This window comes from Lathyrus oleraceus, chromosome 3 (assembly GCF_024323335.1).
Source record: "Lathyrus oleraceus cultivar Zhongwan6 chromosome 3, CAAS_Psat_ZW6_1.0, whole genome shotgun sequence".
Taxonomy (NCBI): domain Eukaryota; kingdom Viridiplantae; phylum Streptophyta; class Magnoliopsida; order Fabales; family Fabaceae; genus Lathyrus; species Lathyrus oleraceus.
Window position 1 is genome coordinate 423107760 of NC_066581.1, and position 72089 is coordinate 423179848.

A 72089-nucleotide genomic window follows, 5' to 3' on the forward strand; every position below is an offset into this window, starting at 1 on the left:
CCTTACCCCTCTTTCATTGGGTTTGTTTTGGGAGAGATCACCAAGCACTTTGTGATTGTACCATACTTGTATTTTATCATTCCACTAACCAAAATACCAAAAATATGTCTCTGCATTTGTCTAACTCTTTTTTAGGAAGGGCGTGATTCCATTGATTCATCAAGTTCACATCTAGTGTTTGAGACCCTCATAAACAAAGAGCACAACCAAGAACTGATTCAAGAATGGTTATGAACATCATATATGAGTCCTAGTGTTCTCTACATGTTATATTGATCAAGTTTTCTTCAAGAGTTTGAGGGTGATTTGCCTTGGAAACCCTAGTTTGACTAGGTATCTTAAGTAACTTCTCTAACAAGCTATCTCACCAATTGATCAAATTTCTCAAGGGACACTTCAAAATTCATTATCTTATGCATATATGATCTACCATGAGCCAAGAAAGTCAAGATAATTGGAAGGTAGCAAGTTGGTTGATGGTGCTTGGCCAGATGGATTCATCTTATCAAAACTGGGTCTCCCTAGACCCTGTCTCCTACAATTTCCACCATATGAAAATTATTCTAAGAGAAAATATACTCAAAATGACATTCCAAACAACTTTCATGTTGATACCTAGAGCTAGTTTTGCTTGGAAAATCATTTTCTATGTTGAAACATTATAGGTCATTTTGTCTAAACCCTAATTTGAAAGTCAACTTCCCAAGGCCATAACTTGCTCAATATTTATGAGATGAAACATTTCCAAGTAGTAGAATCAATTTAAATGTGTCTACTTCAACTTTTATGTTTGTAGTGGGAACTAATTCAACTATTTTGAGCATGTGATATGAAGTTACATTATAGGTCACTTTTGACCTATACCATTGATCAAGTGATTTTTCCAAACTTCAAAAATGCATAACTCTATCATTTAAAATCCAAATGACATGAATTTGGTGACCACTTTGAAGTTCCTTGAAAGAGCTTCAACTTTTATGAAGACACTTTTCTCATTTGAAACTCATATAAAAAGTTAAGCAAGGTGGAATATTGAGGTATATGACTTGACACTTAGAAATATTTTGATATGTCAAATATTTCCAAACTTCCACCTCAAATTTCTCCATGTTACAAGCTCCAAATGAAAAGGTGTTGAACATGAAAGTTGTTCCTATTGATCTCACCTTTCCAAAGAGCTCAAATTCATTCATTTTGGACAAGGAATGCATAGGCTACGCATGGCATGAACATTGTGACATCACTTGGAAAGGATCAAACTTCAAATCCAAATGCGCACTTGCCTTGCAATCCAAGCTGAATTCAGACTATCTAACATTCATTTGTGGACTTATGGCAATGATTTTATGGGCCTATGCATTCCCATGCACCCTTGCATCATCAATGACCAAATTTGGAAAGTGATTTCAAGTGTGCAAATATCAATGGTTTCAGCTATAAATAGAGCCTCATATGCTCAGTAATCAACACACATTCACGAAAGCTTTGATCCCCCATCTCAAACCCCCACTTTGCAAAGGATAAACCTGAGAAATTCATTTGAATTTGAGGTTGAATTTCCACTGTTTTGAAATTCAAATCTCCAGGAATCCATAACCTTTTAAGCATCCAATCCTTCTTCTGCAAGCAAGTGGAGTGAGATCAAGCACAAGCAAGATCAAGATCAGTTGAATCCAGACCTCCATTGAATGTATTTTCTAGAAACTTTGATCTCTTTGATTCTCTTAAATTGTTGCTCAATTCTATTGATTCTTTGGTTGTCTGAAGTCCTACCAATGTAAGCAAGAAGATTGAGTTGCTTTGAGGCCAAATCGAAGCAACTCAGTTCATGTACCTTAAATTTCAACTCCATGTATCTCTCAATATACTTTGAGTTAGAGTGAATTGAGGTCAGATTCGAGCTCAGTGCCATTTTTAATTTGAAATCATGTCCTTGTTTTATATTTTAGTGATGATTGATGGTGGACCAGTCCGGTGAGGTCCACCGGAGAAGAAGACCGAAGCTACAGCTCCGGCCATGCGTTGGCATGTCTCACAGCCACAAGATCCTCTTGTTTTGTTTTAATCACGATCGTCCCTTTTTGAATACCATGCTTGTTGCGCGCTGAGTTGAGTGCACGGTGGAACACGTGTTTCTGGCCACTTGATCTGCCACCTCAATTAATGAGGGAGATCAAGTGGTCCACGATTTTTCTGATATTTTAATTTTCATTTTAATTTCATTATTTTCAATAATTCATATTAAATTCAATATTGATCCAAAAAGTATAGGACTCTCACCATAAAATTTCAAATATTTTTCTCTTTCATATTCTGAATTAAAATTATTTTTTGGATCATTATTAATATTTTTCATGAATTAATTGATTTTGCATTTGTTTTTAATTGTTTAAAAATATTTTTTAAATGTCCAAAAATTATGAAATTTTTTCTCCAAGGTCCTTTCTTTGATGAGATTTTAGGAATTGGACAAACCATATTTAATTTAAATGCACTATTTTAGTATTTTTAATTTGAATAAATGCCAAATAAATTTGTTAACCATTTGTGATGACTTGTTTATGTTTAACTCTTGTTGTTGGGCCTTGGTCAAGGTTGATTTGACTTTGTCAAGTTAATATCATTGGATTTAGGGGATTGATGGAATGTACATTCCATCTCCCAAAATGAATGGATGATATTAATTTGGTAAAAGTCCTCCTTTGACCAATTTGTGTTTTGATCCATTCCCCTCCCACTTCATCTCATTCCTCTTCTTCATTCATTCACTCCATTTGGCCTATGACATCTCAAAGTCCTAATGCTAGTTGATTGAAAAATTAATATGAGTATGGATGAGATTATGCCACACCTTTTGCATATTCTTTTTGTGTGTGGTATGTTTCATGAGCATAATCCATTATACTATATCTCTAACATGCATTAACACCAAAATTTTATTGCCCGTCCTCAAATAGTTGTGACTTCTACATAAGTCCAATTACGATTGCTTAACATAGCGCTAAATTTGTGACATAAAAGGCATAAGCATTCTAGTTAGTGAGATTGTAAGGCATAGGCATAACCAAAATTCTAGTTGTGACATAAAAGACATAAAAGACTTTTGTGTGGACTGTTGGCTTGATCTTGGACAAATGGACTTAGAATCTAGGCAAACTTCCTATGCTAAAGGACTTGGCCAATGCCCACTTGCTGTGAAATCAAGTGCTTGCAATTTGAAATTCATCTGATACATCTTTGAAGACCTCTCTAAGATTCATCTGCAACATGATCATTGTGAAGATGTTATTTTGAACCTGTGACTTGTTGAATTCACTTATTGCATGGGCTATTTTGGAGGAGATCGTGGAATGGATAAGCTTGGATGTGGCCATCTTTATTTGATGCCTTGCTTGATTCTAAAAGTCCAAGGGAATTCTGGGTTTCTATTGACATTCTTGTCTATTGGATTGCTACCCACTTGTTCAGATCTTTTCAACTCTTAACTTTTAATTTTGTATATGGGATAGTCTCTTCATCTTCTCCTCATTTCTTTAATTTCAAAATCTCTCCCTCCATTTTTTAAAAATCTTCTTTGTGTGAACTACTTTTGTTCTAAACTTTGACCAATTTTGCAAAAAGATAGAAACTTTGGCCTTATGCCATTGCATTTTCAAACTTCTTTTCTTAAATCAAACTTGTAAATAAACTTAACTATACTTGACTTAAACTTTCAAAAAAACCCAAAATAACTAACTCATTCAAACCATTTTTAGGCCTTTGTGCCTTTCAAACTTAATTTTTGTTAAAAGTAATGCATCCACTTTGAAATTTGTATCACGGGCTACGAGGTTTTGATCCCTCACTTTTATGTTGGTACGTAGGCACAAGACTGAAGGTCTTGTCAAACACAAAAATATAATTAATGAATTTTTTTCTCATCCCCCCATTCTATTTGTTTATAAACATCACTTTGTACAAAATACATATGCACACAAAAAGGGCTCCCTAGGAGTACCTAGGACATTTTGGGTGCTAACACCTTCCCTCTGTGTAACCAACCCCTTTACCTGTGATCTCTGACTTTTTATTAGTTTTGATTTGAAAACTTCTTACTTTTGGGTTTTGTTCGTACTTTTTCCCTTTTCCCTTGGAAACAATAAAAGCGCAGTGGCAACTCTTGATATTTGATCTCTAGCTTGTCAATGGCTTGATGATCATGAATTTCCCGCTACAAGAACAATCAAAACGGATCCTATGGAGTACCATGGATGTTTGGGGTGCTAATACCTTCCCGTTGCATAACCGACTTCCTTACCCAATATATCTCTTTCCCCCGGGTTTTATCGATGTTTTCCCTTCCCTTTAGGGATAAATAAAGTTCTATGGTGACTCTGTTGTATGTTCGAGTGTGTGATACGTTCGGATATATTTCTGCTAGCTTCGAATGCCAATGTAGCTAAAGCATCTACTAACTAATTTTCTTCCCTAGGAATATGATGAAAAGAGATTTCATCAAAGTAGGGAATCAGTTTTCTGATATGCTCTTTATAGGGTATCAACTTGCTATCCCGAGTCTCCCAGTCACCTTTTACCTGACATATTACCAGAGCTGAATCTATGTATACCTCAAGAATCTTCATCCTTAAGTCGATGGCCGCCTTTAAACCGTAGATATATGCTTCATATTCTGCCATATTGTTGGTGTAGTCAAAGCATAATCTAGAAGTAAATGGAAGGTGGAAACTGGTTGGAGAAGTCATAACTACACCTATGACATAACCACGAGCATTGGAAGCACCTTTGAACAGGAGCATCCATTGCGATCCTGGTTCGGGGCCTTCCTCAGGGATTATCCCGGAGCCTGGCATAGTGAAGCATCTGATAAACATGATGTCTTCGTCTAGAAAGTCAAACCTCAATGGTTAATAACCTTCCACATGTAAATGAGTAAGGTAGTCAGACATAACGCTCCCCTTTATTGCTTTCTAGGTCACTTACTGGATATGATATTTGGTTAACAACATTTGTCATCGAGCAATTCTACCAGTAACAATAGGTTTTTCAAAGATATACTTTATCGGATCCATTTTGGATATCAATAAAGTGGTATGGCAAACCATGTATTGTTTTAAGTGTCGAGCAGCCCAAGCCAAGGCGCAACAAGTCTTCTCTAAAAGTGAGTATTTGGTCTCACATTCAGTGAATTTCTTATTGAGTTAGTAAATGGCATGTTCTTTCTTGCCTGTATCACCGTGTTGACCGAAAACGCAACCCATAGATTCATCGAGTACTATGATGTACATAATGAGAGGCCTGCCCAGAACCAGTGGTATGAGGATTGATTCTTTCCCAATAGTGGTATGAGGATTGTATCACCGTGTTCTTTCTTATTGTCGAATGCCTCTTGGAAATTTTCGTTCCACGCAATCGATTGATTCTTTCCCAATAGTTTGAATATCATTCGCAAGTAGCTGTTAAATGTGATATGAATCTGGAGATGTAATTGAGTCGACCAAGGAAACCTCAAACTTCTTTTTCTGTTCGGGGAGATGCAATTTCTTGGATGGCTTGAACTTTGTCGGGATCAACCTTAATACCTTTCTGACTAACTATGAAACCCAGGAGCTTACCGAATCGGACCCCAAAAGTGCACTTAGCTAGATTCAGACGCAACTTGAACTTTCGAAGTCTGGCAAACAATTTCCTCAGGTTCTCTAAGTGATCTTCCTCAGTTCTGGATTTGGAAATCATGTCGTCCACGTAAACCTCGATCTCTTCATGAATGATATCATGAAAGAAGGTTACCATGGCACGTTGATATGTTGCCCCTGTATTCTTTAAGCCGAACGGAATTACTTTGTAGTAGTAGGTTCCCCAAGGTATGATGAAAGTTGTCTTCACCATATCTTATGGCAACATCTTTATCTCATTATACCCGGAGAAACCATCCATGAAGGAAAAGACGAAAAACTGAGTTGTATTATCAACCAAAACATCAATGTGAGGCAAAGGGAAGTCATCCTTTGGGCTCGCTTGATTGAGGTCCCTGTAATTTACACACTTTCTGACTTTTCTATCTTTCTTTGGAACTGTGGATACTCTTGAGTGCCATGTCGGGTCTGGTTCTTCTAAGCTTTTACTTGACGGGAGGACATTCGGGCTTGAGTGGCAAGTGATGTTCAACGATGATGGTGTCTAACCCTGACATATCTTGATATGACCAGGCGAAGACGTCAACATACTCATGCAATCAGTCAACCAACTCGGAGTGTACATGCTTGGCAAGAGATGCCCTAACTTTTACTTCTTTCTTTTTTGTTTTTAGAACCGAAATTAATGACATCCAAGTGTTCTTTGTATGGATGAATCTCTTTTTCTTCTTGCTCAAGGAGCCGTGCTAGTTCAGCTGGTAATTCACAATCTTCCTCATTGTCATCTTCAGCTTGGTTGATTGGAAGTCCAGATTTACAGTTGATTCTTTCCATATTGTAATCAATAGTTTTGTTTGCTCTGCATTTGGTGAGCTTATTTTTAGTATGCTTTTTTTAATAAAGTGGAAAAAAGAAAAAGAAATCTTTTTCCATTTCATTTTTTTTTGTGAAAAATAAAAATAACGGAAAGAAAAAGGGAACACAAATTGTGCATGCAAAAAGTATTTTCTTTATTTATTCACATAATACTTTTAAACATGGAGGCCCTTACAAGCTATCCTCTTGTCCGGGGAGAGGACAAGGGATTGAGAAAACATAACGCATTACGTTTTCTCCGAGTACACTATAAGAATCACGAAAGTTGTCCAGTTGGAGAGCTTGAATCCCGGAGGACATCTGCGTATGAGGCGAGGAGTCTCCGGTTTGCTGCCACTAGACTCTCCGATGACCGCCACAGTGTCATCATTTTGAAAGTCGGCGCTGCTGAATTTGGCCGGGTTGAACTGCTTCTTCTTTGAGCTCGCCTTGCATGCTGACGGACGATAACCAATGTCAAACATGTCATGCTTCTCCGCCATGTTGACAACCTTACCACAGCCGTATAACAGACCTTTCTCTAGAGTCTTCAAACTCTGAAAAGTGGAGCGGAACCTCAACAATCCCTTCAATTGTCTCGACATATCTGAACAACAAGAGTTCACTAACCAATAGGTCTTCTTCACCATATACATTTACCAGCTTATCATTTATCAAGAATTTCAACCTTTGGTGTAGCGTAGAGGTGACTGCCCCTATAGCATGAATCCACGGTCTACCCAACAAACAACTGTAAGTTGGGTTGATGTCTATAACTTGGAAGGTGATACTGAATTGGTGAGGTCCAACATAGATAGGCAGATCCACCTCCCCGATAACCTACCTTTAGGAGCCATCAAAAGCTCAAACAATTAATGCGTTGGTCCTCATCTCGGGTCCCTATGTAATTGGCTTAATGTAGCCTTTGGCATTACATTAAGCAAAGAACCAGTATCGATGAGAACTCGAGATAGAAGAGAGTTTATACACATGATTGAAATGTGCAGTGCTTTATTGTGGGTATTTCCCTCAGGAGGTAATTTTACTTCATTATTGTGGGCATTTCCCTCAGAGGGGTAATGTACAAGAGGAATTATGAATCGGTCTTTCTTAGATATGTGGACCGACACGAAGCAAACTGAATTATAATGGAAATTCATGAAAGCTACTTTGGGACACATGCCAGTGGACACACAATGGTTAAGAAGATCTTGAGGGTAGGATATTATTGGATGACTATGGAGGTTGACTGCTACCGTCACGTGCAAACATGCCATAAATGTCATATTTACGCTAATAAGATACACGTACCACTGGTTCCACTCAATGTCTTGACATCACCTTGGTCTTTCGCCATATGGGCCATTAATGTGATTGGACGCATCGAGTCAACTTCCTCAAATGGGCATTGCTTTATCTTGGTAGTCATTGACTATTTTACTAAATGGGTGGAAGCAGTCTCATATGCAAATTTACAAGGCAAGGGGTGGCTCGTTTCTTGAAGAAAGAGTTCATATGTTGTTATGGGGTCCCGAATAAAATCATTACTGATAATGGTTCCAAACTCAATAACAAAATGATGAAATAACTATGCAAACACTTCAAGATCGAACACCATAATTCATTGATGTATTGTCCAAAGATGAATGGTGTTGTTGAGGCAACCAATAAGAATATTAAGAAGATCGTGCAAAAGATGATGGAAACCTACAATGATTGGCATGAAATGCTCCCATTTACTTTGCATGGATACCGCACTTCAGTATGTACTTCTATTTGGGGAAACCCCATTTTCTCTCGTGTATGGCATGGATGCAGCTCTGCTTATTGAAGTACAGATCCCCTCCTGAGGATATTGACCTATGTTAAGCTAGACGAAGCTGAATGGGTACAAGCAAGGCTTGATCAACTAAACCTCATTCATAAAAAGAGTTTGACAGCCATCTGCCACAGCCAGTTATACCAAAAGCGTCTAAAGAGGGCATTCGACAAAAAGGTTTTTCATCGAAGTCTTAAGGCAAGAGACCTGGTGTTGAGAAAGATTCTACCAATTCATACCGATCCAAGGGGTAAATGGACGCCTAACTATAAAGGCTCAAACGTTGTAAGCATGGTTTTCTTTGGAGAAGCCTTGATACTCTCAACTATGGAGGGGGGAAGATCTTTTGTCTCCTATGAACACATGCACAATCAAAAAATACTATGCTTTAAAAAAAGAGAAAACTTGATAAGTTGAAAACCCGAAAAGTTAGCTTAGGCAAAAAAGGGCAATCCGGTAGACTGAAAACCCAAAAGGGTGATCTAGGCAAAAGTTAGGGATTTATAAAGCGAGAGGCTACGGTCTGCAAAGAATCTTTGGAATTCGTCCATCACAACTCTGAAGGGAGAATCCATCCAAATACTTTCTTCATAAGCAAGATCCGAGGACCTTCGAAGACGAAGGACTATAGCAGAATTCAATGGAAATCCAAGTTTTTCTCATTATCACTATTCTTTTTTCCATTTCTTTTCGCGATCACCTCTTTTAGGAATTACTTCCGCGTGTAATTTACCCATTTACGAGTTCATCTTTTATCAATGAAATATTTTTCATCAAATATGCTCATTAATTTTACTTTTTTCTACTTTGTTTATGAAATATGAATTTCTTTAATAAATATTGCATTGAAAATTTTGGGGATAATAATTAAAAAATAACTTTTAAAGGAAAATGTAGAAGTTTATCTCCTTTCAACGTATCTGAAGGTAACCACAATTCCGATGAGCTTGGTTCACAAAGACACCACAAGACACCAAAGTCCCTAAGACTTGGCCAGATCAAGGAATCGTCATCAGGATGATCAGCGGCCAATAATAAGTGAACCAAACATAATTTGAATGTTAGAAGAGCCATATTATAATGTAGAGAATCCAGAGTTCCACTCTCCCCAAGCAGACTTTAAAGCCTAACTTTTTTTGGCGTCCCTCGAAAGCCCAATCATTATACTTAATTTCTGTAGCGGTAAATTCATGATCACCAAGCTATGGATAAGCAAGACATCAAATAACAAGAGTCGCCACCGCGCTTTTATTGTTTCCAAGGGAAACGGGAAAAGTACGAACAAAACCCAAAAATAAGAAGTTTTCAAATCAAAACTAATAAAATTCCAGAGATTACAGGTAAGGGGGTTGGTTACATAAAGGGAAGGTGTTAGCACCCTAAGTGTCCTAGGTACTCCTAGGGAGCCTTTTCTTGTGTGCATATGTATTTTATACAAAGTGATGTTTACAAACAAATAGAATGGGGGATGAGAAAAGAATTTATTAATTATATTTTTGTGTTTGACAAGACCTTCGGACTTGTGCCTACGTACCAACATAAGAATGCGGGATCAAAACCTTGTAGTTTGTGATACAAATTTCAAAGTGGGTGCATTGCTTTTAGTAAAAGTTAGGTTTAAAAGGCATAAAGGCCTAAAAATGGTTTAAATGAGTTAATTCTTTTTGGATTTTGAAAATTTTAAGTCAAGTATAGTTAAGTATATTTATAAGTTTGATTTAAGAAAAGAAGTTTTGAAATGCAATGGCATAAGGCCAAAGTTTCTAATTTGCAAAGAGTCTAAGTTAAAAAAGACAAGCACAAGCAAAGAAGTTTATAAAAGGAGGGAGAGATTTTGAAATTAAAGAGATGGGGAGGAGATGAAGAGACTAATCCTAAGCATAAATTTAAAAGTTAAGGGTTGAAAAGATCTGACCAATGGGCTGCAATTCAATAGGAAAGAAAGCCATATAGAAACCCAAATTCCCTTGGACATTAGAATCAAGCAACAAGCAATGCATAAAATATTAACTTGAAGAGTAAGGCATCAAATAAAGATAGCCACATCCAAGCTTTAGCCACTCCATAATCTTCTTCAAATTAGCCTATGTAGCAGATGAATTCCCCAAGTCACAAGTTCAAAATAGTAGCTTCACAATGATCATGTTGCAGATGAACTCAGATGGATCTTCAATGATGTATCAGATGAAGTTTAAAATTGCAAGCACTTGGTTACATGAAAGTTGGCATTGGCCAAGTCCTTTTGCATAGGGATGTTGTCTAAATTCTAATTGCAGTTGTCTAGGGTTGTTGTTCTTATTATTTACATTAATGGTCAAAGACCACACAAGTAAACAAGATATGCACAAACAAGATATATCACACAATATGGTCCAAGTGGACAAAGTGGAAATGGCATTAATATAAACAATTAGAATGGTATGAATAATGACAAATAAATAGAGCTTAAAACTAAAGGGCATTAAAAGTAAATGGCTTAAAATTAAATGTTAGTTGTTAATGAATTAGAAGTTAGTATTGCTTTTACTTTGTTTATTTTTTAAGTCATTCTTTGGAAAACACTCAACCCACTTATCACAAGCATGGATCCTTGAACCAAGACATCTTCCAAAGGAAGGAAAAAAGGTCAAGTTTCCACACAATACCATGAAAGAGGGGAGACTTACAATCTCACTAACTAGAATGCTATGCCTTTTTGTGCCAAAAATTTAGCGCTATGTTAAGCAATCGTAATTGGACTTACGTAGAAGTCATAACTATGTGAGGTCGGACAATAGAATTTTGGTGTTAATGCATGTTAGAGACTCAGTATAATGGACTATGCTCATGAAACATACCACACACAAAAAGAATATGTAAAAGAGGTGGCCTAATCTCATCCATAGTTATGTTGATTTTTCAATCAACTAGCCTTAGGACCTTGAGATAGCATACGCCAAATGAAGTGGATGCATAAAGAAGGTGAATTAGATGAAGAGGGAGGGGAATAGATCAAAACTCAAATTGGACAAAGGAGAACTTTTACCAAATTAAGATCATTCACTCATTTTGGGAGATGGAATATACATTCCATGAATCCCCTAAATCCAATGATCTTCACCTAGCAAAGTCAAATCATCCTCAACCAAGGCCCAACAATCCAAGTCAAACTTATACAAACAATTAAAATGCCTCAACACAATCATTTGGCATTTATTCAATTTAAAAATATTAAAAATAATGCATTTAATTAAATATGGTTTGTCAAAATCCTAAAATCTCATCAAAACACCAAAGAAATGGCCATGAGATTTATCATAGGTCAAACAAGGTTAAAGGACCTTGGAGAAAAAAATTCAGAATTTTTGGAAACTTAAAAACATTTTTAAACAATTAAAAATATTCACAAAATCGATTAAATCATGAAAAATATTAATAATGATCCAAAAAAATAATTTTAATTCAAAATATGAAAGAGGGTTTTATTTTAAAAAATTTGGTGAAACTCTCAGATTTTTTGGATCAATATTAAAATTAATATGAATTAATGAAAATAAAACAAATTAAATGAAATTCAAATAATCAGAAAAATATGGACCACTTGATCTCCCTTATTAATTGAGGTGGCAGATCAACTCGATGAAAATGCGCGCTCCATGGTACACTTGAGTTTGTGTGCCACACCAATGGTAATCAGAACCAACGTGTGAGATTAAAACATTTCAAACGAGATTAATGGTTCAAAACATGTTCAGCACACCACCGGCGCTGGAACTCCGGTCACCTTCTCAGGCGAGGCTCACCGGACTGGTTCAGTCATCACCAACAAAAAAATGAAAAAGGAGGACATGATCTGAAAGAAAAAATGGCGTAGAGCATGAATCTGACCTCAATTTCAACTAACTCCAAATATATAGAAAGATACGAGGAGTTGAATTTTGAGTTGCGTCAACTGAGTTGCTTCGATTTGACCTCAAAGCAACTCAATCTTCTTGCCTACATTGGTAGGACATCAGACAACAAAAGATCCAAGAGAATTGATGAGAATTGAGTGAGAATCTAAGAGAAGAAGATTTCTGAAAATTACCTTCAATGTTGTGCAGAACTGGATCTTGCTTGCTTCAAACTAGACTTGATCACACTCGAGAAGCTTACCGAAGTGGTTTGGCAATGGAACAAAGCTTCGGATCCTGGAGTTTTTGAATCTCCAAACAGATAGATTCAAACTCAATTTTCAAGTTGAAAATTCTCAGGTTTTCCTTTGAATTGTCAGGGTTTCAAAGTGGGGGCAAAGCTGGCGCGCAAGGTCTGTTTGAAATGAGCTCAGAGGCCTTGTATTTATAGCATTTGAGATTGATAATTGCACACTTGAAAATTTGCTAAATTTGGCGATGTGATTCACAAGCTTGCATAGGCGTGTACAAGCCCATGAAGCAATCCATTTTTGTCCAATTGCAACTGTACTGAATTTCAATGATGCTTGAATGGCAAGGCAATGTGAAATGGAGTTTTGGACATTTGATTTTTCCACTTGATGCAGACCTGTTAAGACCATGCGCACCCCTAGAAAACCTCATCCAAAATGCATGAAATAGGAATCTTTGGAAAGCTTAGATCAAGGGGAACAACTTTTATGTTGGACACTTTTCCATTTGGGACTTGGATCATGGTGAATTTTGAGGTGGAAGTTTGGAAATTTCAACATGTTGAAAAAGTTTCTAAGTGTTAAGTCATATATCTCAATATTCCACCTTGCTTGACTTTTTATGTGGACTCCAAATAAGAAATGTGTCTTCATTAGATTGTATCTCTTTCAAAGGCCTTCAAAACGGTCACTAATTTCATGTCATTTGGATTTATAATGATAGAGTTATGCATTTTTGAAGTTGAGGAAAATCACTTGTTCAATGGTATAGAACAAAAATGACCTATAATGTATCCGCATATCACATGCTCATAAAAGTTGATTTAGCTCTCACTCCAAACATCAATGTTGAAGTAGACATCTTGACTTTGACTTTGCAACTTGGAAATATTTCATCTCATAAAAATTGAGCAAGTTATCGTCTTGGGAAGTTGACTTTCAAATTAGGGTTTAGTTAAAATGATCAATAATGTTTCAACATGTAAAATTACTTTCCAAGAAAAATAAGTTCTAGGCTTCAACATGAAAGTTGTTTGGAATGTCATTTAGAGTAACGTTTCTCTTGGAATCATTTTCATATGGTGACAATTGTAGGAGATAGGGTCTAGGGAGACCCAGTTTTGATCAGATGAATTCATATGGCCAACCACCATCAACCAACTTGCTAACTTCCAATTCTCTTGACTTTCTAGGCTCATGGTAGATCATATATGCATAAGATGATGAATTTTTAAATCTACCTCCAAATTATTAAAGAATTCTTGATCAATATAACATGTAGAGATCATTGGGACTCATATATGATGCTTTGAGACATTGTGAATCAATCCTTGGTTGTGCTCTTAGCTATGAGGGTCTTAAACCCTATATATGAACTTGATAGATCAATGACGATCATGCCTTACCTACAAAAGAGTTAGGCAAATACAAAGACATATTTTTGGTTTTTTGGTCAGTAAAATGATGATATACAAGTATTATACAATCATATAGTGCTTGGTGATCTCTCCCAAAGCAAACCCAATGAAAGAGGGGTGAGGAGGATGCCAAGGTATGATCCCAATGCCAATGCATATGATGAAATTGCATGAGGGATCTTAGGGTCAAAATTAGGGTTTTACAGCTGCCCCTATTTAAGGACATTCTAACTAAGGAGATGAAGGTTGAAATCTTTGTATCGACTTAGTAGAATGGGCTTAAATAACAACATCTAGAAACAAATTTTGATACCAAAGAGACCTCATGATACATATGATATGAATATGAAATCAAATTCTCTGTGGGGAAATGTTGCCACAAAGGAAAAGAAATCAGAGCGACTGAAAGTCCGCAAGAGCATAATGCATTCCGTAAGGAAAGCTCACCGGGGAAACATAGACTCTGGAGGGGAATAAAATGGGTATGCGTAGGCCAGGCTATGATATAAAATAATGTTGGGGGACTCAGAGGAATTCCATAAAAATTGGAAAGACTCAGTCGGGGAAACAAAACATCTGCAGGGGAAACGAGCAGATCAGGGTAAAGTTGACGTACTTGGATCATGCAGAAATAGACTTCAACACAGGAGGAGCAAAAATTTATTATCCGCTACCGGTTACTGGGTAAGGAGATAATAAAGATCTGACAGAGAGTACATCCGTCACCGGTTAGGATGAACATATCGAGGATGACTCGCTGGGGAACCGCCAGGAGAGTATACTCATTACCAGTTACTGGGTAACAATAGCCTTGCTGGGGAAAACTGCAGAAAATAGGATTTATAACTACCAGTTACTGGGCAGAAAACCAAAGATGAGAATATATGTCACCGGTTAGGGTGAACATATTAAGGATAGACTTTGCGAGGAGAAATAGGAATTACATCTATCAGTTACTGGATAGACTACCATGGGAGAGAAAAATCCATCACCAGTTAGGATGAACATATCAAGGATTAACTCTGCATGAGGGAAATTAGGATTTACAACTGTCGGTTACTGGGCAGAAGACCACAAAGAGAAGGAAACCCGTCATCGGTTAGGATGAACATATCAAGGATAAACTCAGACAGGGGAAGAAAATATCCTTCATTGGTTAGGATGAACATATCAAGGATATACTTCGAGGGAAACATAGAAATGAATCCACTGGGGACTCTACTGAGGAGAAAAATAAGGGTATGTTTGTCGGGTATTGGGCAAAAAGTAACAAACTGCAAACTAAGAAACATATTACCAGTTATTGGGTAATAAACTCTTAGGGGACCCAAAACATCTATCTAGGTAAGATCTAGAAAGAAACGGTCAATCAAGACTTAAACCAATGAGGATATAACTCAAGGGGAGTGATTCCATCCAGATAATCAACTGGGGAGGAAACTGAAATAATAATCATCCACGAGGAGATAACTCAGTGGGGAAGGGAGAAAGGTTAAAGTCTTTTTGCTTAAGGGGCTGACACTCTACAATTGAGGGAGGACAAACACCAAACTTGTATGGGGATAAATTACCTCCATAACAGAGAATGAGAATCTCAAACAATGAATCAATAATGATGCGATTATGCAACCATGAGATTATATGAGTGTATATGTGTATGTATATACGATAATTATGCTGACAAAACGATTGCAAAGGATACAAAGGTGTCGAAAAAATGAATCATCCATACAATCCTCGGTCAATCCACAAAAGAGGGAGACAAATGCTGGAGAAAAGAGAGATCAACATCCCACAGGCTCAACCCTAGCTGGGGAAGCAGGCGATCTGCTGAGGAAAGGAGACGTTATCGAATCTGCGGGGAATTTTAAGTCAACACCATATTGAATGGGAGACAACGTAGAGAGGATAAACGCAAATAGCTGATCAAAAACCAGGAGGAAACTCTGCCTGGGAGTGAGCCAGATGGCAACTAGTGGGGAAACCAAAGTTCTACTGCCATTATGCAAACTACTGAGGAAACCCTCCTCGCTCTGCGGGAGATCAAAATTGGTTGGGTAATCGCCAATTCTGTCGGGAACTTATGCACAAACTCCGCTGGGGACAAAACACTTCGCAGGGGAATTGAATCGACCAACTCGGCTGGGGATAACTGAGGGTTAACTACTCGGGGGAACCATCAATGCTCCACACTTAGGGCTTGCTATTTTTGAATTGCTATTTACATTTCTTTTTACTTGCTCTCAAAATTCATGCTTTTATATGTTAAAGAAAAATGTTTTTGATTTAAAATTTTAATTTCAAAGATGATCATAATAAACTTTAAAACTATTTGGCTGAAGTAAATAAGAGTGGAAACAATTGGATAAAAGTTCAACTTTATTTAATAGAATGGTAGTCTATAAATGACAAGACTCCATAGATTTTTACAAAGTTAAAAATGGTAATTTACGTGAAAAAGGGTTACATTTAATACAAATGATCACTAATCTTTCCGCCAACTCTTGATATTAGCTGTGCTTTTGGCTGCTACTTTCATCGACGTTAACCCTTGTGCTCAACAAAGTTTCTCCAAGACAGGAAGATCAGTAGAATGCAGTTACTTGCCAAAATTCCTAATTTTTGCACATGTTTCCCCAGGGTGGGGTACTCAACTTATCGGGAAAATTCTTTTATGTGTCATGTCTCTAATTTTTGCCTGGATCGCCCTTTCGGGTTTTCAATCCACCGAGACGCTCATTTTTGCCTAAGCCTCCCTTTTGGGTTTTCAACTTAGCGAGCTGTTCTTTTATTTTTAGGTGAAGTATTTCTTGACTGCATATGCGTTCACAGGATGAGTGAACTTTTCACCATCCATAGTTGTAAGAATCAAAGCGCCGCCTGAAAAGGCTCTCTTAACAACATACGGGCATTCATAATTAGGAGTCCATTTGCCCCAAGAATTTTGTTTAAACGATAAAGTCTTCTTGAGCACAAGGTCACCTTCCCTGAATACCTGAGGTATGACCTTCTTATCAAAAGCTTTCTTCATCCTTTGCTGATATAACTGACCATGACACATGGCAGTCAATCTCTTCTCTTCAATTAAATTTAACTGATCAAACCTGGTCTGACACCATTCAGCCTCAGTCAACTTGGCTTCCATGAGCACACGTAATGATGGAATCTCAACCTCTACGGGGAGCACTGCTTCCATACCATATACAAGAGAAAAAGGGGTGTCCCCTGTTGAAGTGAGGATGGACGTACGATACCCGTGCAAAGCAAATGGGAGCATCTCATGCCAATCCTTATACATTACAACCATCTTCTGAATAATCTTCTTAATGTTCTTATTTGCAGCTTCAACAGCCCAATTTATCTTGGGTCTGTAAGGAGAAGAATTATGATGTGCAATCTTGAAGTCTTTACAAAGAGCTTCCACCATATTATCATTCAAGTTCGACCCATTATTAGTAATGATCTTACTTGGCACACCATAACGGCATATAATATGATTCTTGATAAACCTTACAACAACTTGCTTGGTTACATTCGCATACGATGCCGCTTCAACCCATTTTGTGAAGTAGTCAATTACCACCAAGATGAAACGATGTCCATTCGAAGATTTGGGCTCAATCATGCTAATCATATCAATTCCCCACATGGAAAAGGGCCATGGGGAGGAAATAACGTTCAACAGTGTCGGAGGAACATGAATCTTATCTGCATATATTTGACACTTGTGGCATTTCTTCACAAACCAGCAACAATCAGATTCCATTGTCAGCCAATAGTAACCTACTTGCAACATCTTCTTCTCCATTGCATGTCCATTGGAATGAGTACCAAAGGAACCTTCATGGACTTCAGTCATCAACAAGTCTGCTTCGTGTCTATCGACGCATCTGAGCAAAACCATATTGAAGTTTCTTTTGTACAATACATCACCATTCAGGTAGAAATTGTCGGCTAATCTTCTCAAAGTCTTCCTATCATTCAAAAATGCCCCAGACGGGTAAATCTGACTTTGGAGGAAACACTTGATGTCGTAATACCACAGTTTTTCGTCTTCGGTCTTTTCAGTAGCAAACACATGAGTTGGCCTATCAAGATGCATCACAGTTAAATTGGGAACCTCAATCCAATACTTCACTACAATCATTGATGTCAATGTTGCAAGAGCATCTTCCATCCGGTTTTCATCTCGAGGGATATGATGAAACTCAACTTTTATAAAGAAAGTTGAAATCCTCCTCGCATAATCTCTATATGGTATTAAATCGGGTTAATTCGTCTCCCATTCACCTTTGATCTGATTCATAACCAAAGTTGAATCTCCAAAGACATCTAAATGCTTGATTCTGAGATTAATGGCCTCTTCGAGCCCCATAATGCAAGCCTCGTATTCTGCCATGTTATTTGTGCACTTGAAAGTCAATCTGGATGTAAAGGGAAAATGTGTGCCTTAAGGAGTTATAATCTCTTCCCCAATCTCATTACCATATTGATTAACAGCTCCATCAAATACCATGCCCCAACGGGAACCAGGTTCTGGCCCTTCTTCAAGCAATGGTTCATCACAGTCTTTCATTTTCAAGTACAAGATCTCTTCATCTGGAAAGTCATATTGCACTGAATGGTAATCTTCAATTGGTTGGTGAGCCAAATGGTCAGCCAAGATACTACCTTTGATCGCCTTTTGAGATCGGTATTCAATATCATACTCAGATAACAACATCTGCCAACGGGCAATCCTCCTAGTTAAAGCAGCCTTCTAAAAAATATACTTGATTGGATCCATTTTGGATATCAACCAAGTGGTATGATTCAACATATATTGACGCAGACGCTTAGCAGCCCAAGCCAATGCGTAACAAGTCTTCTCTAGCATAGAATAGTGAGTCTCACAGTCGATGAACTTCTTACTGAGGTGATAAATTGCAAATTCTTTCTTTTCAGTTTCATCTTGCTGACCAAGAACACAACCCATACTATCTTCAAGCACAATCAAATACATGATCAATGGTCTTCCTTCAATAGGTGGAGACAAGACCGGGGGTTCAAGCAGATACTCTTTGATACTATCAAAAGCTTTCTGGCAGTCTTCGGTCCAATCACAAGACTGATCTTTCCGAAGAAGCTTGAATATAGGCGCACATGTGGAAGTCATGTGTTAAATGAATCTTGAGATATAATTTAAGCGGCCGAGAAACCCTCTGACTTGCTTCTCCATTTTGGGCGCAGGCATCTCTTGTGTTGCTTTGACCTTGGCAGGATCAACTTCAATACCCTTCTTGCAGACAATAAAGCCCAACAACTTACCATAAACGAAAAGACTTTGAATTTAGCAGTATTGTCTACCAACATATCAATGTGCGATAGAGGGAAATCATCTTTCAGACTGGCTTTATTCAAATCTTTGTAATCAACACAGATGCGGACTTTTCCATCTTTCTTAGGCACAGGCACAATATCGGCCACCCATTGCGGATACTCAGCGGTCACAAGGAAACCGGCATCAATCTGCTTTTGCACTTCTTCTTTGATCTTCACTGCCATATTAGGATGCGTTCTTCTCAACTTCTGCTTGACTGGCGGGAATTTTGGCTTCAACGACAATCTATGCTCCATAATTTCAGAATCCAAGCCAGGCATGTCTTGATAGGACCAAGCAAACACATCTGAATACTCTCGAAGAAGATCAACCAACCCCTTCTTCGCATCTGGACACAGTCGAGATCCAATCTTGACTTCCTTCACATCATCTTCGGAACCCAAGTTGACTAACTCAATCTGTTCTTCGAATGGCTGAATGGCTTTTCCTTCATGCTCAAGAAGATGAGACAATTCATCATACATTTCTTCGTCACTTTCCTCCTCAGCTTCAAACACAAGGAATTCAAAATTTGGAGAAGGAGAGGGATCATTGTATTCCAAGGGGTTAGAAACCAACCTGCATAATGATTTGATATTTTCATTTTAGAGAAGCGAATTTTTGACCAAATACTATGCAGATGGACAATTATATTATTTATTTATGTTTTATTGTGATTACCATTTTCAGAATAAAGCAAAAAGTAAAAATAAAACATCATAGATATGGACGAATAGAATTAATTTTAATGATGATCAAATTTGAAATGTCTAACAATGTTCACTTCCCCCTTAGGCATAGGAAAAGGATTTTTTAAAACAAATAAAAGAAGTTACTTAGATCGATGCAAAATAATAGGAATATCAACAGCAGTCCAATTGTTGCAGGCCTTTCCATGTGTCACAAAATTGGTGCAGTTTTCTTCTTCGTCGCCCTCTAGCACAGCAGCTAAGTTTTGTTCATTGCCATGAATGAATCATCCGCTACGGAAGCTAAGTTACATATCCTCTGATCTAGCAGTTGATGAACCTTGCTAAAAACCCAGACCGGCTCTGCCCTTGTTATCGGAGACCTCTACCATGCGCCCCCACTGATCCACACTACCTTCTTCAACAATCTTCCTTGCATCTTTCAATGAGGACATAGGTGCTCCAACCCTCTTTTCAACAGTAATAGATAAAGCTTGGAACGGAGTTTTAACCTCATCCTCAGCTTCAACGTAAGAGAAAGATGACAGGTGGCTAACCAACAACACCTTTTCCCCGCCAACGATTACAAGCTTCCCATTCTTGACAAATTTGAGCTTCTGATGTAGTGTGGAGGTAACAGCTCCCGCCTTGTGCATCCATGGCCTTCCCAACAGACAACTGTAGGTCGGGTGGATATCCATTACTTGAAAAGTAATATGGAAGTCACTCGGACCTATCTTCACTGGAAGGTCCACTTCTAATATCACTATTTTGCGTGAACTGTCAAAAGCTTTGATGATTATACCACTATACCTCATAGGCGCTTCTTGATATGACAACTTTGAAAGAGTTAACTTCAGCAGCATGTTCGACGAAGACCCGGTGTCAACCAGTACATTGGATAAAGCATCGTCTTTGCAATTCATCGAGATATGCAAAGCGAAATTATGATTCCTACCCTCCTCGGGGAGTTCTTCATCCCAGAAACTGAGATTATTACAGGAAGTGATGTTAGCCACAATATGATCAAACTGATCCACAGAAACATCATATTCCACAAATGCTTGCTCTAGAACTCTCTACATTGTTTCTCTGTGCGCTTCTGAATTCAAAAGCAGAGACATTATTGAAATCTTTGACCGGATAGTAGTTCCCAATGTCGTGTTTGGGTGCTCCTTAATGAAAAGCACAACCAAGGTCAGGCTCGTACCACCATGGGAGTGATTCTGGAATTTGTGGCAGATTCCTCGGTTCGAGTAGGTTCTTGAGAACCAACGATGGATAAATCTCTACATAGGTCATAGGAATTGGGTCAAAAGATACCTTCTTCCTCTCGAACGTTTGTTGTTGATGATTGTTGGTATTTTTGTTGTTGTTGTAGGTGTTTGTTCATTGTTGTGGTTGTTGTTGTTGACGTTGTTGTTGTTGAATTGGTGTTGACTGACTTGCGGAAAATACAGGAATTACGGAGGATACTTGATGATGGTGTTGAAGGGGTGGTTGATTCCTTTTGGTCTGAGGCCTCCTCTGCCTCTCACTAGTTATTGCGTTGGCTTCACTATCTTTTTTCTTCCCAAAACTACTGTTGTATCTCTTGCTTGACGATACCTCCTCTTTTGACAACCGTCCCTCTCGGACACCTTCTTCAAGCCTCATCCCCATGTTTACCATTTCGGTAAAATCACTGGGGGCACTGGAAATCATGCGTTCATAGTAAAATAAACTCAGGGTATTCAAAAAGATCTTGGTCATCTCCTTCTCCTCTAAAGGAGGGGTGATCTGAGCAGCTAATTCTCTCCATCTCTGCGCATACTCTTTGAATGTCTCCTTGTCCTTCTGAGACATAGACCTCAATTGGTCCCTGTCAGGTGCCATATCCACATTATACTTATACTGTTTGACAAAGCTTCTCCCAAATCGTTGAAAGTGTGGATGCTTGCACTGTCCAACCCCATATATCATATGAGCGCAGCACCGGTCATACTGTCTTAGAACTAGTGGATTAACAGCTGATCGTTATCTGTTTGGGTAGACATTTTATGGGCATACATCACCAAATGACTGAGCATACATGAGTTCCCTTTGTAATTTTCAAAGTCATGCACTTTGAACTTCACTCGAATCTTCACATTCGGCACCAGACATAATTCAGCAACACTCTTTCCAAACAGGTCCTTACCTCTCAATGTTTTCAACTTCTTGCGCAACTTAAGAAATTGATCCTTCATCTCATCCATTTTCTCATAAACGTCTGGGACCTCAGATGGCTCGAAATGATAAATGGTGTCTTCCACACGAGGTAAGGTATGTACTACAGGCGGCGGCACAGACATGACCGGGCTAGATGCCGGCACGGAAGCAAATGTGGGTGCAAAGCCCTCAGGCATGAAGTTTGGTGGCATTCCCCATGGGAATCCGGTAGGCATGGTAGGCGTAAAATGAGTGGTAGCAGCAGGCATGATAGAGGTAGCCACCTCTGAAATAACGGTCCTCTAAGGAGGAGGAGTTGCGGGTGTTGGAGAAGACTGGCTTTGTGCAGGTAGAACTGACTCCATCATGGAAGTCAGGCAGGCGATCTCATCCTATAGCTCTCTATTCTCTTGCTCAAGATGTTCCATGATTCTGGAGTGATTGGCGCGAGTGTTGTACCGATAAATCAGCTTGGCTAAAGCACAGAAGAAACACCAATGAGACATCTGGAGAAAGAGAAACCTACTTATGCAAATGATGCATGAAATGTAATGCTTGTTTATTTATTTATTTTGTTTTCAAAGAACTTACTATATTATTTGCAAATATATATATTTAACAACGATTGCAACAATTTGATATGACCAAAAATCTCTTTTCATTTATAATTGGAAGGATTACACTGACTACAATTTCAGAAACCAAATGGAAAGTACAAGAGTAAAGGAGACTAGTCATCCTAAGGATCCCTAACAACAATGTCATAAGATTTGACTGTAGGCGCATACTTCCTTCGAATGCGTCGAATCTCGGTCTCGAAAGAAGCCTTCATCTGAGGACAAGATGATCAACAATCTTCTTCCAAGCAATGGAAGGATGAGGCATGCTAGAGGAAGATGAGACCACCTATAGAGGTTTTTGATTGGCTGCATTTTATGTTAAAACACTTACTGTACTTAGATGTCTTGACTGATGTCATGACATGCTTAAGTAGTATGTTGCAGGATTAGCTAATACAGGATTTACTGGATGTCAAACTGAATGTTATGACATTCATTCATGACAGCATTTTCTGGATGTCAAATTGAATGTTATGACATTCATCCCGGATAGCAGATGCTAAAGTATAGGCTAATTTTTCTGTTATGTTTCAATATTTATCTCAGGCTGATTTTTAGGAAACTAACAGTTACGCTAAAATTAAGAGACCTAACATATAGCCTATTTGTTAGCACCCTAATGTGTGGAAATTAGGTTAACTTGCTTAACCCTAATTTTATGAAATTCAAGTTCAAGGCCCAAGTACTGGATTATAAAAGGATGGCAATCCTACTTTCAGCAATTCAGTGATTTGAAGCGTGAAGAATTTAATATATCATTATATATCATTGTTGTACTTTCATTGTGTCTTGAATTAGGTTTTACTTGTGAGCCAAGCAATTATCACCTAGATGATTGCATTGGACTAGGGTGTTTATTGAGTTGTAATTGTTGTGTCACTCTAAGCTTTTAAGCGTGAGTGCTGTGTTTCTTGAATAAAGCTTTTAAGCACAATCAAGAGTTGTTTGAAGTATATCTGCACCACTGACTTTAAAATTCTTAATGGTTGTAATCACTGTTGTGATTGAGGGGGAGTGAGTAGGTACTCAGGTCTTAGTTTAGATTGAAATTGCATTGGGTAGGTCTTAAGTGATAGGATTAAACTGGTGGTTTAAGTCCTGAATTAATACCTCTTATAGTGGATTTCCTCCCTGGCTTGGTAGCCCCCAGAGTAGGTGTGTTTGTCACCGAACTGGGTAAACAATTCTTTGTGTCATTTACTGCTTTTTACATTTACTTTTTGCATACATTACCTGTCTGCGCAGAATTGGATGGCATAACATCCAGTGTGACATCGATATTCTGTTACTAGAATTTCAATTGGTATCAGAGCAGGCACCCTGTCTGTTAGTTTCTGGGTGAGATCTAGGGACGTTACTTTCTAGTACCATGGACAAGGATGTAGGATTCTCAAATAGACCACCCATGATGGATGGTTCTAACTATGATGACTGGAAACCTTGTATGATAGCCTTCTTGAGGTCTCTGGATAGCAAGGTCTGGAGAGTTGTCAACAAAGGATGGGAACATCCAACGAAGACAGGTAAAGATGGAATCATTATGCAAATTCCTGAAGAAGAGTGGGACAAAGAGCAAGAGGCATTAGCCCTTGGAAACTCTAAGGCTTTGAATGCACTATTCAATGGGATAAATAAGAACATTTTCAGACCGGTGCATCACTGTGAACTGGCTAAAGAAGTTTGGGATACTCTCAAAACAACTCATGAAGGTACCTCCAAGGTAAGGATGTCTAAACTCCAGATGCTGACTACTAAGTTTGAAAATCTGAGGATGAAAGAGGATGAGACTTTTCCTGACTTCCACATGAATATTCTTGAAATTGCCAACACTTCTGGAGGCTTAGGAGAGAAAATGTATGAAGAAAAACTTGTAAGAAAGATTCTCAGATCATTGCCCAAGAGATTTGCCATGAAGGTTACTGTTATAGAAGAGGCTCAAGATATCTGCAATATGAAGGTTGATGAGATTATTGGTTCTCTCCAAACTTTTGAAATGGGCTTGTGTGAGAATGTTGAAATTAAAAACAAAAGCATAGCTTTTGTACCAAATACTGAAGAGGATTCAGAAGAAGGAAATATTGGAGGTGATGAAAGTATATCAGAAGCTATAGCCATGCTTGGAAGACAGTTCAACAAGTTCATAAAGAAGATTGATCAAAAAGGTAGACCAAATGTCAAGAACACTTCATCTGACATCAGTAGAAGATCAAAATCTGAAGAAAAGTCCAACCAAGGCAAGGGAATCCAGTGTCATGGATGTGAAGGTTTTGGACACATTAGAGCTGAATGTCCTACCTTCCTCAAGAAGCAAAAGAAAGGACTATCTGTCACCTGGTCTGATGGAGACTCTGAGAGTGAATCAGAAGGAGAATCTGCAAAACATGTCACTGCACTAACTAGTGTCTGTGCCTCTGATGATGACTCAAGTGTATATGAAATTACATTTGATGAACTTGCTGCTTCATATAAAGAGTTATGTGTCAAAAGTATAGAAGTGTGTCTACAAGGAGAAAAGCAGAAGAAACTTATCAATGAGCTGGAAGCTACGAAGAAGAAGCATCTGAGAGTCATAGATGATCTAAATGGTGAGATAACCTTGCTGACCTCTAAGCTAGATCAAATGAAAAAATCCATCAGAATGCTAAATAAAGGAACTGACACTTTGGAAGAAATTCTAAAGGTGGGACAAAAATTAGGAACCATGTCTGGTTTAGGCTTTGTTAAGGAATCCTCATCTGAATTCAAAAGCTCAAAGGCTGAAGTTCAAAAAATCAAGCAGAAGTCACAACCAATGTCACAACATCATGGAAAGAGGAGGATTAACCATCAAAAGAAGAAATTTCAAAGATGGAGATGCCACTATTGTGGAAGAATTGGTCACATAAAACCCTTCTATTACAGGTTGCATGGTTATCCTAACCAGACCCCTCAAGTCAGACCTAAGCAAAAGGCACCTAAGCATAATGCCCCTATCAAGAAACAACAATGGGTTGCTAGAATAACTCACACATCTCTAAGGGCATCTATCAAAGAAGACTGGTATTTTAATAGTGGTTGCTCAAGACATATGACTGGGATGAATAACTTATTGGTAGATATGCAACCTCATACTATTGGTTATGTGACCTTTGGTGATGGAGCTAAAGGAAAAATCAAAGGTGTTGGTAAGCTGGACAGTCCTGGAGTTCCAGAACTGAATAAAGTGTTGTTAGTAAAAGGACTAACTGCTAATCTCATCAGCATAAGCCAGCTATGTGATCAAGGCTTCAATGTACAGTTCACTAAGGAAGAATGTGTTGTGACAAATGGAGAAAATAAGGAAGTTATGAGAGGATCCAGATCCAAAGATAACTGCTATCTATGGGAACCTAAAGTCTCAAACTACTCCTCAATGTGCTTCTTAGCCAAGGAAGAAAAGGAAGTGAAGTTGTGGCATAGAAGACTTGGACATCTTCATTTAAGAGGAATGAAGAAGATCATATCCAAGGAAGAAGTTAGAGGAATCCCAAAACTGCTTATTGATGAAGGAAAAGTCTGTGGAGAATGTCAGGTTGGCAAGCAAACCAAGATGTCACATCCTAAGCTTGGACATCCTACAACATCCAAAACTCTGGAACTTTTGCACATGGACTTAATGGGACCTATGCAGGTTGAAAGTCTTGGTGGTAAGAGATATGCTTATGTGGTTGTTGATGACCATTCCAGATACACATGGATAAGCTTCATCAGAGAAAAATCAGATGCATTTGATGTCTTCAAAGATCTATGTATAAGACTCAAAGGAGAAAAGGATAGTAGTGTTATCAGAATAAGAAGTGACCATGGAAAGGAGTTTAAAAATTCCAAGTTTGATGATTTCTGCTCATCTGAAGGAATAAGTCATGAGTTTTCCTCACCTATTACTCCTCAGCAAAATGGAGTAGTTGAAAGGAAGAACAGAACTATTCAAGAATCTGCTAGAGCTATGATTCATACAAATAAGCTTCCTATGCACTTTTGTGCTGAAGCTATGAATACAGCTTGCTATGTTCACAACAGAGTTACCTTGAGAAAGGGAACCTCTTCCACTCTGTATGAAATATGGAAAGGCAGAAAACCTACTGTAAAGTGCTTTCATATCTTTGGAAGCAAATGTTACATTCTTACAGATCGTGAACAGAGAAGAAAAATGGACCCCAAAAGTGATGACGATATATTCCTGGGATACTCTACTAACAGCAAAGCATACAAAGTTTTCAACTCCAGAACTAATGTCCTGATGGAATCCATAAATGTTATTGTTGATGATAAAGATGAAGAATCCAATGTCATAGAGGATGTTGGAACATTCCTTGAGACTTCAACAGAAAATGTATAGGATACTCCTCCTGGACTTGAGTTAGAAGCATCCAACAAGGTGCCTTCTATCAGGATTCAGAAAGACCACCCTAAGGATCTTATCATAGGAGATCCCAATAGTGGTGTGATTACCAGATCAAGGGAGACTAGCTCAAATTCCTTCTTTGTATCCAAGGTTGAACCTAAAAATGTGAAAGAAGCTCTGACTGATGAGTATTGGATCAATGCTATGCAAGATAAACTGGAGCAGTTTAAAAGGAATGAAGTATGGGAGTTAGTTCCAAGACCTGAAGGGACTAACATCATTGGTACCAAGTGGATTTACAAGAACAAGTCTGATGAGAAAGGAGTAATTACTAGGAATAAAGCAAGACTAGTGGCACAAGGGTATACTCAAATTGAAGGGGTTGATTTTGATGAGACTTTTGCACCTGTTGCAAGACTTGAGTCAATAAGGTTGCTGTTAGGTGTTGCCTGCATTCTGAAGTTCAAATTGTTCCAAATGGATGTGAAAAGTGCCTTTTTAAATGGCTACTTGAATTAAGAAGTCTATGTAGAACAACTTAAAGGGTTTAGTGATCCTAATCTACCAAAACATATGTACAAGTTGAGGAAAGCTCTGTATGGATTGAAGCAAGCTCCTAGAGCTTGGTATGAGAGGCTGACTGAATTTCTGACTACTAATGGTTACAGAAAAGGAGGGATAGATAAGAATTTATTTGTGAAGGATGAAGATGGAAAAATCATGATTGCCCAAATATATGTGGATGATATTGTCTTTGGTGGAATGTCAGATAGAATGGTGAAACATTTTGTTAACCAAATGCAATCTAAATTTGAAATGAGTTTGGTTAGGGAATTGACTTATTTTCTTGGACTGCAAGTTAAACAAATGGAAGATTCTATGTTTCTCTCCCAAAGCAAATATGCCAAGAACATAGTTAAGAAGTTTGGTATGGATAATGCTCTTCACAAAAGAACTCCTGCACTTACTCATTTAAAGTTAACTAAAGATGAAGGAGGTTCTAGTATTCATCAATGCTTGTATAGAAGCATGATAGGTAGCCTACTATATCTAACTGCTAGTAGACCTGATATTGCCTATGCAGTTGGTGTGTGTGCTAGATACCAAGCAGAACCCAAAGTGAGTCACTTAAATCAAGTCAAGAGGATTCTCAAGTATATTAATGGGACTTGTGATTATGGTATGCTCTACTCTCATGGCTCTGAGCCTATCTTATCTGGGTATTGTGATGCTGATTGGGTTGGGAGTGCTGATGACAGAAAAAGCACATCAGGAGGATGTTTCTTCTTGGGAAACAATCTCATATCTTGGTTCAGCAAGAAACAGAACTGTGTATCATTATCCACTGCAGAAGCTGAGTATATAGCAACTGGAAGCAGTTGTTCCCAACTCGTATGGATGAAACAGATGATGACTGAGTACAATGTCACTCAGAATGTCATGACATTGTTCTGTGACAATCTCAGTGCCATCAACATTTCAAAGAATCCTATCCAACACAGCAGGACCAAACTGTAAGACCCCAATTTTGACCCTAAGATCCCTCATGGCATCATAACATCGCATTTGCATAGCCTCTAGGATCATGAGCATCTTGGTTCCCTTTGCCTTTGGGTGGGACTCCTTGTGACTGGTTTGAGATCACCAAGCATGCTTGAATTATATATCATTGTTTCTCTTATTTTTTGTTTACTAACCAAAAGCACAAAAATGTGTCACTAACATCTTTTGTTTGAAGCTTGAGTATCATCCAAGACCCTTTGTGGATTCTATTCGGGTGATCAATCAATACAAGGGAATGACGTGGGTTACTTCCAACATGTTCAAATGGGGCCTATTCATCATTCAAAATGCTAATCCTAAAGAAGCAAGAATCCGTTCCTGAGCTGTCATGCTCACTAGGCGAGCAACATGGTTCGCTTAGCAAAAGGAACTATCATGCTCGCTAAGCGAGTAGATCCTTCGCTAGGCGAAGCGCGCGCATTTCTTAAAATAAAATAGAAAATTTTGGGCTTAACTCTGAGCCCACCAAGCTACCAATATCAAGTTATAAACACCAAAGCTTCATTTGAGAAAAAGAGACTGGAGACTATTACAAAACCCTAGAGAAAAAGAGAGAGAAAAGAAGAGGAAGGGAAACCTATGAACTAATCTGCAACAACCTCCCGACAACTATGAAAAGTTCACTCTGACTCACACACTTTTCCGCCTCCGCCTCACGCAAACCCTGACCTTGCTTTGCAAACCCATCCGTGCCATTTGATTTTAGTCGGTCTCTCCCATCAGGTTTGCCATTATTCCCATTACTCTATGCTTTGAATTTGAATACTCTGAATGTATGAGGTAACATTAGGTTTTGCCCACGGGTTTATAATTGTGCATGAATATGTAAACAATGCCTTGAATGTTTAACCGTTTCGTGTCTGAGATGGATGCCATAGGGTTTAGGGTCCCTAAAATCGTACTATTATCAATGGGAAATCCAGAACCCGCAGGCGCTCGCTAGCACCTTCGCTAGGCGAGCCTGCAGCGAAGCTTCACTAAGCTTTCGCTAGGCGATGCAGCAGCGATCGCGATAGTAGTTGTTTTTTCTGTTTGCTCTAACCTATTTTGTGTTTGTTATGGCATTGTTTTCTCCTATTACTCTAACCCGTTTGTTGAGTTTTTGTGAGGGCCCACATACTCTTGCAGGGATAGCTCGCTTGGTATCCCACCTTATTTGTGGGATACCACCCTGGAGGTCTATTCCGATTACCTGTACTGACTCGCTTTCTTTGGTGATGTTTAGCTTGGAAGAGGCTTTGGTTTTATTACCTCTTAAATTTTTGTTGCTTCGGATCTTTATCCGCGTGGTACTTTATTTTTCCCGCATTTTACTGCTTTCTTAGGTTTCGTATAGCCTCTCGTGGCATGTCAATTAAGGTTGCGCGGTTCCTTCATCTAGGACTGCCTTTTTGCATGAGCATCCCTAAAACCCCAAACTCATTGATTTTTATTCTCCTAAGAACATGTTTACTCCTTCTACTACAGGCGAGTAAGTCTCCAAAGGTCGAGCATCCGGTAGATTGCGTAGTAACATCGTTCACCCCAAAACACAACCCTTACCCCGTAGTTAGTCGAACTACGTTTTGCTCTGATTTTCATCCCAGATGAGATACGTAGGCATAAGACGCGATGTCTTAGCGAGCACACTTTCCCTCAACCCCTAGGTAGCCGAGCTACGAAGACTCTGATTCTCAGATTCAGATGAGATACGTATGCAGTGGATGCGACATCCGTGCGAGTCATTTTCTTTTGACCCTTCTTTTAGTAAGTAGTACATTAGATAAACATACACGCTTTTCTCATCCCTTCAATCATGTTTGCACAAATAAATTTTCACAAAAATAACAACCTTTGCAACAAATTTGAAAAGGGCTCCCTAGGAGTACCTAGGATGCTTTGGTTGCCTAATACCTTCCCATTGCATAACCAACCCCCTTACCCAGATCTCTGACATTTTACTAGTTTTTGAATCGATAAAACTTTTAGGTTTTTGTTCGCTTTCTAACCATTCCTTTGGATAAATAGAAGTGCGGTGGCGACTCGACTTGTATGATTTACCTTGGATTTAGTCAATATCTTTAATGGTAACGAATACCCCGCTACACAAACATATTGACATTAGACATCACTTCATTAAGAGATCTGGTAGAAGACAAAGTGATTACCTTGGAACATGTGGCAACTGAACTATAACTTGTTGACATATTTACAAACGCTTTGGATGCTACTCAGTTTGAAATTTTAAGGGGCAAGTTGGGAATATGTCTTTCTGAGGAATTATAGCAACTAAGGATGTTAGGAATTTACTGTTTAATATTTCAAATTATTAAACAATTGAAAGTGTGCTCTGATTGGTCAACAGATAATAGTTATTTCACTTGCAACAAGCGTTACTTCTTCCACTGTTTCAACTTCCATTCACGCAAGCATCCTCTCAAAGAAATTTTTCATTTCGTCTCTAAGATACTCATCATGTCTCAACAATCCAACTCTTCTCCTTCCAAGAACATGCCTTGTTCTCCTAGCACTGAACCAAGAAACCCTAACAGAGAAGATCCTGTTGTTGACTCTGTGAATACCCCACATGCAAGAAGACCTAAAGAAACTGTATCAGGCTTCTCCTCATCCATCGTTCTTGAGGAACGAACCAAAGAAGGTTCCAGGTATGTTCACAATGCCATTGCCACTATAGTGACTGGAATACTGTCTTGAAATCATGAGGTCCCTGGGGTTTCCATTCCCTTAAACACTATTGAACCTGATAGTGTTGCTGATCAAGAAAATACTGAGTCTTTAGGAAAGAATATCTCTGATGATGTTGAGCAAACTGATGCCCAAAAGGAGTCAAATGTTGACAAACCCTTAGATAATGTGGCTGGTGAGGAAGTTCATGTCACTCATGATGTCAGTGACAACCCTAAATGTGAGGCTGAAACAGTAGACCTGGAGGAATTTTCTGATAATGAGTTGTTATCCTCTGTCCTCCCTAGCATAGCCAAAACGGTTAGGACTAGGAGAGAAAAGAAAATTGTGGCTCAAAGGTCCCCTAGAAAGAAGATTGATGTTCCAACCTCTTCCAAGACAACGGTGGCAGTCGAGGGTTCCCTCAAGAGGAAAGTTCGTGGTCCAACCAAATCTTGGAGCAAAGTGGTGCCCAAGAAAAAGAAGACCAAGTTTGTTGTTGCTGAGTCTGACTCAGATGTTCCTTGTAATGTCTCTGACATTCTGTCAAAGAAGAAGCCAACCACTAGCAAGCTTGCAGCTAGTGTCCCTGAGGTTCCAATTGACAACATATCTTTTCATTTTGCTTCAAGTGTAAACAGGTGGAAATATGTTTATCAGAAGAGGCTGGCTTTGGAAAGGGAATTAGCTTAGAATGTCCTAGATTATAAGGATATTATGGATCTTATTCAAGAGGCTGGTTTAATGAAGACTGTGACTCAGTTTTCAAAGTGCTACGAGATGTTGGTAAAGGAATTTATTGTTAATTTGTCTGAAGAATATGCTGATGGCAATTCTAAGGAATTCAGGAAAGTGTATGTGAGAGGCAAGTGTGTAAATTTCTCTCCTTCAGTGATCAACAAGTATTTGGGAAGGCCTGATGAAGTTCAACCTGAGCTTGAGGTGACTGACAACAAAATCTGTCAAGTTATCACTGCTAATCAGGTAAGGTAGTGGCCTCTCAAAGGAAAATTGGTGGCAAGTAAACTGAGTGTCAAGTATGCAATGTTGCACAAGATTGGAGCTGCTAACTGGGTGCCCACCAATCATAAATCTACAGTTGATGTAATGCTTGGAAAGTTTATATATGATGTTGGAACCAAAGCCAAATTTGACTATGGCTCCTATATTTTTGATCAAACTTTGAAGCATGCAGGAAGCTTCAGTGTGAAGGGTCCTATAGCCTTTCCTTCTCTCATCTGTGGTACTATTTTGAATCAGTTTCCAAACATCTTAACTGAGAATGATTCTGTGAAGAAAAGAGACAACCCTATGTCTTTCAATCATAAGTTGTTCCTAGGTACCCATGTCCCTGACATTGTCATGACATCAGGTGAGACATCATGTGTAAGCAATCAGCCAGGTAAAGTTGTTGTCATTGCAATGCTCAAAGAAACCTGCAGGGAATTAGAGGCAAGGAAGCTGAACTTGGAAAAATTGATTAGCTCTTTGGAGATGACTGAAGGTGATGTGCTAGCTGATGGTGGAGAATTTGGTGAAGCTGCTGCTGTTGCGGAAGAAGCTGAAAGACAAGGTGAAGAGGGAGAAGTAGATGTCAGTCCTGATGATGGCACAGATGATGATGCTGACTCAGAGTCAGATGACTAGAACATTTCTTGTGTTTCTGATAATTGCTTGTATTTTTAATTTTTTGGTCAGTAATATTAAATGTTGCTTTGGCAACATTTTTGACAAAAAGGGGGAGTAACACTTGTACCCCAAGACAACAGATTTCTTTGAAGTTGAAGGTCCTCTAAACAAGAGGTTATGTTGTTCTTTGCTCTCTGCTTGATCTTCTCTTGTGTTGCTGTTGTTTGAAGTTTAACTTCTATGTTTGCTAAGTGTATTAGCTAATTTGATTCTCTGCTTGGATGTGTGATTTCTGCTGCTGTGAACTCTGTTGTGATACCAAGTTGTTTTAGCCAAAAATTTGCCAAAGGGGGAGTTTGTAGATGTTTTTGATTGGCTGCATTTTATGTTAAAACACTTACTATACTTAGATGTCTTGACTAATGTCATGACATGCTTAAGTAGTATGATGCAGGATTAGCTAATACAGGATTTACTAGATGTTAAACTGAATGTTATGACATTCACTCATGACAGCATTTTCTGGATGTCAAACTGAATGTTATGACATTCATCCCTGACAGCAGATGCTAAAGTATAGGCTAATTTTTCTGTTATGTTTCAGTATTTATCTCAGGCTGATTTTCAGGAAACTAACAGCTGTGCTAAAATTAAGAGACTTAGCATATAGCCTATTTGTTAGCACCCTAATATGTGGAAATTAGGTTAACTTGCTTAACCCTAATTTTATGAAATTCAAGTTCAAGGCCCAAGTATTGCATTATAAAAGGATGGCAATCCTACTTTCAGCAATTCAGTGATTTGAAGCGTGAAGAATTCAATATATCATTATATATCATTGTTGTACTTTCATTATGTCTTGAATTAGGTTTTACTTGTGAGCCAAGCAATTATCACCTAGATGATTGCATTGGACTAGGGTGTTTATTGAGTTGTAATTGTTGTGTCACTCTAAGCTTTTAAGCGTGAGTGTTGTGTTTCTTGATTAAAACTTTTAAGCACAATCAAGAGTTGTTTGAAGTATATCTTCACCACTGACTTTAAAATTCTTAATGGTTGTAATCACTGATGTGATTGAGAGGGAGTGAGTAGGTACTCAGGTCTTAGTTTAGATTGAAATTGCATTGGGTAGGTCTTAAGTGATAGGATTAAACTGGTGGTTTAAGTCCTGAATTAATACCTCTTATAGTGGATTTCCTCCCTGGCTTGGTAGCCCCCAGAGTAGGTGTGTTTGTCACCGAATTGGGTAAACAATTCTCTGTGTCATTTACTGCTTTTTACATTTACTTTCTGCATACATTACCTGTCTGCGCAGAATTGGATGTCATAACATCCAGAGTGACATCGATAGTTTGTTACTAGAATTTCACCACCGACTCTCTTTGTCTCTTTGTCATTCGGTCTTCAAGTAGCTCAATGAGTGCATCTTTGTCCTTAGACTCCAACTGCAACTCCTCGTGCTTTTTGCTCAAAGCACGGAAACGCTCTTCCCACATATCCTTCTCTTACTTCATCTTGGCGAGTGCATCTTCCAACTCCTCTACATCTTGGTTAGGGAGAGTTAATGGCTCAACCACAAACACAGACATAGGTCTCTCATAAGGATAAGGCATATTCAACTCTAAAGATCTCTTCTTCACCTAAAGAGTGTAAGCTTCCAAAGCTATACAATTGCACAGACCAAGCTCAGATCTTCCCTTCCTATGCACATTATACCAAGCATGCACAATCTTCTACTTCAAATGTTGGGGATCTTTACCCTCTTGATAGAAAAGACCTTCTAACAAAGTGTTATTAGGTTTGTCTCTCAAGGGGAACCCAAGTTGACGACGAACCAAAGCAGGGTTGTAGTTAATTCCTCCTTGTGTACCAATGAGAGGCACATTAGAGAATTCACCACAACAAACAATAATCTCCAAACTGCTCAAAGAATGATCATACCAAACTATATCATCATTAGTGAGAGACATAAGTATCTGAGACCATCGTAGACATTGTTTGTTCTCCACAAAAGCAGGTGTCTAAGGCAAGTGCAAAATAAACCACTTGTACAGAAGAGGAATGCAACAGACAATAGTTCCACCACCTTTAGAGTTCCTTAGATGCAAAGACAAATGCATATCACCCAACAATGTAGGCACAGGATTCCCAATCAAGAAAATTCTAATGGCGTTAACATTAACAAAATCGTCAATGTTAGGAAACAAAGCTAATCCACAAATGAGCAACACAAAGATAGTTTCAAAAGCGTCCACACTACCGGCTTGAGCAAAGGCAGTAGCTTCCTTGATGAGGAAATTAGATGGCAACCCAAACAATCCTCCTTTCTTCACCCAATGAGCCTTTATCTCAGACTTCTTCAAGTGAAGAGCTTCAGTAATAAGATGAGATATGGGAATCTCTTCCAACCCACTAAAAGGTACCTTGCTAGAAACAGGTATTCCTAAGAGATGGGCATACTCCTCTAACGTAGGCACAAGCTGATAATCCGGAAAAGTGAAGCAACGGTAGAGAGGATCACAGAACTGCACTAACACACTCAAAAGTCCTTCAGCTACATCAGCAGGCAAGATAGACAGAAGCTTCCCATGGCGTTGTTTGAAGTCCAAGGGATTTAATACAAAAGATGCTAGCTTCCTTAACTCTTTCAAGTCGGGACCTCTGAAACTGTACTTCTTAGTGTTCCTTCGTCCACAATCCATGGTCTGAAAATATTTGCAAATAATACCTCAGTTCCTTAAAATTTTCGTGTGATAAATGTTATGATGCGTATGAATGCATGGATGCAACAATCACAAATAAGGGATCACACACAAGGCAAGCAAACAAAGGTCAAGGGATGAATCAAGTCATTGTCAAGATCAATCATCCATTTTGGTGGACTATAGTTCTCACCTTATTAACACCCAAGTTCCATTGATATTGACAAGACTTGATTGGATCAACCAAGAATCAAGGGTTTGTTGTGAGTCACGAGCATGGAGTCTTGGTAGGAACCATCCCAAAGGAGTGGACTAAGGATAAAAACATGTAGATCATGTTCTAAAAAGTTCCCAGAGTCTTAATTCCATCTATCGGATATTACAGGTTAAGATGACTGACTCATTGACCCATAATATCCTCAAGAGAAACTCGTCTGAGTGTAGTATCGCGTAACAACTGTTATCAAGTCTACACTTGAACAGTCTCCGCACTACGTCCTAAATAGGCCAAGGGGGGGTTAAATGTTCTACGGTCCTCAGCTTCTCGGACCCAAATTAGAGATAGTAATGCCTAACCATAAATACTTGTGTCACATTTCCAAATCCAAAAGGGTCTCCACTGAGCAGATGGATCTCAATCCAACTTGTTAAGGACTACTCCACACAAGTCGAACATGACTGTACCATCCTCCTATCTTAATTGCACTCAAGTTTGGGTTAGAACTTATCTCACCACTCTGAGATCACCAAGCACAACAAGCAGATTATATCACACAAATATACATACACCACATATATATATAATTATGTACACACAAAAAAGTAGGCTAAACCCACTAGAGACTACTCCCCAGCAGAGTCGCCACTTAATTTTTGTAGCGGTAAATTCATGATCATCAAGCTATGGATAAGCAAGACATCAAATAACAAGAGTCGCCACCACGCTTTTTTTGTTTCCAAGGGAAAGGGGAAAACTACAAACAAAACCCAAAAATAAGAAGTTTTCAAATCAAAACTGATAAAATGCCAGAGATTACAAGTAAGGGGGTTGGTTACACAGAGGGAAGGTGTTAGCACCCAAAGTGTCCTAGGTACTCCTAGGGAGCCCTTTCTTGTGTGGATATGTATTTTGTACAAAGCGATGTTTATAAACAAATAGAATAGGGGGATGAGAAAAGAATTTATTAATTATATTTTTATCTTTGACAAGACCTTCGGACTTGTGCCTACGTACCAACATAAGAATGAGGGATCAAAACCTCGTAGTTCGTGATACAAATTTCAAAGTGGGTGCATTTCTTTTAGTAAAAGTTAGGTTTAAAAGGCACAAAGGCCTAAAAATGGTTTGAATGAGTTAATTCTTTTTAGCTTTTGAAAATTTTAAGTCAACTATAGTTAAGTATATTTACAAGTTTGATTTAAGAAAAGAAGTTTTGAAATGCAATGGCATAAGGCCAAGGTTTCTAATTTGCAAAGAGTCTAAGTTAAAAAAGACAAGCACAAGCAAAGAAGTTTTTAAAAGAAGGGAGAGATTTTGAAATTAAAGAGATTGGGAGGAGATGAAGAGACTAATCCTAAGCATAAATTTAAAAGTTAAGGGTTGAAAAGATCTGACCAATGGGCTGCAATCCAATAGGCAAGAATGCCATATAGAAACCCAAATTCCCTTGGACATTAGAATCAAGCAACAAACAATGCATAATATAATAACTTGAAGAGCAAGGCATCAAATAAATATAGCCACACCCAAGCTTTAGCCGCTCCATAATCTTCTTCAAATTGGCCTATCTAGCAGATGAATTCCACAAGTCACAGGTTCAAAATAACAGCTTCACAATGATCATGTTGCAGATGAACTCAGATGGATCTTCAATGATGTATCAGATGAAGTTTCAAATTGCAAGCACTTGGTTACATGAAAGTTGGCATTGTCCAAGTCCTTTTGCATAGGGATGTTGTCTAAATTCTAAGTCCAATTGTCCAAGATCAAACCAACAGCCCACACAATAGTTTTTTAGGGTTTTTGTTCTTATTATGTACATTAATAGTCAAAGACCACATAAGTAAACAAGATATGCACAAATAAGATATATCACACAATATGGTCCAAGTGGACAAAGTGGAAATGGCATTAATATAAACAATTAGAATTGTATGAATAATGGCAAATGAATAGAGTTTAAAATTAAAGGGCATTAAAAGTAAATGGCTTGAAATTCAATGTTAGTTGTTAATGAATTAGAAGTTAGTATTGCTTTTGCTTTTTTATTTTTTAAGTCATTCTTTGGAGAACACTCAACCCACTTATCACAAGCATAGATCCTTGAACCAAGACATCTTCCAAAGGAAGGAAAAAAGGCCAAATTTCCACACAATACCATGAAAGAGGGGAGACTTACAATCTCACTAACTAGAATGCTATGCCTTTTTGTGTCAAAAATTTAGCGCTATGTTAAGCAATCGTAATTGGACTTATGTAGAAGTCATAACTATTTGAGGTCGGGCAATAGAATTTTGGTGTTTAATGCATGTTAGAGACATAGTATAATGGACTATGCTCAAGAAACATACCACACACAAAAAGAATATGCAAAAGAGGTAGCCTAATCTCATCCATACTTATGTTGATTTTTCAATCGACTAGCCTTAGGACCTTGAGATATCATATGCCAAATTAAATGGATGCATAAAGAAGAGGAGTTAGATGAAGAGGGAGTGGAATAGATCAAAACTCAAATTGGAAAAAGGAGGACTTTTACCAAATTAAGATCATTCATTCATTTTGGGAGATGGAATATACATTTCATCAATCCCCTAAATCCAATGATCTTAACCTAGCAAAGTCAAATCAACCTTGACCAAGGCACAACAATACAAGTCAAACTTATACAAACAATTAAAATGGTTCAACACAATTATTTGGCACTTATTCAATTTAAAAATACTAAAAAAATGCATTTAATTAAAAATTGTTTTTTTCAAATAACTAAAATCTCATCAAAACACCAAAGAAATGACCATGAGATTTATCATAGGTCAAACAAGGTCAAAGGACCTTGGAGAAAAAAATTCAAAAATATTCACAAAATCAATTAAATCATGAAAAGTATTAATAATGATCCAAAAAAATAATTTTAATTTAAAATATGAAAGAGGATTTTATTTTTAAAATTTTGGTGAAACTCTCATATTTTTTGGATCATTATTAAAATTAATATGAATTAATGAAAATAAAACAAATTAAATGAAATTCAAATAATCATAAAAAACGTGGACCACTTGATCTCCCTCATTAATTGAGGTGGCATATCAAGTGGATGAAAATGCACGATCCATGGAACACTTGAGTCAGCGCCCCACACCAATGGTAATCAGAACCAACGTGTGAGATTAAAACATTTCAAATGAGATCGATGGTTTAAAACTTATCCAGCACACCATCGGCGCTGGAACTCCGGTCACCTTCTCAGGCGAGACTCACCGGATTGGTTCAGTCATCACCATCAAAAAACTGAAAAAGGAGGACATGATCTGAAAGAAAAAATGGCGTAGAGCATGAATCTGACCTCAATTTCAACTAACTCCAAATATATAGAAAGATATGATGAGTTGAATTTTGAGGTGTGTCAACTGAGTTGCTTCGATTTGACCTCAAAGCAACTCAATCTTCTTGCCTACATTGGTAGGACTTCAGACAACCAAAGATTCAAGAGAATTGATGAGAATTGAGTGAGAATCAAAGAGAAGAAGATTTCTGAAAATTACCTTTAATGTTGTGCATAACTGGATCTTGCTTGCTTCAAACTTGACTTGATCACACTCGAGGAGCTTGCAAAAGTGGTTTGGCAATGGAACAAATCTTTGGATCTTGGAGTTTTTGAATCTCCAAACAGTTAGATTCAAACTCAATTTTCAAGTTGAAAATTATCAGGTTTTCCTTTGGATTATGAGGGTTTTAATTGGGGGGCAAAGCTGGCGTGCAAGGTCTGCTTGAAATGAGCTCAGAGGCCTTGTATTTATAGCATTTGAGATTGATAATTGCACACTTGAAAATTTGCTAAATTTGGAAATGTGATTCATAAGCTTGCATGGGGGTGTACAGGCCCATAAAGCAATCCATTTTTATCCAATTGCAACTGTACTGAAGTTCAAATGATGCTTGAATGGCAAGGCAGTGTGAAATGGAGTTTTGGACATTTGATTTTTCCACTGATGCAGACCTGTTAAGACCATGCGCAGCCCTAGAAAACCTCATCCAAAATGCATGAAATAGGAATCTTTTGAAAGCTTAGATCAAGGGGAACAACTTTTATGTTGGACACTTTTCCATTTGGGACTTGGATCATGGTGAATTTTGAGGTGGAAGTTTGGAAATTTCAACATGTTGAAAAAGTTTCTAAGTGTTAAGTCATATATCTCAATATTCCACCTTGCTTAACTTTTTATGTGGACTCCAAATAAGAAATGTGTCTTCATTAGATTGTATCTCTTTCAAAGGCCTTCAAAACGGTCACTAATTTCATGTCATTTGGATTTATAATGATAGAGTTATGCATTTTTGAAGTTGAGGAAAATCACTTGTTCAATGGTATAGGGCAAAAATGACCTATAATGTATCCTCATATCACATGCTCATAAAAGTTGATTTATCTCTCACTCTAAACATAAAAGTTAAAGTAGACATCTTGAATTTGATTTTTCAACTTGGAAATCTTTCATCTCATAGAAATTGAGCAAGTTATGGTCTTGGGAAGTTGACTTTCAAATTAGGGTTTAGACAAAATGACCTATAATGTTTCAACATGTAAAATGCCTTTCCATGCAACATTAGCTCTAGACTTGAACATGAAATTTGTTTGGAATGTCATTCAGAGTAAATTTTCTCTTGGAAGAATTTTCATATGGTGAAAATTGTAGGAGATAGGATCTAGGGAGACCCAGTTTTGATCAGATGAATTCATCTAGCCAACCACCATCAACCAACTTGCTAACTTCCAATTCTCTTTACTTTCTAAGATCATGGTAGATCATATATGCATAAGATGATGAATTTTGAAATTTCCCTCCAAATTCTTGAAGAATGCTTGATCAATATAACATGTACAGATCATTGGGACTCATATATGATGCTTTGAGACATTGTGAATCAATCCTTGGTTGTGCTCTTAGCTATGAGGATCTTAAACCCTAGATATGAACTTGATAGATCAATGATGATCATACCCTACCTACAAAAGAGTTAGGCAAATGCAAAGACATATTTTTGGTATTTTGGTTAGTAAAATGATGATATACAAGTATGATACAATCACATAGTGCTTGGTGATCTCTCCCAAAGAAAACTCAATGAAATAGGGGTAAGGAGGATGCCAAGGTATGATCCCAATGCCAATGCATATGTTAAAATTGTATGAGGGATCTTAGGGTCAAAATTGGGGTCTTACAGTGCCCCTAACAAATCTTTTCCATAATGCCCAACCATAGACCTCACATATGCATACCCCTAACAGCCCGAACATACATCGGCATTTTGCATACATACCATTTGCATCATAGTATACTCTTTATAATGGGGCATGTGTGTTTAGCATAAGCCACATTCAAATCTTACTCGAAAGAATTTTATTATAAATATCCTCAGCAGATATATCTGGCAGGATTCCCTCAGATTTTTAACCTTCCCAGTCGTGGCTAGGGAATCTCATTACCTTTTGTATTGAGAGATATCTATCATTTTCTTGACCTTTTATTAAGAAGTTCTCATCGCCTTTTGCCTGAGAAATTCAATCCCTCCCGATTGTCGCTAGGGAATCTCATTACCTTTTGTATGAGAAATATTCCTCTTTCTTCTTAAACTTTTGTTAAGAAGTTCTCACTGCCTTTCGCATGAGAATTTCAAACCTTCCCAACTGTTGCTAGGGATCGCCATCATTGATTTCAGGTCTTCCCAGCCATTGTTAGGGACTGTCATTGAATCCAAATCTTACTGGCCATTGTCAGGGAACCTCATCACCTTTTGCACTGAGAAATATCCATCTTTCTTATTAACCTTTTGTTAAAGATTTCTCACTGCCTTTTACATGAGAATTTCAAACTTTCCTAGTCGTTGCTAGGATTTTCATCTAGATTTCAGACCTTCCCAGCCATTGCTAGGGATTGTCATCATTAGAATTCATATATTCCAGTCGTTTCTAGGAATCGTCACTGAACTTTAACCTTCCCAACCGTTGCTAGGGACTATTACCACGATTTTAACTTTCCTAGTTGTTGTTATAGATTGTCCTTGAGTTTGTACTTTCCCTTCCGTTACTAGGGATTGTCCTTGAGTTTGTACTTTCCCAACCGTTGCTAGGGATTATCGTCACCGAGATTCATATCTTCCTAGTCGTTGTTAAGGACTATCACCACCTGTTGCATAAGAAACTTATTCCCAACAAAGTCCCCCCCCCCCCTCCCCCCCGCCTTTCTTCTTGGCCTTTTGTCATAGAGTTTTTCTTTTTGTTTTTTCATTTGAAGAGATGCTTATGTTGCACATCATAGCATGCATTGCATATCATACACATCATGACATAATAATTTTACATCTAACCCATGTTATTCCCACGAAATACTATATTCAATCCCCAAGAGTTGACTTCATATCAAAGTTATTTGCCATCCATAAAGAACTTTCTCACAAACGCCCATCATCTCATACCACTTTCATTCCCAGTAGGCAAAATTTCTGGATATTTTTTCTATTTAATCCTCTCCTACCTCGAACGTGTGAAAGTCGTTGCTATCCATACATTTAGGTTCGAGAATATTACATAGGTGTAACTGTCATACTCCAAATTTACCTTACTTCTTACATAACTTCTATGGCCCTAATTCATAGACATACATTCATCATCTCATCGCCTCATTTGCATTTGCATTCATAACAAGAGAAAATGCTACATGGACTAAAGGCATGTTATTCATATCTGAGGATCACCAAGATCTCTTGATCATGTTAGGGTGTGTCCCATCCACTATAAACCCTAATTCACATCTTCAAGCACTCCTTGACTTTGTGAGATTACAGAAGTAACCTCATTCACCTCTAAAACCCTAATTGTATGGTGAATCTTGTTTGGAAGCATTGTTTGTTCATCTGAAACATCCATGGGCATCAACCCCAATCCTTTGATTCTTTGTGACTTATGCAAGTCGTCATTTGAATGTATACGTTTTGCTTTGATCTTTCCCTTGAGGAAACCTTAATATTAAGCCTTGGTTATGCTTCAACCTTGTGAAACTACACCATATCACCCCATGCACCCAAACCCTATTTTGTTTGACTTTGACCCTTGAGGAACCTTTTGGTTCAAGAAACCCTAGTGGTGCCCCTTTTCTTTTATGCCTTGCCTTTTTGAAACCCTACTTCATGGAGATTTCACTTGGTCACATCACCATCCACTAGTCCATTTACATCCAATTCAAGTTCATTCCATTCATCATCCATCCACTTCATTCATAATTGACAATACAAGTGAAAGTTTTGGTTTGATTTTTGAATCACAAACTTAAGATCACATGGGTTCATCCATAAGAATAGAACATGATCATAATACAAAGAATCAAGGTATGGTTTCTATCAATCCTTTCTCATTTGGGTCTTTAAATAATCATCTTGGTGCTTTGGAATTCAAGAAACATCAAAAATGCAACTTAGGGCATGTTGGTTTGGCCTAGTCTTAGCAAGTTTGGCCTACCATTTGGTCCAAACCCCATAACTTTCTTATTGTTTAACTTTTTGAGGATTTACTTCGAGTAAAATGTCAAAAGCGAACTCATCTCCAACTTTCTTTCAAGACCCAAAACCTAATTCAACACCTAAGGACCTCAAAATTGGGATTGGCCAAGTCAGGTCAGGTTGCCTAGTCAGGCCTAAAAGCATGTCATGACCACCTCTTTGCACCAATGCCATTTTCACCTCACAAAATATTTTGACCTGATTATTTTTGCATTTTTTTAAGGACATGGAAAAGATGGTTTTTCCTAATTTTGATTTAAAACACACTAGCCATTTTAAATTGGCCCAAGTTAAAAAATCATGTCTTGCCAAGCTGCATGCTCGAGTCAGACTTAGCCAAAACATAATTCTTAAACCATTAGGTCATTTTAATTATATTCCAATTTAACCAAGCATATGCAGCAACAATTAGAGGCACTAAATGCAGGCCTAAATGAGAGTGGCAAGTTGGTACATGTGTAGCCAAACATGAAGTCCCAAGAAAGCACAAAATTGCCAAACTCGGGTACAAAAAGATGAAGTTTCAGAGTGAGTGGGGACCATCTTTGTTTCACTAAAAGAGCCTTTTTTACAGAGCATAAGGTTAGAAAAGGAACTATAGGCTCCAACTCATTGACCCTTAGCCAACAAATTTTGTTTTTGACACATTTTCAGGCTCCAACCAACTCAGACATTTCAACCCTAAAGACTCACCATAATCACTCCCTCAACTTCCCTATATATAGCATTCTTCTCCCTCCAATAACCAAGACGGAAAGTCGTTGAATCCCTGGAAAAATAACCCTTCATTTCTCTAAAAAAATAGAGCATACGGTTGGAGTGTTTAAACCATTTTTAACATAACAAAAACATTCAAACACCTTCCCTAAACTTCCTTGAAGCTAACCAAACCAAGAGAACCACTCAAATATGTCTCACCTGAGCTACCCTAACTCGTCAGAACTTGTACTTGAACCTTTTTCCAGAAAAGTAGTAAACACCTTCATTTCATTTCAAACAAGTTACCACCATGCTCCCTATGTTCCACTGATGCTTAACCCTGAGGTTTGAACTTCAATCACTTCACATACACGATTTAATTTTTGTTTTAGGTTTTACTTGTCGCTTGAGTTTTGACCAAATTCTCCATACTCAGGGCCAATTAATGGCTCCTGAGTATGGAGTCTGCAATGATGAACAAATACCAATCGATATCCATACTTGATTTCGCTTAAGGTCACGAATTGTAGAAATTGGATTTCCAATTTGTCCCAAGGTTGAAAACGAAGCTATGTCAGTTGCTTCTCTCATTCCATTTTCTATTTAAGTTTAAAAACGTTTATATAGCACATGATGATTGGTTATTTATAGTGATTATACCTTGGTCAACTATGATTCCCCCTTGGTCAACTCTATCTCTCTTGGTCCTCTTAATTTGGGCCTTTCCTTTTGCTTTCTGGACCTTCTCTTAAGTAGTCTGATCCGAAGGCTAGTGTTGGTCTTCCACACAGCGTGTTTGGGCCATCAAATCAGAGACTTTAGTTCTGATCATTTGATGGACTATGCGTTCTCCCTTGGTCAACTTTAACTCTCTTGGTTCTCTCAATTTGGGCATTTCCTTTTGTTTTTTGTACATTTGTCGCTACCGGAATTTCACGATAACGAAATCGGGACTAAAGAGATGCCAAAGAGAGGCAAAGTCAAAAGAGTCGCCACCGAATTTTATTTAGTTTACCTCTATCGGAGAGGAGAGGGGAAATAATCGATAAAACCCTCGGAAAAGAGACGCGCACGAGAAGCGCTAAAAGAGAATAAGGAATCGGTCTCGCAACCGAGATTTGGGTTCGGAAGTCGGTTACATAAGAGGAAGGTATTAGCACCTCTTACGTCCATGGTACTCCATGGGAATAATTTGGGTTGTTTTACATACATGGGATTTATCTATTATTGTTTTATTTTCAAAAGAATGTGTGAAAAGAAGGGGGTGTTTTTGTTATTATAGTGCTCGCCAAGGATTGTGGCCCTTGTGCCTATGTATCACTCATTCGGGGATGAGCAATCAGAGCTCCGTAGTTCGGAGTAGAAAATATTTATGTGTTGGTTGATTTTACCTTTGAGAAAAGAGTTTTCAGGATGATGCCCTAAGGCACAAAAATGAGTTTGATGAGTTGTATTGTTTTTACCTTGAATAAGGGTTTTATGAAATGAGTGTTTGTGATTATATTGTACTAAAGTCTATGGAAGGAGGTGATTATTCTAGACAACAAGCCAAGCGTCTTGCGTCCAAAATAATCATAGTAAGGGTAGGAATGCTCTATTCTCACTCATTATCCACCACTTCAGGCTCGTAGCGCACAATAACAATCGTAATTATTAAGTGTTTTGAATTTGATTATGAATGCCAATCGTAATTATCCACCACTTCAGGCTCGTAGCACACAACAATAGGATACGGAATGCCAATCGCTGGGCTTACATCCATCTCCTAACACACACAAGAGACAAAATAAAAAGGGCGCCCGGAGAGATCAGCTCATCTCCTGCCTACGTACCTCATCTGGTATGAGGATCAGGGCGACGTAGTTCCCCTATGCAGGGAAAGAACTTCTAACCTAACCAGAGACTGGGAAATGACAAACTAGAAGGGAGACTAACTCGAGCCTAATAGTTATCATGTAAATTCACCATGGTCCTAGGTTGAAGTTTCTATCTAACTTGCACAGGGAGCAAGCTATTCTAAACAGCACAAACAGCCAAAAGCACAAAAGCAAGCACACACACTATATACAAACAGAGGGGCTCAAACAAGGCTAGGCTTTAGTCAAGGGGTCATGTCAACCTCGACAAACAAGCCACTATATCAGGGTGATGTTAGCTCTTAACCCTAACATTGAGAGTTAGGGTGAAGCAGATGAAATGGGAAGTGAGGGTAAGACCTCACAGCTCTTATCCCTGGCCTGGGAGAGCTTCAGACAAATGAAAGTGGGAGTTCAGAAAGTAGGAACTCTTCTCCACATATGACTGACACAACATAGATCTTGGGTTAATATCCACAATGCATCAACACAAGGTGTGTGAGCAAAGGGATGACACACTAAATAGCAGGAGATGGATTGCACATCCCTTTTATCTGCCAATTGCCTTATCAAAGGTTTTTTCCTGCTTGGCACAAAGATAAACAAACACAAGCATTGCCTCTTAAGGAGGGCTTCAGACAGGTGTCTGCCCAAGTAACAGGACAGGTCTTCCAGACTACATGAAGTCAGTGAGTTATACCTCAAATGGTTAAGCAACCAAGCAACAGCAAAAGCAAGTTCAAAAGAACTTAAGCAACTAATGTACCTGAAAACAATCTAACTCAGTCAGTACACAACTCAAAAAGTCAAACAGACAGTTAAATGGTCAACAGTCAACAGACATTGTCAAACAAGCAAAGAAACCATGTGCAAGGCACAAGCTCCACTCAAATGAGCTAAAAGCCACCTACAAAACAAGTCAAGATTAGTCAACATCAACCAAACAAACCAACTTAAGCAATGTGAACCAATCTCCTCAAGGCCATATGCTTCTTATCCTGAAAACAAAGCTCAACTGTGAGAGGCAAACCACTAGGACAAGGCCTAGGGTCAAAGAGGGAGAAATAATTCAAAACAGAACATGAAAATTGACATGAAGCAACTTCAAACAATTAAGAACATCATCCAAAAGGTCTCATGTCAATAGCATCAACCAAATTCATTTTACAAATCAATCATGGCAAGGCATGCAAGTTGGAAGCTCATTGAAACAACAGAATGAACAAATGCACATTAGTTCCAAAATGATTCAATAAATCTCCAGAAAAATCATGTCTAAACAGAAAACATCACATGATCAACATACCAAAAATCAAGGCATTTGAACAAGTTTAAGCATGGCAATCAAATTCCATAAGGCAAGGCAAGCACAAACAAGCTCAATTGAGACACAAAATGCTACATCAACTTAGCACAAGCCTAAAACAGAATTCAAACATGATAAAGACCTCCAATCAAAGCCACAATAAACTTCGAAGTGTCTAGAAGCAATGTGCAAAATTTCAAATCCATACGATACACAACCAGAATTTCATAAATCATGGAAGTTCATGACTATTCAAAAGTCCACAAATGGTCATCCAGAAAGACAAAATAACAAACAAATCAGAACTCATTCCAAAAATTCCACAAAAATTCATGAGCAATCCTAACATCCAGAAGAAGCAACATACAAATAATCACATCATTTGGCATTTATTTGGCATGGAAAAGAAAATCATCAAGTTGAGCAAGTAATGGTGTGACACACATTGTCACACCTACATTAACCAGATCATATCTCAACAACCAGAAATTCTAAAAATGCAAACTCAACACCAAAAGGTCCCTAAAGATGTCTAGTTTAAGCATACAAAATTTCAAGAGCATGGGATTTAAACTCATCATTTCACAAAGCAAATGGCAAGAAAGGTACAAGATGGCACACATGTGAACAATCCCTAAGCCAAAATAAATCCATCCAGGCACAAATTGTGGAAAAATAGCCATAAAAAACTAGACATCATGAAGAGAACAATGCAAAAATTCCTAGGCCATTTGGATCATAAATCATGGAGTTATCAATTTTCTAAGTGAATGAAAAATAAAAAAAAACATGTTGAAAGCATAGTATGAATGAATGGAATAATATGTGAAGTGCAATTGGAAAAGTCTGGAGCCAAGGATCGAACTGGCCACGAATTTGAATTGAGCGCTCTTAAGTGAAACGCGTCGTTTCACTTAAGTCCATGTGGCAAGGGCAAGCAGCGAGAGCCAATCATAAAGCCATGCAGGATACACGTGGACCAACGCATGGGCAATAACATGAAATCACATGAAAATAGGCGCAGGCAAGATCAAACACGCTTCTGGACAGAAAACCCTAGGTTTTTCATACGCCTTCAACGTGTTCTTGAGGCTCAAGAAAAAATGTGCCAGAAATGCAAAATAATTACACCATTGCGTTCATCTTTCCATGCACAACACGAATCCATGCTTAGTTTGTTCCAGATCAACATATATTCAAAGATTCGAACGCATACATTTTCACACATGAAACTTCAAGCTAACACAACTAACTCATTTCTCCATGGAATTCAATGATCTAAAGTGCAGATTTCTCAGCATTAAAGGATCTACAACATGCATACATCAATTTCATGAATTATGAGAATTGAACTCTGACCTTAATGAAGCTACAGAAGTGAAATTGCTCGAATCAGGTCCTGAACAGCTCAAACAGGTGATCCTATGCTCTTGTATAATGGAATGGAGGAAGGCTTAATGCTCAATCGTGCTTGATATTGCTTAAATCTCCAACTGCCATTAATGGATGCAAGCTTCAACAGCTTCGAATTTGCATGAAACTTGATGGATCTTGCTTCAATCTACCTCCACAATGCTTATGGATCATGAATCAATCGAGAACATGCAAGGTTTGTGAAAGAAATTGATGAAAAGTGAGAGAAAAAGTTTGAAGAGATTTTTCAGATCTGGAAATTATGCAGTGTTCATCTCATTTTCTGTTATGCTTTGCCTTTTATATGAGCTGCTAATTAAGTTTGTTAATCACAATTAAGCAATGCAAGTGGAATTAGTGAAAAGAGAGTGTTTATGCAAATTGGCCCATGCACCCTTATGTATGAAATCGCAATGTAACAGTACCCGAATTTGGGCTTGAATCCACTCAAAATTCTGTTTGTAAGCCAATGGAAGTGTTGAAATGTGTAAACAATGCTTTATTTTTAAACTTTAAAATTCCTTCCAAAATTCAAATGAAAAACCAAAGAATTTTTTGTGATCAAAATGCATGGCTTATGATGCATGAATTGGATAGTGCATGTCAAGAGAGAAATGTTGCAAAAAGAACCACTCCATTTGGCCTTATGGTTTAAAAGTTATGCATGCTTGAAGTTCAAATTCACTTGACAATGATTGATCCATATCTTCTCAACCATACATGAGAAATTCATGTTCTTAGACTTTTTGGAAATGGGAGAACACGATCTTCAACTTTCATGTTGGACAAAATTTCATTTGAAGCTTTCTTGGTCATGTAATCTTGAGGAGAAAACCTTTCCATTTTTGGCAATTCCAAATTACAGGTCACTTACTATTTTGGGCAAGTTTTGATCTGACCTCAAATCCTTTCATTGTTGATGTTTGAAATGTCAAATGAGACTTGTATGGACATGAATGAGGCCTCTCTAACCATCTCCCACCTTCAAATCCATGATTGCATTGCCAGTTGACTTTGGTTGACTTTCTAGGGTTTCAGATGAATTGCATCTTGAACTGATGAGCTTTGAGCATCCAATTTTTGGCCAAACCACTTCAAAATGATCCCTAGGTCCCATGAACACAATATCCCAACCCTAGGGCTTTGCTTCAATAGGAAATGCACTTGCTTGCTTGCACAACTGGGTCTCCTGACCAGTCTTGACTGATGAACTGATGAACTATGCAATGAACAATGCAATGTTAATGACCTAATCATGAAATGAATGTACAAAATGGAAGGTGCAAATTTGAGGTTCTACAGGTGGCTATGGTTGTTATGGTAGAAAAAAGGAAAGGAAAGAAGTTGTATGTTTATGTGGTGGTGGTGAATGATTATGTAAGTGAAGGTCACAAGTTTGCTACTATTTTTGTTGTGTGGAGATTGTGGATTTTTACATGGTGGTTGGGTAGTTTAAAGAAGAAAAGAGGGTTTGGGTGAGTTAGGGTTTAGGTTGAAAAGAGGGAGCTTGAATGTGATTTGGGCAGAGGTTTTGTGGCTTTCAAGCTTTTTAAAAATGAGGGGGGATAATGCTCTATTTATAGAGGAAGCAAAGGGGTTGAAGTGGGTGAAAGAAAAGGTACTCTGTGTAAAAAACAGAGATATTGCTGTTGTCCTCGCAGGTGTAATCGATTACCATTATTGGGGTAATCTATTACACCATCCAAAATGGCCTAGAAATCAATTTCTTGTCTATGTAATCGATTACCATGATTAGGGTAATCGATTACACAGTCCAAAAATGGCTTGGAAATCAATTTCTTGTCTGTGTAATCGATTGCCATGATTAGGGTAATCGATTACACAGTCCAAAAATGGCCTGGAAATCAATTTCTTGTCTGTGTAATCGATTACCATGATTAGGGTAATCGATTACACAATCCAAAAATTGATTTTCCCCTTATGTTTTTTAGAACTTTAACCGAATAACCCCAGTTTTTTCTGGGTGTAAATACCATGCCTTGAGTCCGTGTAATATGTATTTGGTTATGAAAGTTCAATGAAATTATGATGATGAAATTATGGAAGCATGCATGTGTAGTAGGCCCATGGATCAGATGAAAGTTATATCGGGGTAGGATGAATTTTAGGGTATGACAGCTGCCCCTATTTAATCTTCTCGAACCTGAATGTTTAGATAGCAACGGCTTCCACACATCCAAGGTAAGAGAGGATTAAATACAAAAAAACATCCAAAAATTCTCCTTACTGGGAATGAATGAATGTGATATGAAGTGATGGGTATTTGTGAAGGTTGTTCATGGGATGGAAAATAAATTTGATATGAAATCTTTTCTTGAGGAGAGTCTATGGTATTATGTGGAGAGGACATGAGTCAGCTGTATGATGGTTATGTCATGATGTGTATGATATGTAATGCATGTTATGGTGTGTAACATAAGTATCTCGTTAAATGGAAAACAAAGAGAAAAGCTTCATGACAAAAGGTCAAGAAGAAAGATGAGAGGGAATATGACTTCGTTGGGGATAAGTTTCTTTTGTAAAAGATAGTGAAAATCCGTAGCAATGGCTGAGAAGATTTTAGTTCAGTGACGCTTCCTAGCAACAACTAGAATACCTGAAATCTAAAGATGTAGATCCCTAGCAACGAATGGGGAGGTTTTAGTTCAGTGACACTTCCTAGCAATGGCTGGAATACGTGAAATCTAAAGATGTAGATCACTAGCAACGACTGGGGAGGTTTTAGTTCAGTGACGCTTCCTAGCAATGGCTGGAATACCTGAAATCTAAAGATGTGGATCCCTAGCAACAACTAGGGAGGTTTTAGTTCATTGACGCTTTCTAGCAATGGCTGGAATACCTGAAATCTAAAGATGTAGATCCCTAGCAACGACTAGGGAGGTTTTAGTTCAGTGACACTTCTTAGCAATGGATGGAATACCTGAAATCTAAAGATGTAGATCCCTAGCAACGACTATGCAGGTTTTAGTTCAGTGGCGCTTCCTAGCAATGGCTGGAATACCAGAAATCTAAAGATGTAGATCCCTAGCAACAGCTGGGAATATTTGAATTTTGAAAGTGTCAATCCCTAGCAACGGCTGGGAAGGTTTGATTTTGAAAATGTAAATCCGAAGCAACGGCTGGGAAGGTTTGATTTTGAAAATGTCAATTCCTAGCAATGGCTGGGAAGGTTTGAAATTTGAAAGTGTCAATCCCTAGCAACGGCTGGGAAGGTTTGAATTTTGAAAATGTGCAAAAGGCACAGGGGTACTTGCAAAAGACAGGTGAATAGATATGGTGGTTATCATACACAAGGTAGAGGAAAATTTACGGTAGGCACGAAAAACTCATTATATCCTTCAGTCATAACAGCTGGGATGAAATTTTTGAAATATGGCTACCACTCGGGACTTGCCAAACCCACATCAGGTGTTTTAAGACAAACGATAAGAGAATAGGTCAATCGTCCAATCTCTCATTTTTGCTTAACATGCAAAGTTGATAAAGGTAAACTCTCTCGTGCAAAAGGAAACAAGGAGGCTTGCAAAAAGGCAAAACAGGGTTTCCCCTTGCAAAAAGCATAGGGGTCTTGCAAAAGGCGAGGTACTGACAAAGGGCCAATAATATTTACAAAAGGAAAATAAAAAGAGATACTTTGGGGAAACCTGTTGGGGTTGTTCACGGGGATTTTTTCACTTTCGAGAAAGGCTTGAATCCAAGTTACGCTAAACATGCATGCTTTGTTATGAAGAGTATATTATGATGCAATATTATGTATGCAATATGTCGATGTATGCAGAATGCTGAAGTATGCTCGAGATGCTAGGGTTATGTAAATGTGTGGTATATGGATTGTGCCAAGTATGGTTGGGCTTTAGTGGAACTTTCCATTTCGGAGGGAAACAATATGCATGAAGTGATGCGTGTAATGCATGTGGGACTGCAACTGGGTATTTGGATTTTTATAGGAATTTATTTTTGTTTTCAATGAGAGATTGTTGGTGAACATCATCATCAAAGGGTTGATGGAAAAGGGTATCCTCATCAAAAGATTGATGGAAAAGGGTGTCGTCATCAAAGGGTTGATGGAAAAGGGTGTTGTCGTCAAAGGGTTGATGGAAAAGTGTGTCGTATATGGATTTTTCCAAATGTGGTTAGGTTTTATGGTTAATGATAGAGATTTGTTTTGGGATTTTCCAATAACGATTGGGCTTTTGGATTTTGTTTTGAACGGGATCAGGTTGGATCTGATGATGATTAGATTTTTGGGTTTGCCAAGTAGGCTTTAATTTTGGAAGGTATCGAGTGAGGCTTGGCTTCATTATTCTTGTTGGGGAAGGGCTTCATGTTATGCATGATACATGATATGTATGAGCGAAGCGACAAGGTTGGTGCATAGTGACTGATGCAATGGTTTTGGATAATTCGACAAATGTCCTTGGGGTGGGTCAAGAATGGTTGAAACTGGGAAATATTTTTGCTTGGCTTCAAGGCTCATTGTTGACAAGTTATGGGATGATATGTTTAACATGACTTCTCGACATTTGCTTTGAACCTGGCTGACATAGTGAGCTTGGTCTGGATATTCTGATGCCCCGTGCTTGATTTGAGCAAGAAAATCCAAAATATAAGGAAATGCTTCCTCTCCATGGCCAATCTTGCCCCAATTTGTTAGGTATCTACATGGACTGCCCCAATTACAAGTTATAAAGCAAACCATGCGTAGAGTAATCTTGATCTGACATGCCCCAGCGTCTTGGGTTTGCCTACCCCTATTCATCCATCTCTTGGAGTGTTTTGACTTTCTCATTCTTTTAAGGTGGGCTTCCCTGGTATGAAACCTTGAATGGATTTTTCCCCTGACTGGTTGATTTTTGAGGGAATGCCCCTGGCCAACTACCTTTGGAGAGATTTGTCTAATCTCGACGTGGTTGTCCCAGACTGACTGAATCTTGAAGTGGCTTGCTCAACGGAGTTATCAGATGCCTTTCCCCCTGGTGAGATCAATCTAAGAGGATGGTCTTTGCTCATCGGAGTCCTTAGGAAATTTTCCTCTTTTGGGTGACCAAAACTTCTCAAGTCATGTTCATTGTGGAAATGCTCTTGATGCCAGTGCTCGTTCATAAGTAAAATTATTTATGCTAATGTTATATTTATGTCAGTTTTTAGAATCCAAGTATCTCCACTTAAAATATGACATAGAGTGAATGGATCACTAGTTACAAAAGGCATACTGATACTTAGCAAAACAAATAGGAGTCAGTTTCGACACAAGCTCTAATGCAATATGCTTTCGAAATGGACCTTGCTTAAATTAGGTCTTTTGAGGGTTGTAACATGGGATGGTTCACGGTTTGAGAAACAAAGGATTTATGGCTCAAAAATTTATCTAGCCACCCATTCTCCTTGATACCCTTCATTCCTACATTCAACTAGTTTGACACAGACGTTTGTCTCTTAGAATGATGAGAGTGGTAGTAAAACAACCCACAAGGTTTCGAGATTGACAGTCACTTGCCTTCCTATTTTTGTGTTTACAGTCACACGACATTGTTCTTGCTGGAGATTTTTGTTTTTGATTCCTCTTCTGCCTTTTTTTTTAAACTTCCCTAATTTTGCCTGGACTGATTTTCTCTTTTTTTACAGTCCAACGGGATACCCTAATTTTTGCCTAAGCCACTTGTTTTCAAGTTTCGACTTAGCGGGATTTTTCTCTCTCTTTTTTTTTAGCGTTTTTTTTTTGTGGAACAAATCATGTGACATTTGTTCATTAGGTTTGAAAGGATTTTTTACTATCTCACTTGTTTTATTGGTGAGGGATAACCATTGGGATAGTGATTTCAACCTCTCGTGAGAGAAATGTTGTGGTTGTCCTTTAGACAAGACACTCCCTAGGATGTGGTTGATCCTCAAATGGGACACTCCCTACTTTTTCCTTTTAAGAATTGAACGCGTGGTCAAATTAGCTTAAGATTACCCTGCCTCGGGTTTAAGATGTGAGTTTTTTTTGCTTTGAAGAAAACTCCTACTTCTAGGCTCAAAGGGGTTGACTAGGGATTATCATCCTTATACCTCCAGTGTTTGGGGATTTGAAGCAATGCCTTACATCATCAGCAAGGTGTTTATTCAAAAGCATACATGCAATGAGCTATTGTACCTTATATTCATTATTCTCCTTCTAAGTTTCGTTTTTAAACAAAAGTAAGATAAGAGTGAACACGATTGGATTGACTTAAAACATGCATATTCATTTCATTGTTGCAAAAACAAGTTTTTAAGAGTGAATATTACAATGACAATCAAGAAAGTTACACATGAAAACAAATGAATGATAACATAATTGTTGGCGTGATTAGCCTTGTTTCAACCATAGATCGGTGTCATCATGCTTGTAGGAACTTATGTATGATAGTCCCCAAGGAGGCTCTTATTCAGCTTCTTGTTCCTCATCCATTGGCACTATTTGTGGCATTGCAGAAGTGCCTTCATGTGGTAGCATGAGGTTGCTCATTATATCCATGCCATTTGGTATGAATGTGATAGCCTTTGAATCAATCAGTTCCTAGACCTTGTATTTGGAGGCCTTACAACTCTCGATCGAGTCTCCGGGTGCTCTTGAGTGGAACTCACACCTAGCATTCATGTTGTAATTCAAGGGAAGAGGTGTTGGAGAAGGTCCTAGTACCCTTAACTGCACCAATGATCTATTGAGCAAAAGAGGGAGAATTCGACCGTACAACATAGGAATCGGGTCAAACTGTTTCTCCGGCCTCTTTGATTTTTTCTGACCTTTTTTAACATAAGAGTTTTGCCTTCCACTTGAGTACCAATTTTGATTCTGCATTTGGTTCCCCAGAGCTAGATGAGGAATAAACACTGGCTGTTGATTAAGAAACCTCAACAGTTTGGGTTGGGAACTGTATCCCTGAGGCAACTCATGATGTAAGGTGGAGCCGGACAGAGGCATAGGGGAGACCATTTCCATCCTGGAGGTTGGTGTAGGATTTCCTTCCTTTTTCAACAGTGTTTGCAAGATTTCCATAACCAAGCTCATCTGAGTCTTTAGTTAGCTGATCTCTTCTTTCAATGCATCTTGGCCTTGTTGGAGTTCTTCCATAGTGGCTTGAGACATGCTTCTAGTTCTAAGCGTACGTCAGGAAATCAGCTAGTGGGGTAGAAACAGAAGGTGGTATAAGGTTTTGCTTATGAGATGCAAATGATGCATGAATGCGATGTTTATTTATGAATGAATGGGTGAGAAGATTTCCACAGGTTTTTAGGCATGGGTTCAAGGTTTTGGACCATCGTGATGAAGCATGGAGTTAATAATGACTACTTAGTAAACCAAGGTTCTCGCTTTGTGTGATCTAAGGCTTTTAGAAAATTGGGTGTAAGACACTTCCCCTAGAGTCATGGACTTCCTTGACTGTCAGCCGCTTATGTCAATTTACTTACCATGCGACTGCTCCATCAAAGTCATCTACTCTAAGTGAGATCTTCGTATCGACCCTTACGAGGAAGGCACCTCGGTGGCCTATACTACGCGACCATCGGTCTAGGATATCCATAGTTTTAAAGGTTCTAAAAGGGGTCTTAGGGTCATTGACTCTAGTAAAAGAAAAGATGCTTACGCCGAAAGCACGACGGTCATCAATCCCCTTAAAAGAATCTACCACTAAGTGAGGTTCTCGTACGACCCTAACGAGGAAGGCACCTCGCGGATCAATACTACTCAACCTCTCATATCTCAAGAAAACTCTCAGACTCGAGTGGGGAGTCCTTCAGACAAGGTTTTTTCCTTTGCAATCATTATTGCTTCCAAAAATTCTTCGTCACAGAACCAAAGTTTCGGACCAACAGGCAAACAAAGAAATATATGTACAGGTTAGCATCAAAGGCGACATTTAAAGAAAAAAATAGATAATAGATAAAATCTCCACGTACGTAAAAGAGAAACAACCCAAACTAGGCTAGACTTGCTTAGGGAATTTTGGTTTCTCCAGCAGAGTCGCCAGCTGTCGCAACCGGGATTTCACGATAACGAAATCGGGACTAAAGAGATGCCAAAAAGAGGCAAAGACAGAAGATTCGCCACTGAATTTTATTTAGTTTACCTCTACCAGAGAGGAGAGGGGAAATAGTCAATAAAACCCTCGGAAAAGAGACGCGCACGGAAAGCGCTAAAAGAGAATAAGGAATCGGTCTCGCAACTGAGATTTGGATTCGGAAGTCGGTTACGTAAGGGGAAGATATTAGCAACCCTTACGTCTATGGTACTCCATGGGAACCATTTGGGTTGTTTTATATACATGGGATTTATCTATTATTGTTTTATTTTCAAAAGAATGTGTGAAAAGAAGGGGGTGTTTTTGTTATTATAGTGCTCGCCAAGGATTGGGGCCCTTTGCCTACGTATCACTCATTCGGGGATGAGGAATCAGAGCTCCGTAGTTCGGAGTAGAAAATGTTTGTGTGTTGGTTGATTTTACCTTTGAGAAAAGGGTTTGCAGGATGATGCCCTAAGGCACAAAAATGAGTTTGATGAGTTGTATTGTTTTTACCTTGAATAAGGGTTTTATGAAATAAGTGTTTGTGATTATATTGTACTAAAGTCTATGGGCGGAGGTGATTATTCTAGACAACAAGCCAAGCGTCTTGCGTCCAAAATAATCAGTGTAAGGGTAGGAATGCTCCATTCTCACTCATTCTCCACCACTTAAGACTCGTGGCGCACAATAACAATCGTAATTATTAAGTGTTTTGAATTTGATTATGAAAATGCCACTTGACGTTGAATCAAGGGTTTGTTTTATTTTGATTATGAAATTTGGCTTATGCAACATGAATGCAAAGTAACCAACAAGAAATTGAAGAGTCTCGTTGTAAGGTAGCCCAAGAGAAGACCTTTTGTGTGCAAAAGTGACATAAGATAAACAAAGGATAATGGTCTTACAAACATGTCCCCCTAAGGTGGTGCCATGATGCCATTCTTACAACATTCATGTAAGTTAAGGATGAAAATCCAAGTGTTTACAAAGTATCACAAAGAGTAAAGGAAAGCTTCGAAACAAAGGTCCTAAGATGAAATCCTCTAAGTCCAAGTTAATTAAGAGTGGAATGAATATTTTTGGTCTTACCATTTTATCATGTTTTTGTTATTTTTAATGTATGATGACAATAAAATAAATAACAACTAAATAAACATGCATGATGAGTTTGTACAATGATGATGATAATGAGTACTTGAATGTAAATTACAAGGTAATGACATAAAAGTAAATCACAAGATAAAGAATGACAATATCACAATAATAATGGTTAGTGAATGTAAATGACACAAAATAAACCACAAGTTAATGGTAACAAAATCACAATAAAAAAGGTTAATGATAAAAAAAAGTTAGTGAAGTATGATTAGTGGTTAGTAATATGTACAAAATGAACATCTTGAGGACTATTTTTCATAGGTCAAAAAGACTCAAAATATGACATATTAAGGGATAGCTTATCATTGATGCAAAGCATTGAAGATGATTGAAAAAATCAACTAACAATAGAATTGTAATAAAGAAAGTTATGCAACCCTAAGTCCATCTATCAATATTTTAAAAGATTCTGACTTGTTCTCTTTATTTTTGCTTTTACTCCTTTTTTATTTAGCAAGAGAGTAAGAGAGTAAATAAATTAGCATAATGTAAATGATATGATTAGATAATAATAAACATAAACGTAAACATAAACATAAAGTACTTGAAATAAAGTGAACAATAAAATAAATTGCAAGGAAGTAAAGTGAAATAATGTAAATGTTAGGAGTTAGTAGTTAATGGTTAGTGGTTAGTAGAATAACAATAAGCAAATAGAATAACAAGTTAATGTAAAGAAAATGGTTTCATCTATGTATCAAATGACCCAAATATGGTTGAAATAGAGGCAATCTATCAATGCCTCAAAGTATCATGAATGATCTATTGATCAACCATTAATAGGTTTGAAGTATTGAAGATTTAATCAACTCTAAACAACAATGGTCATGATCTAATAGAACTCATCAACCAAATAAATGTAACAACAAGTCAACAATAAATATTAAATGATAACAAGAAACAAAGTTTGATTGAAAATGATGGATAAAAAGTAGTAAGAGCAAAAAAATCCCCAAAAGGGTGTAAACCCAACAAAAACCACTTGTCTCAAAGTTGACTCAAATCTCTCTCAAAACACAACCCAAGAGTAAAAACCCATTTCCAAACACAAAATAAAACTAAAAAATGTCAAGGAGTTTGAGTCCAAAATATTACCAAGATTGTGGTGTCAAAACTAGGTTGTTGTTGTGTTTGGGTTTGGGAATGAAGCAAAAAGTTTGTAAGAGGGTGGCTATGGTTGTTATGGTAGAAAAAAAGAAGGGAAGGAAGTTGTATGTTTATGTGGTGGTGGTGAATAATTATGTAAGTGAAGGTCACAAGTTTGCTACTGTTTTTGTTGTGTGGAGATTGTGAATTTTTACATGGTGGTTGGGTGGTTTAAAGAAGATAAGAGGGTTTGGGTGAGTTAGGGTTTAGGTTGAAAAGAGAGAGCTTGAATGTGATTTGGGTAGAGGTTTTGTGGCTTTCAAGCTTTTTAAAAATGAGGGGGGATAGTGCTCTATTTATAGAGAAAGCAAAGGGGTTGAAGTGGGTGAAAGAAAAGGTACTCTGTGTAAAAAAATAGAGCTACTGCTGCTGTCCTCGCAGGTGCAATCGATTACCATGATTGGGGTAATCGATTACACCATCCAAAATGGCCTGGAAATCAATTTCTTGTCTGTGTAATCGATTACCATGATTAGGGTAATCGATTACACAGTCTAAAAATGGTCTGGAAATCAATTTCTTGTCTGTGTAATTGATTACCATGACTAGGGTAATCGATTACACAGTCCAAAAATGGCCTGGAAAACAATTTCTTGCCTGTGTAATCGATTACCATGATTAGGGTAATCGATTACACAGTCCAAAAATTTATTTTCCCCTTATGTTTTTTAGAACTTTAACCGAATAACCCTAGTTTTTTCTGGGTTTAAACACCATGCCTTGAGTTTGTGTAATACGTATTTGGTTATGAAAGTTCAATGAAATTATGATGATGAAATTATGAAAGCATGCATGTGCAGTAGGGCTATGGATCAGATGAAAGTTGTATCGGGGTAGGGTGAATTTTGGGGTATGCAACATTCTATTAAGTAGTCTGATCTAAGGGCTAGTGTTGGTCTTCCATCCAGCGTGTTTGGGCCATCATATAAGATCCTTTGGTTATGATCATTTGATGGACCACGCGTTCTCCCTTGGTCAACTTTGATTTCTCCTTGGTCAACTCTAACTCTCTTGTTCCTCTCAATCTGGGCCTTTCCTTTTGCTTTATGGACCTTCTCTTAAGCAGTAAGATCATATGGTTGTAGTTGGTCCATCCATTTATTTTCAATTGATGCATTTTGGCTCAGTGGTAAGGGGGTTGGCCTGTAACTCCAAGGTTGGGGGTTCAAACCCAGGCGCCCCCTTTGTACTTTTTCTAACTTTTTTTATTTTTGTACTTTTTTTCTTTTGATTTTTCTATTTTATTTATTCAATATTCTTCACCATTTTAATTTCTTTTTTTGGTTTATTATTTTAAAAAAATATTTCATTAAATATACTTCATATATATTTTATTAACATTAATTATTTTATTTTCATTGGACCTGTTTGCCCTTGTGTTGGTTTTGGTTGATGACAATCTCTTAGTCATTGGTAATTAATCCTATGGTTGATTAAATCTTCAACACTTCAAATATTTTGATGAATGACCAATGGATCGTTCTTGACACTTTGAGATATTTATAGGTTGCCTTTAGTTGATCATGTTTGAACCTCTTGATGTGCAGATGAGACCTCCATTAGACTTGAGTTTAGCTTTCTGATTTTGTTTGTGTTGCATTGTCCCCATTGATCATCAATCACTTACACTTGGATTTGTATTTTTAACTTATATCTTATTTGACCTTTAACTTGTAATTATTTGGGTGATACAATCTTTCATTCTTCAAATAATTGGTAGATGGACTTGAGGTTGTTATAACCTTCTTTGATACAAATCTATTGATAGATGATCATGAATCATATTCAATACTTTTCATCAATGATAGGTTATCCCTCGATGCGCCATATTTTGAGTCCTTTGACTTGTGGATAGATAATCCCTAGGTAGTTAACTTGTGCAATTTGATTTCTAACCACTAACTTTCATCACTAACCATTGACTTGTTGACCTAATTTACTGTCTTGTAATTTATTTTCTTGCCAATTTGCTTTGTTATCTTTTATTTCCAAGCACTTTATGCCCATATCCATTATATATATATATATATATATATATATATATATATATATATATATATATATATATATATATATATATATATATATATATATATATATATATATATATATATATAGCATGCATCTTTATTTCATCTATCATTTTACTTGTCATTGCATAATCAAAAATAACAAAAATATGATAAAATTAAAAGACAAAAAATGCATTCATCTGTGACCCACTGTTGGACTTAGAGGATTCATTATGACCATTGCATTTGGACTTTGCCTTAATTCTTGATCCATTTCTCTAACTTGGATTTTCATTTGTAACTTGCAATCTTTTATTATAAGAATGACATTCATGGCACTACCCTATGGAGACATGCTCTTAAGCCCATTATCCACTTGTTAGTATAGGTCACGTTGCACAAACAAGGTTTTCTCTTATGCTACCTTAAAATGAGACCCTTTATTTCTCGCATTTATTTGTCTGTAAAGATTACGTTATATATCACCATTTTAAAATCAATAAGCAATGAACCCTTGATCCAATGTCAAGCGGAACTTTCTCAATCAAATTTAAAACACGGTAAAAATACGAATAGAATTGTGCGCCACGAGCCTTAAGTGGTGGGGAATGAGTAAGAATGGAGTTCTCCTACCCTTATTCTGAGTATTTTGGACGCAAGACGCTTGGCTTATTTGTCTGAAATATTCACCTCTACCCATAGTATTTAGTGCAATCTAATCAAAAACAATTTCTTTTCAAAAACCATAAAACAAACATCAACTCATCAAACCTTTTTTTACGCCTTAGGGCATCATTCCCAAACTTTTTCATAAAAGGACATGTTTCTTCCGTTCTATCGTGGTATAAATGACGCTTAATCCTCTTATGCGTGAGCATACAAGTAAATGTCTAATTGCTAGAATGTGACCCAAACGCGTCCTTTCTACCGCAAACAAACAAATGCTTAAGCCTCCCATGCACGAGCATAAAAGCAACATTTAATCGCTAGAACATGAACATTAACATTGTTCACTAAAAACAACCAACACACAGTCTTTTTTTTACTCCAAATTATAGAGCTCTGATTCCTCATCCCCCGATGATGATACATATGCACAAGGGCCTCAATCCTTAGCAAGCACAATAATAAAATAAATAAAAACAACCTTTTCCCCTTTTTTTTGAAAGCATTAAGATAGATAAACATCCATGCACGTAGACAACATAAATGGTTCCCATGGAGTACCATGAATGTGAGGGTTGTTAATATCTCCCCCTTGCATAACCGACTTTCGAACCCTTATTTGGTTGCGAGACGAATCATTTCCATTTCCTTTATCTCTAAAGGGTTTTATCGACTATTTTCCCTTTCGTATCATATATGAATAAATAAAATTTGGTGGTGACTCTATGTCTTATAGACATTTGTTTAGTCAGTTTTTGCGTAGTGACACTTACAAACATTTTTATAGTGATCAAGAATATTGGAACATTGAGGATTTGCATAGACTTTAGATACCTGAATTATGCAACCCCAAAAGACGAATACCTAATGCATGTCACCAAAATATTGGTCGACTGAATAACATGTTTTGATTATCTTAGTATGATTGATGGCTACTCTATTTATAACCAAATATTTATTGAAATGAGGATGTGCGGAAAACGAAATTTCAATGTCCATGAGCCTTGGGCACCTATGAATGAGTGATGATTTTCCATTACAATATCAAAAAATTTATCCAAGTATAGATTGATGATATAATCATTAGGAAATGGTCATCTTGACCGTCTTCAACAATCATTCTAAAGAATGAGAAAATACGGGTTGAAAATGAACCCTCTTAAGTGTGCTTTTTTATGCTAGCTAGAGATTTCGTTGCTTTCATTTTCCATAAAAAGGGCATCGAGATAAACCAAAGTGAGACTAAAGATATCATGGATACTCGACCTCCTTCGGCTAAGAAGGAGCTCAAATATTTATTGGGGAAAATCAATTTTTAAGTAGGTTTATCTTGAACCTAAGTGGTAAGACTCGAGGATTCTTACCATTACTTTGCCTCAAAAAGGAAGTGGTCAAGTGGAAACAAGAACATCAAAAGGTTTCTGACAAAATAAAGGACTACTTGATGCACCCTCTGATATTGTTTCCTCCTGACAGGAATAGAGGCCTGAGATTGTAGATTTCGGCCTCATACTCGACCAAAGGAAACAATTTATCACAAGAGGATGATAATGGCGTTGAAAGGGACATTTATTACCTCAGTCGTGTCTTGAATAATGCAGAAACTAGGTATAGCCTAAAAGAAAAGATGTGCCTATGTTTGTGTTTCTCGTGCATGAAGTTAAAGAAGTATATAAAACACGTTGATGTTTACGTTTCTTCACATTTCGATATCATTAAGCACATGTTATATATACCAATTATGCATAGTTGAATTGGAAAGTGGCTTTTTTCGTAACTGAATATTCCCTGACATATGTGCCTTTAAAGGCAATGAAGGGGTAGGTGGTCATGCGATAGTCAAGGCGTCTCAAAATTATTTGGCACTAGAACCTTAGAAATTATACTTTGATGGTTCTAGTCATAAAAATAGAACTGGCATTGGAATTTTAGTAATTTCTCCTAATAAAGTTCCGACAAAGTTTAAATATAAAATTGATGGCTCTTGCTCAAATAATGAAGTCGAATATGAGGCTTTGATAGTTGGTCTTAAAATTTTGTTAGATTTGAGGGGGAAAAGTCGAAATAAGAGGAGACTCTGAGTTGGTTGTTAAGAAAATAACCAAAGACTACAAGTGTATTAAGAAGAATTTAATAATGTAATTTGTTATAGTAAATTGACTACTTAAGCGTTTCAATTTTGTTGACATTTAACATGTCTCACGACTCAAAAATCAAGAGGCAAATGATATGGCTTAGATTTCCTCAGGATACAAAGTATCGAATAGAAAGTTGGAAGATTTAATCGAGTTTCGAGGAAGAGTAAAGTCGACGAGGTCATCTCCTTCGAATTTGTTGATGACAAACTTGGGATCTACAGATCCTACAAATTTTAAGATCTTTTCCATTGACGATTTGGCAGATGTTGATTGATGAAGACCAATAGTTAAATATCTAGAAAATCCAACATGGTCGAATGATTGAAAGGTCAAATACAAGTCTATAAGCTATGTTATCATAGGGAACAAATTGTTCAAAAAAACACCTGAAGGTATCTTGCTTAAGTGTCTAAACAAAAGTGAGGCATACTTAGCAGTATCGAATGTCCATAGTGGAGCTTATGGGGCCCATCAAGTTGAACACAAAATGAAGTGGTTGTTATTTTGACAAGGTGTTTATTGGCCTACAATGCTAAAGAATTATATTGAATTCTCCAAGGGATATCAAGAATGTCAAATACATGCAGGCATTCAACATATCCCTGCAAGCGAGTTACATGTAAATGTGAAACCATGGCCATTCAGAGGTTAGGCTTTGGATTTGGTTGGGGAGATTTGACCAGCATCATCCAAAAGTTATAAGTACATCTTAGTTGGTATTTACTACTTTACTAAATGTATAGAATCAATACCCCTAGTCAATGTTGACCAAGATGCAATGATAGATATTATCCAAAGGCATATTATTTATATATTCGGAATCCCTGAGACCATTACGATTGATCAAGGATCGATTTTCACTCGTCTAAAGATGGAAGAATTTTCTTCTGAGATGGGGATTAAGTTGTTAACATACACACCTTACTATGCCCAAGCAAATGGCCAAGTCGAGGCAGACAATAAAATCATAATTGGTCTAATCAAAAAGCGTGTGGGCAAGAAGCCAAAGAATTGGCATAAAAATTTGGACCAAGTCTTGTGGGCATGTCGAACATCCTCTAAGGAAGCAATAAATACTACTCCTTTTCGACCACCTTGTGAACATGATGGTGTCCTACCTGTCGAAATATATCTACAATCGACTAGGATTCAAAGACAAAAGGAGATACCATTTGAACATTACTTGAATTTTGAAATTCTGGTATCAGATATGAGATGTCGAAGGTAATGTCACGACACTAATATCTGAGTAATGCAAACAGGATAAAGATAGAGAATAGTAATGCAAGAGACACAAGCAATTGTTAACCCAGTTCGGTCCAACTCACCTACATCTGGGGGCTACCAAGCCAGGAAGGAAATTCACTATAATAGAATCAGTTCAAAGACTCTCCGTACACTTCAACAAGTTACAGTCTTTCTCACCTAATCTCTACCCGTGCAATTTCTACCTAAGCACTCTTAGATATGAGAACCCACTCACTTCCTTACAAACACACACCAGTGATTTTAAACAACAATCCCTTGTGAAAAGAAAATACTTTTCAATTACACACTCTTGATTTTACTTCACAGTTTCAATCAAGAAGACACACTTTTGATCTTGCTTCACAGCTTTGATCAAGAAGACACACTCTTGATCTTGCTTCACAGCTTTGATCAAGAAGACACACACTCTTGCTTAACAGCTTTAGAGTGACAAATTACAACCACAAATCAGTCCAATTCAATCATCAATGGATGACTTGAATGACCTACAAGTCTCACGACTAAACAGACACAAACCCTAGCTCTCTCTCTATATTTCGCTCAGTATTGGTTGTGTGTTCAAACAGGTTTTCTAAGTCCATTTTTATAGAAGCTTTCAGCTGAGCTTGGACATCTTGAAAACCCTAAATATATTTTCCAATCAAATCTTTTTATAACAGCTGGTTAGATCTCCTTGGAAAATAAGTAAATCTGGTTGTAATCCATGATTGAATGCGCCAGCTAATCATATCTTCAATCATACAAAGATTGCCATTAATTGTGCAATTACAAAACACCAGACATTCATACTAAATGTTCTGTGTACAGGATGTCATGACATCAGGTCTGACATCCTGGAAAAATCCTGCATAATCCAATAATTCCTTTTATAACTTCCAGCAGGTACAGCCATATCAGATGCCATGACCTTGTGTATGTCATCTAAAACAATCCTTCATGAACATGTCTTTCATTTGAGCTCCAGCAGGTACATCCAATATGAGAAACCTTGTCATTGTATGTGGCATTCTGAAACAATCGTGCATGAACATGTTCTTGAACTCCAGCAGGTACATAGGATATCTCATGTTAAGACATCACATATAACATCTTGTGAACACTCTCTGTTTTACCAAAATTGTTGCCAACACTTAGAGTCAACAAACTCTCCCTTTGTCAAATTTTGGCTAAAACATATATCTGTCGTTTTTGTTCACAAGGTAAACTATCAGCAGTTAAACAACATAACAGTAGTTTAATCAGCAGCAGAAGAAAACACAATTACTAGCTATGGCTACTAGTAATACACACATGCACAAGGGTACTTCTCCTCCCCCTAAATCTGTGCAACAAACAAAATTACTAGTTATGGATGCAACTAGTAAGACACACAAATGCACAATGGTACTCCTTCTCCCCCTAAATCTGTGCACACAACAAACATCTTCCATGAAAATAACAGCATCTGTAACCACAACACCTATAACAATCAGACTGTCATTCTGACATCTGCTTCAACATCAACATTCAAAATTTCCTTCTGACATCTCATTCAACATGTTAACATTCAGAATTTTCTTCTGACATCTCCTTCAACATGTTAACATTCAGAACCTCCTTCTGACATCTCCTTCAACATCACCTGTACAACACAGAGCTTGCACAGACCATCAGACATCTCCTCTAACATCTCAGAACAGAACACCATTCTGTCTTACATCAGACATCTCCTCCAACATGACAGAACAGAACACCATTCTGTCTTACATCAGACATCTCCTCCAACATCTTAGAACAGAACATCATAGAACATCATTATATTCAACATCATAAGCTATTATCTGTTTAGCCTAGCTAGCTACATGTTATCTGTTTAGCCTAGCTAGCTACATCAGCACTGCAAATCTCCACTAAAACACTTCTCCCCTTTTTAGTCAAAATTGACCAAAGGTGACCAATTAGACAAAATAAATGTTAATTAGCCTAGCAGAGAATGTTACAGTAGATGTTATAACATTAAAAATGTTAAAACATAATTGTTAGGAGATACAGACCATCATCATACACAGTTGTGACAGCTGAGATAATGAGAAATCCATGGAACTCATTAAGAGCCCAAATCTTACATCAAGGCATCAGTAAGGACTGCCATAAAATACAAACATTTCAACAGAAACAAAACATCCAAGCTTCCAAAACAGTCATAACAGCATCCAGAATAGCACACATGTCATCATAACATGAGGACCATCACCACAACTTAGTCTGAGGAAGTAGCATCTTCTTCACTTTCAGATTCAGAACTGCCACTAGATTGATCTTGAGAATTAGACCTCTCACTTGAGGTATGGGCATCTGACTCCTTGGCTTCACCATCTTCCAGATGGAAGGAAATGTTGTCCAAATGCACAGCTGCAACCTTAGCTAGAGACTTTCTAACAGTTTGCCTTTTAGCAGGTGAGATGTCTGGGACATCATCTTCAGAATCAGAGCTTTCTCTGATTTTCCTCTTCTGAACCTCTACTTTACTCCATGATTTAGAAGGACCTATAGCAGCAGCCTTCCTACTAGTTCTAGCTGTCAACATCTCGGCCACAGTCTTGCCTTTCCTGGTTTTCATTTTCTTTGCAACACTTGGTTTCAAGTGATGAACCAAGGTGTCATCTTCCTTTTCTGAACTCTCTTCCTCCAAATCAATTACTCTCTCAGCAGTGTCATGCTTCTTTCTTGGCCATTCTTTGACTTGACCAGCAGTGATTGTCCTACAGACTTCATTGTCTGTGGCTTCTAACTCAACAGCTCCTTCTGTTCCTCTCCCTAGGAACTTATTCATTATAGTTGAGGAGAACCTTACACACCTTCTTCTCACAAAGACCTTGCAGAATTCTTTGTTATTCTTGTCAGAAATATCCTCGGGGATATTCACCACAAACTCCTCCACTAAACCTTTAAAACATTGGGGTAATGCACTAACTGTTTTCATCAAACCAGCAAACTTGATTAATTCGATAACCTCCTTCACTTCTACAGCTTCCTTCCCTAGCTCCCTTTCTACAGCAACTCTCCTCTGTATAACAAATTTCCACTTTAATTGCTATAAACTCTCATGAATACAAATCCCCAATTTCCCTCTTAAACATTCAAACAGATTAGCATTCAAAGCTTTTCTAAATATATCAGCTAATTGCATTTCAGTAGTAACATGCTTCAGTGCTATGATTTTCTCTTCCACGAGTTCTCTAATAAAGTGATGACAAATATCAATGTGCTTTGTCCTGCTGTGCTGAACAGGATTTTTGGAAATAGTTGTAGCACTCAGGTTGTCACAATACATTGTCCTGACATCTTGTGTGACATTGTGTTCAGTCACCATTAGTTTCAACCAACCCTGTTAAGAACAGATACTTCCAGCTGCTATGTATTCAGCTTGATATATAGAACAAACACCATTTTCATCTTTGAATACTTTTGAATGTGTAGGAGCAGGAGTCCTTGCACTCTTCATGCCAATCTTCTTAACATTATTCTTGGCACATTTTCTTTGAGATAGAAAAATAGACTCTTCTATCTGCTTAACTTGTAGCCCAAGTCCAACAAAGCTCTTCCCAACTTCAGACTGCATTTGACGAGCAACATGTTCTACCATCTGATCCGACCTCCTACCAAACCCAATATTATCCACATCTGTTTGAGCCACCATGAGCTTTTCTCCTTGAGGTTTCAGACAACAATCTTTGAAGATTTCAACCACATCAGATTTGTTTTTGGTCCACTTCTTTCCACCAAGGCTTTCCACTTGGATGGGTTCCATCAACTTCATATGGAGGAGTTTCATCCCTTTGGAAGTGATGTTAAGTCTGAGTTTCTGGTGTGACATCCTTGTCTGATATTTCCCACAGACTTTCAATTTGGGAGTTTCTCTAGCAGATATAATCAACTTCATCCCTTTCTCCTTGACTGAGGTACATTTTGAGGAGTAACTAATTTGAGAGTTCCACATGTAACAGTTGTCTTTGGTTCTGACTCCTTCCATGATTACTTCACTTTCTTTGTTGGTAATTAGACATTCTGTTTTAGTGAAGTTAACATTTAGACCTTGGTCACATAGTTGACTGATGCTTATTAGATTTGCAGTCAAGCCCTTAACCAGTAGGACCTTGTCAAGTTTAGGCACTCCAAGACAATCAAGCTTGCCTATCCCCTTGATTTCACCCTTTGCTCCATCACCAAAGGTTACATAGCTTATGGCATGAGGATGAAGTCCAGATATCAGGTCTTTGTTTCCAATCATGTGTCTGGAACATCCACTATCAAAATACCATTCTTCTTTGGCTAAGACTCTGAGGGGAATGTGAGCTATTAGACTTGTAACATTAGTCTTAGGACCCCATTGCTTCTTGTTGACAGGCCTATGTTGTTTGGGTTTGGGTTGATAGTGAGTCTGATGATGAACAGGGCTAGGATAACCATACAGCTTATAGCAGAAGGGCTTCAGGTGACCAAATTTCCCACAGTAATGGCATCTCCATCTTTGGTATTTCCCTTTCTGTTGTCTTCTCTTTTGGTGTTGTGACATATGATGTGACATCAAAGGTTTGCTTTTACTATGGCTGCATTTAGGTTTGGCTTGAGGTTTACAACCAGTGTAACTGCACTCAGGCTTAGATTCATTATACCCAATGTCAGATTTGTCTCCTGTTATTTTTCCAGTTTGGAGAATCTTGTCTAGGGAGTCAGATCCATTGTTTAATATTCTTACATACTTGGTCATCTCTTCTAGTTTAGAATTCAAGAACATGGCTTCAGTTTTTAACTTGGAGATGATTTCCACATGGTCTGCCTTTTCATTCTCCAACTGTACTGTCTTCTGGCTTTCAACTTGTTGACTTTCATCTATCTTTGCCTTCAGAACCACTGCTTCTGTTTTTAATTTGGAGATGGTTTCCAAGTGTTCTACCTTCTCATTCTCAAGTTGATTTATTTCCTTCTTCTGGCTTTCAACCTGTTTACACCACTCTACACTTTTGAGACACAACCTTCTGTAGGTATGATGCGTTGGAAAACTTGATGTTCGCAAGTGTACGAACGCGTCAGAGTAATATAAAAGATTATCGTATCCACAGAGACCAAGTGTCAATCTATCGTTATCTGTCGTTATGGTGTTTATCAAAGGCGGTCAAAATAAGTGTTTTGTAGTGTGCAATAAAAAGTAAAGTATTGAAATAGAATATAATTAATAAAGACAGGGTCGAATGTAATTCACGTAATCAATTGATAATCCAAGTACTTGCTAATAGAACTACTTATGGGCAATGTTTCCTACTTTGAAAAGAACTAATTTAACAGGAACTGTCGCTTTCGCGTTTTCAAAACCGAGTTGTACTCCCTAATCAAACCCTCTTATTGTCACTTATAAAGAGGCGCGCATTGCGTTAGAGTAGTAAACCTATTTTTAAGAAATATAGTATGTTGACTAAGTTGAAAAGTATTATAACCTGGATTTTTTAACCAAAAGAGGTTCTCACCAACCAGACTCTAAACTTATAAACGTGTCCGAAAATAGTTTTAAAATCTCTTTTCTTCTTGATGTTAAAAACTCCTAATGAACTAAACAAAGCGCTTTCGCTGTTTTGGAAATAGCTAAAAACAATTAAGTTTATAAAGACGTTGGACGGCTTTCGATCTTACCCAACGGAATTGAAGTGCGGGAAAACTTAAGTTGAAAGTTAAAATAGCCCTTTAAATGTTTCTACGAACAATTGTACGGATTACTGGTTTAATTACGATCCTTACATTCTAGCCTTATAAATTTAGCTAGACATGGTAAAGTAAAAATGCATTAAAGTAAATAAAAGTAGTGCGAGTGCGGAAAGTAAGTAATTTAAAGCGAGTGCGGGAAATAAATAAAGTAAAAGCGAGTGCGGGAAATAAATAAAGTAAAAGCGAGTGCGGGAAATAAATAAAGTAAAAGCGAGTGCGGGAAATAAATAAAGTAAAAGAGAGTGCGGGAAATAAATAAAGTAAAAGCGAGTGCGGGAAATAAATAAAGTAAAGGCGAGTGCGGGAAATAAATAAAGTAAAGGCGAGTAATAAAAACCTGCTCCAATCGGAGGGTTGAGTAAATTGCAATGCGGAAATGTAAATGGCGGCAGGATTAACTTCCTTCCAAAGTGCTCCAAACTCGATTACAGACTCTATCACAGACTTGATGACACAATTGTGGTAACACTCCAATGCGAAGCGATTACCACTATAAAATACTGAATATATGCCTAAGTGAAACAAAGTTGCTTCTGAGTTTGCCTCTGCTCTAAGTTTGGATGATTGTAAAACTGAATTCGCGTTTCTATTTATAAGCAAATAAAAAAGGTGGAAATGACTTGGATGCCCTTCAACTTGAAAATAGAGGAAACCGTTTCCTTCTTGTGGCGCCCGCCACAAGGCTATGGCGCCCACCACAAGCACAAAGTGGGGCGCCTTAGTGGATGAAGTGGGGAAACGTGGGAGTTAAGGAAGTTGGACTTGGACACGTCATGGCTTGGTCTGTGGCGCCCGCCATGGGGTAGGCCATAAGCACAAAATGCTGAATTTTAGGGTTTTTAGCTCTTTTTCACTCCTTTTCATGATCGGGACTCCGATTAAAGTAAAAACCTGAAAACAAAGGAAAACACAGTAATAACACAACAAAATGATAATAAAACGACTAGAATGCATGTGAAATCGGAGTCGAAAATACGTAAATTTTAGTGTGATCAAACTCTCACACACTTAAACCTTTTCTTGTCCTCAAGCAAAACATTATAAAGCTCTAAAAGAAAAACGGGTGTAAACGAGTGCTTCAGGTAGAAATTCTAAGTTCAAGTCGGGATGCAGTGATAGGTACTAACTGAGTGAACTAAGGGTATCGTGATAACAGTAATCCGCAAATACGGACATAAACTTCATTCCTATATTAACCAACGCATATTATTCCACAATACCTAGGCCTTCCTCTT

At 37.8% G+C, this 72089-nt stretch overlaps 2 protein-coding genes across 2 annotated transcripts; both read left to right on the forward strand.

Annotated features, from left to right (window-relative positions):
- Positions 1-31086: 31086 nt before the first annotated feature.
- Positions 31087-31989, forward strand: LOC127131529 (uncharacterized). Its single transcript, XM_051060445.1, has 2 exons — positions 31087-31277; positions 31380-31989. The coding sequence occupies exons 1-2, from the start codon at positions 31087-31089 to the stop codon at positions 31987-31989; spliced, it is 801 nt and encodes a 266-aa protein (XP_050916402.1).
- Positions 31990-32013: 24 nt separating this feature from the next.
- Positions 32014-32943, forward strand: LOC127131530 (uncharacterized). The gene is made up of 2 exons (XM_051060446.1): positions 32014-32280; positions 32353-32943. Exons 1-2 carry the CDS (start codon positions 32014-32016, stop codon positions 32941-32943), a joined length of 858 nt encoding a protein of 285 aa, XP_050916403.1.
- The last annotated feature ends 39146 nt before the right edge of the window (positions 32944-72089 follow it).

Coding starts and splice junctions, on each gene's coding strand:
- LOC127131529 (XM_051060445.1), top strand. CDS start 31,087: ATGTCTCAACAATCCAACTCTTCTCCTTCCAAGAACATGCCTTGTTCT. Junction 31,278..31,379: donor CGAACCAAAGAAGGTTCCAG/GTATGTTCACAA, acceptor TGAACCTGATAG/TGTTGCTGATCAAGAAAATA.
- LOC127131530 (XM_051060446.1), top strand. CDS start 32,014: ATGGATCTTATTCAAGAGGCTGGTTTAATGAAGACTGTGACTCAGTTT. Junction 32,281..32,352: donor AAGTTATCACTGCTAATCAG/GTAAGGTAGTGG, acceptor ATGTTGCACAAG/ATTGGAGCTGCTAACTGGGT.